Source organism: Lipophrys pholis (assembly GCF_963383615.2).
Source record: "Lipophrys pholis genome assembly, chromosome: 6".
Lineage (NCBI taxonomy): Eukaryota > Metazoa > Chordata > Actinopteri > Blenniiformes > Blenniidae > Lipophrys > Lipophrys pholis.
In genome coordinates, this window is record NC_137629.1 from 2,708,418 (window position 1) to 2,780,506 (window position 72,089).

At 40.8% G+C, this 72,089-nt stretch overlaps 1 protein-coding gene across 1 annotated transcript; it reads left to right on the top strand.

Annotated features, from left to right (window-relative positions):
* Nucleotides 1-581: 581 nt before the first annotated feature.
* gask1b (golgi associated kinase 1B) lies at nt 582-12,110 on the top strand. Its single transcript, XM_080466225.1, has 4 exons — nt 582-1,502; nt 2,732-2,949; nt 5,274-5,500; nt 10,800-12,110. The coding sequence occupies exons 1-4, from the start codon at nt 632-634 to the stop codon at nt 11,005-11,007; spliced, it is 1,524 nt and encodes a 507-aa protein (XP_080322351.1). The 5' UTR covers nt 582-631; the 3' UTR covers nt 11,008-12,110.
* The last annotated feature ends 59,979 nt before the right edge of the window (nt 12,111-72,089 follow it).

Sequence of the window (72,089 nt, forward strand, 5' to 3'; positions counted from 1 at the left end):
AATTGGAAGCCAAGTTGTTAAGTCATCTTAGGCTGACTAAGAAATCTATGTTTACCTCATATTTACAAATCAGGCTCCAACAATAGTTCACTGCATAAACCAGTTTTCTTTCTTCCTCCACATCAGGAAATCCTGTTTGCACAGACCCACCCCCCCTTTTTTTTGCAGAGGATGTTAAGAAATGTGAGTTTCCTGCAGTTAATAGTTTCCATTTTGCACCTCGAGTGTCCACCAGGTGTCGCTTAAAACAGACAAACAGCTCGTTTTAATGATTTAATCTAATAAAAGTGTAACTGATCATACTTTACCAAATTTACATAATTTCTTATATTTACATGAAGCACACTGTATTAACAATTTAAAAAAAAAAAAACATTTTGAAATTATATCGATAAAAGTGTATTTTTTCTCTCTAAGCACAATTGTAAACGCTAAATCAATAAATTACAAAATATAAACGATAATTAATGTGTGTGTGTGTGTGTGTGTGTGTGTGTGTGTGTGTGTGTGTGTGTGTGTGTGTGTGTGTGTGAGGGGAGGTTTCACTGCCTGTCCACAACTCACATCCTCCTTCCCATAAAGAGTTTTGGAAGTTGCGCTGCAGCCTCCGGTGATAATGGCCTAAGTTCTAATGGGGAAGCCTCGTTTTCACTGGCTCCGCTTCCCTCTTCTAAACTTTCGGAGGTGTCCACTTTCCAGAAAAACCTTACTTATTGCCACCGTGTGTGTCCTCTACCTGTGTTTCGTTTTTTCACAAGTTGGATACTCGCAGCTGCACCGGGGGAGAAGGATCGATAAGGAGAAGAGCCGGAACAACCATGGATCGGATTATATCAGGGTGAACGGTGCGCCTTCAGACCTGGCTGCTGCGCCGCCCGGTGCGGGCTTCGTGGTCCCGACCCGGTCCAACGTGGTCTACATAACGCTCAAGTCCAAGCGCCTGAAACCAGTCCACATCAGAGGAACCGTCAGGCCCAAACTGAGGAGGAAAGTCAGGAGAAACAAGACGGACAGTTTGTCTTTTACGCAGAACAAACTTGGCACTTTGGAGCTGAGCGCCGGAGAAATCAGGCGCAACGCCGCGCACGAAACGTCCTGGAAAGAAAGCAGGGACTTGAATTACAAATCAGTGGAAATAATTCTAAAGTCTCGTCGTGAAGAAGAAGAAGCAACAGGCTCTCAGATTAGTTCAATCCGAATTTACGGTGAGAGGGCACCGCCGTGGTTCAGCGCGCAGGACGTCCGATCCATGCGCTTTCTGGCCGACGCCAAAGCGTTACGCGTCACAGAAGTTTCTCACGGAGAGTCCGAGGCACTTCTGATATTTGAGGGGAAGACAAATGTCCCAGCAGACGGCCAGAGGACGGGTGTGTGCGGATCCCAGTGTGGAGTCATCCACAGCCCCGTGGACAACTCCGAGGTGTTTGCTTTCCATTTGGACAGGGTGCTGGGGCTCAACAGGACGCTGCCCGCGGTGAGCAGAGCCTTCAGCTTCTTACACGGTAGGTTATCAGCCAGCAATCAATCAAAACGCATCCATTATACAAGCCTACTTGTCTTCCCCACTGAGCCAAAACTGGTTTCCAATTATGGCTTCTGGGTCACAATTGGACACAAAAGCCACAATTAAAGTTTTTTGTATGAAGGTCTTGTCTGGAAGTCATATGAACGTCAATGTTCAAAAAACAAATCAAATGCGACTCCAACGGGAATCAAATCTACATTAACATGCACAGAATGACCAAGATGAACTCCACAATGAATGACATTGAAAACCAACAGCCTCATTTTTTGACCAGCATTAAATACTAGTCAACTCATAGGTTTAAATTCAAATTTCAATCTTGAGTGGGCTGGACTGGTAAAACAGGGCTATAATAACCTCCAAATTTAAACTTTAAAGTTTGTCTTTGCAGAGTACGTGATGAAAATGTCAATATTTTCATAAAAGCCAAACAATTCGTGCAGGAAATGACTCCAATCTCAATATAAAGCCAATTTTAATGAACCCTTCTGGTGCAAAATACAGTAAAATGTCCAGAAACTCCTACAGCTGTTGCATTCTGGGTAGTTTAACATATTCTCCCTGACAGCATGGCTCTGAGGCTAATGCTAGTTTTCCAGCATTCATGGTAACGTCCCCGCCGTCTCAGTGTCATGTTTTGTCCGCAACTCTTTAGAAATGTTCTTTTTTGTAACCATTAGTTGGTGGTTTCTTTTGTCGGTTGGAGCCTCTTGCCGCCTGATTTTGGTCTCCAGGCCTTACGTTTGACGCACGAGTTAACAAGACCATTACCTGCAGCTGAATTCTGGTAGAACAGAAACACCTCTGACACCTGATGACAGATGCCTCATCTGTTCAGCCAAGCTGCAGAATTAATTGTGATATTTTCAATCCGGCGACTTTTCTGAGACGGCGTTCCACATGTGTTTGTAGGAAATTGCTTCTTCTGCTTCAGGAACCTGAACGCTCCTTCGCCGAAGGTCAAACAAGAGCTGATCATCAATTCTTCTTTTTCTCCCGAATAAGACAAGTGCACACACTGAAGATACGACTATTTGCAGTATATAATCAACTGTAAGTGAATAATTCCAATCCAGCTGCTCCGATTTTGCAGCTCCTGGGATTTCCTTCTCCTGCTCCCGTTACACACTTAACTAACACAGACATGCGTGCACATAACAACGTGTTGAGAAAGTTGCATGAACCTCCTCTTCTCTCCTGCTTCAGACGGCCAGCCGTGTCCCGTGGTGCTCTGGGATGCTTCTCTGTACCCAGAAGGCCTTGCTGCAGGCTGGGCCGCGGTGAGGCTGACGTGGCGGGAGTACCAGAGCTCTCTGAAACAGAAGTGTTGGCATAAAAACATCCCTCCGAAGCCCGACTCCGGCTGCGCCACCGTTCATCACTACGAGTGGAGCAAACTGGCTTTTCTGGACTTCCTGTTGCAGGTAAAAAAATTATAAATTAAAGGTCTGTAGCACCGCATTATGTAATAACGGTGCAATATGTAATAATGATTTAATAGATTATCAACTCAATATGTAATAACGCCAGATTTTGTAATACATTTCTTGAATGCAATTTGTAATACTTATTACATATTGCAAAAGTTGTTACAAAATGCGAATGCTCTCCTTTTTTTTTAAGAAAATGTAATAATTGGTGCATTATGTAACAACTCATCAAAATTGATGCCTTAATTAGAAAAGTCATTATACTATCAGAATAATATTAAGTTTTCCAGGTTAATTAGGATTTATTTAAAAAAGAATTATGGGATGTTTTATTACTCATGTCTAAATCAAAAGTAACTGTTTTCAGTATAATGGAGAATTTGTTCACAAGCTAGAAACTAAAACTACAATAATAATTATTACTGACACAAAAATTATTGGTGCACTGAAGTTCTGCAAGACATAAACACCTGCAATCTGCATTATTTTATAGAATTATTATCGATGATACAAAGCATAAAAACACAAAAACAAACATTTAACAAGAATTTTATTACAAAATGCGGCAAATCACTACAAAATTCGGCGTTATTACATAATGGGTTGAAGATGGATTACATTATTACATGTCGCACCATTACTACATTAGATGAATGAATGTGTGAGACAGATCCAGTTTGTTTCAGGATTCGATGAGTTTTTCCTTTTGCGATCCTCAAAGTCTTTTCATGAATGACATCAGACATCAGAACAACTGTTAAAACTGAAAAACTGCCCAAATCTCCTCTGATGCCTTCGACTGAATCGACACTCTGTCTTCCCAGTGGGAGGCGCCTCTGAGGATAAACACAACTTTTGATTTCTCTCCTGTGGAAGGAGCGGAGTGGCGCAGTGGTGCAGTGGTTAGCACTGTCAGCAGTTGGAGTCCATGGGGACTTTTCCCCCTGCGTGAGACCTCTGCTTTCACATACACCACAGTTTATCGCTTGTGTTAACTGAATATTATAGCGTTGATCTACTAGTGATTTAATATGGGACAACAGAGGAATTATTTTTATTCGTATCATAAAACGATAATAATCTCCTCCGGCTGTGTTTTAATGGACCGAGAGCTTTGTATGAATACTGAGATCAACTCTTACTACACACATCTTGTGAATGAAGCAACAGCTTCTTAACTTTAAAGTGTCGTGAATTAGATCCTCTCTCTGCTGCTAAATAGGAGTCGTGGTTGTTTTAGTAGAAAGCAGCTCTAATCCCACTCCGTCCAACTCCTTTTCCTGGAAGAGGAGGATTTAAACAAACATAAACCTGTCAGTCGGGATGGAAACATGAAAGCTGTTCCACTATAGTTTATGTATTATAGAGCATCTTCCTCCTCTAACATCAGATTATTGAGCATCTTCCTCCTCCAACATCAGTTTATAGAGCATCTTCCTCCTCTAACATCACATTATTGAGCATCTTCCTCCTCCAACATCCAGATTATAGAGCATCTTCCTCCTCTAACATCAGATTATAGAGCATCTTCCTCCTCCAACATCAGTTTATAGAGCATCTTCCCCCTCTAACATCAGATTATAGAGCATCTTCCTCCTCCAACATCAGATTATAGAGCATCTTCCTCCTCTAACATCAGATTACAGGGCATCTTCCTCCTCCAGCATCAGATTATAGAGCATCTTCCTCCTCGACCATTCAACATCTCCTTTTGCTGAACCTTGACACTTAATGTCAGTTATATTAACTGTAATCATAACTAATCAACAGTGTACCTGGTGAAGTTATTAAAGTAATGTATCTTTATTTCCAGTTACTAGTAACTTCATAAACTTTTTGAAATAAATTAAATTAGTTACCAATTTACTTTTTTTTTTTTTATATTAAACTTGCACCATACCTACTAATTGAATTTTTCCCAGCCTTGGAGTTTAATAGAAAATGATCTTTTAATCTGATACTGATGCAGCCAGTTGGACAGAAGGTGAGCGGACAGGAAGTCCAGAGCTGCTCCCAGCAGTGAGAGAACGGCTGCCAATCAAGCTCCCGATGCTTCAACCCTGCAGTCATGTGAATAAATAAAACTGAGAAAAACAAAAGGTGCATGCTATATGAAATATTCAACGTATGCATTTGTAATCCGGGAAACTGGACATGGTGTTATGAAGGAATGAATGTTCATGGAGAGGAGGTGGGAGGTGATACATGCCTGTGTTCCTGCTCAGGGACAACAAACACTCAGATTAGAAAACATCCTGAATATCAATGTGGGATTCAACAGAGGAGCGCCTGCAGCTTTTGTTTTGTGTCCGCTGCAGATCCACAGCCGTCTGGATCCGAGCTGCTGCGGGTTCAAGCCCCGACGGGAAGACGTGTGTGTAGAGCTGGGTCATCACGCTCAATGTGCGAACCAAGACCGCATTCGACTGGCAGACGTTGTCTACAGAGGAAACGACCAGAGACGCCTGGTCTTCGTCAACAACAAGGGATTCTTTGACCGCAACGAGGACAACCTGGACTTCAGGCTGCTGGAGGGAATTAAGGAGTGAGTTATCGCTTTCAAACAGTTTGCAAAATATTGATTGGAATTCAGTTTGTTAGATCAGGGCTGTCACACACACATCTTAGTTCAGGAGACACATTCAGCCCAATGAGGAGACCAGACTGGAATATAAAAATATAAAAATGTAAATGTAATCTTAATTTCTTTAATGTTTATACATTATTTTGTACTGATGAGTGGAGAAATAGATTACAGATTATAGAGAACAGAAAACTATAAATGACTTGGGCAACAGCAATCATACTTAAATACCATAAACTGTACATAGACATACGTATAAACAAATAGTCCAAACTTTTTGAACTCATTCTTTAACTCGTTCTTTCACTTTATGGTGTAATAAAATTATTCCAATATTAGGGGGAAAATATTTGCCTGCCCCATAATGTAATATTAAATATTATCAAGTTTTGGGTTCAGTGTCTTGTTACATTATTGACCAGTTATTACATTTTGGGTTTTATTACTTTTTTTTTTTTTTTTATTACATTTGGTGTTGTATTCCATTATATTTTATAACCATTTGTTACATATCAGGCTCTAACAGGCCAACTTTAATGAAACCTTCTGGTGCAAAATACAGAAAACTTCTCCTTTAGCTGTTGCATTCTGGGTATTTTTACAAACTCCCCTGGACAGCACGGCTTTGAGGTGAGTTTGATAACAACCATGTAGTTCGCTTTCATGGCAGCGTCACAATATCTCAGTGTGGTGTTGTCTTATAAAAATTTGATAAAAAAAAAAATCAATGTTTCCTTTGAAATTTCTGTCGGTGGTTTGGCCGGTCGGGCTGGAGCCTCTTACGTCTTATTTTTGACAAAACTGTGTTAGATTGTAAAAGCTCAAAAATGTCAACTCCTCTGTTGAAGATCTGAGCTTGTACATCTGAGCTAAGTCGTATTTTCTTTCTATTTCTTGACAAGTCAATCCGTGAAAGCCAAGTTTGAAAGCTTGCAGCATGAGAATGAGGACGATCGGTTTATGTCACACAGATCTTTACCAGCTTCCCTCATTCGATCTATATATCGACGTTCTGGCTGCTGTGCTTTTGTTTGATGGAGATGTGCAAACATGGAGACTTTCCAAACAGTTTATGTGAATCAGTCCAACAACAATCTTGTCCGCTGAGCGGGAAAAGAAATGTCTGGAGTCCACACCAAAACCCAAAGTCGTGATTAATGATGCAAAAAACAGTTTTAATTAGCGAGCGGCTTCGTGATGTTATTTTGAAGTGTCTGCAGGCAAATCTGTTCCCATGTTGATGTTCGTCCATCTCTTCCGCTCACTTTATCTAATTCCATCGCCGAGGGCAGATCGTGTACAAAGAAGAAGACCTTGGACAGGTCATTAGTCCAAAACATGCAAAACATAACGACACAATCACTGCATAAACATTCAAACATACAGGGATTTCTTCACTGACGCATGTCTTTGACGCTGGAGGTAAAGATATCTCACACAAGAAAACCCTGCCGATGCCACAGGCCCAAACTGAAACCAGGGTGTTCTTGCTGTGAGGTTTAACGGAGCGAACCACTGCTCCACCGTGCCACCCGGCTGAAACAGAAACAAACAAAGGCTCGGAGAGCGATGAACGTCAGACTGTTTTATACATATCTCACCTTTTCATCCCCTCATCTTCTCTGCCTGCATTTTCTGATCATGAAGCTGCCGTACATGTGTAAACATGAAACGTTTTGAAACAGCGTGAAAACAGAAAACAGCTTATGTGAAATGCTGCTGCTGCACAAGCGCATCTCGGTCGTTATGACTATTAGTTGTGCAAACGCTCAGTAGCTGGCCTATAAGAACAATGTTTTCCCCGCCGTGTCATGACTCCCAGTCAATATTTTTGGTAGTTTTATTGTTGACAGTCGCAGTAATAACAATCCAACTTGGTCATCTTGTCACCCAACAGCACCCTCTAGTGGCCCAACATGCTCACTACATCATTTTCAATGTTTCTGTGTTTCTGTTTCATCTTTGGAATGCTGCCGTGTAAACATGAAACGTTTTTGAAAACAAAAAAAATGCAAGACTGACGCGTTTTCATATTTAAAATGTTGCCGTGGAAACGGTTCTTTGGAGTTACTGGTAGCAAGAACTGAGCAGGCTGAGAAAAGAATCGATCCAAACATGAACAAGAAGAATCTGTAAACTTTACACAGGAAGTTCCATGAATCCTCTGACTCCGCTCTAGTTTTGAGCAGAGTGTCGACCGCTACTGCACCACTACGACGAGACTCATTCACGCTTATTAAAACTAAATGGACTAACTTTTGACTTTTCGTCCAGGGAAACCTGAACTTGCACATCACAGAGTGTTAAAGTCTAGAAATCAGCGCCTTTTTCATCAAATCACATCCCATCTTCCCTGTTTTCAACCTGAGGACACAAAACATTTCCAAAGGCAGAACTCTTTTCTCCGAGCCATAATAAAATCCACTTAAAACCCAGGAAACAAACCACAGAGCATTTATCTCCACAGCCACAAACAAGCACTTTGCATGTTTGTTTTGTTCCTCCACAGGAACCGTTCCGCTTCCCTCATGTAACATCATCTCGCTCTTGGCGAAAACTTAATGAGGTGTTTCTCGGCCACGTTCTAGACTTCAGCTCCAAACACCGCCTCTCCTCAAGTACCCACTCTGTCTTAGCCTTCATTTTATTTAAGATTTTATTATAAAGTCCATTGAAAAAAAAGTTTAAATAAACCATTCAAAGAAAAAGAAGTACCAGCAGTAAATTCCAACCCATGAGTCCACTGAAGTTGACATTTCAGTTCTACAAAACTTCGTTGAAATATGCGATTGTGTAACTTTAATTTCCTCTGCCAAGAAGCAAAGAGCCAAGCTGCATCCGTTTTCTGAGTCAGTGAAAGTAAAAAGACCAACTCCGTGGAAATGTTTTTTTGACGTCACAATCTCTTTGCCATAATTACTCTCATGGCTTTCGGATATTTGAGTCTCAGGAAAAACATTGTGCTACTGTCAGCAACATTTTCATGAACAGAGCCATAGAAACTGTGTTTGTCACATCTGTGTGAAAGCAGATGTTGGACCAGTAAACATGTCAACGGACACTTGATTTATATCCGTTTCTACACGATGAATGAGTGATTCCCTCAGGACACATGTTGCAGTCATAGTTCGTACAGGTTTGTGAATAAAACAAGCTGTAACTTCTGAACATTACTGAGTGTTTGGTCATTAGACTTGGGAATACTCTTATACTCTATGGTGTCTTAAACTGATCACATTTTAGGTGAAAATAACAGTTTTATTATGTGTTTTAGTGGTTTTATTAAAAAGCAAGGTTATAAGTTCAAAATCACTTTTAAAGTAGTCATATTCTCCAGCTTCTCCTCCTCCTCCTGGTCCAGTCGGTCCAGAAACCTTTTATTCAAAGTTTCTAGCTCCTCCTTGATTTTCCTCCATTTGAATATTGGATCATAGGAGCTGCATTCAGAATCTGCTGTGTCTGTGTGAGCTGGACTGGCTCCGCCCACACGTGCCCATCTTGGGAAGAGGAGGAAATACTTCGTCTCGTGGTGCCATGTGCCAGAGCAGAGCTGCCTAATTGTGGGAGGAGTCAAAGGGAGGGTCTACCTTGATTGGGATTGGCTAAACCCCCGATGACACTATATAGGGTTTGATTTCTGATTGGCTGGTTGGAGCAACACACTTTTTAAAACCTGAAACATGCCAGGGAGAGAGAGGACAGACTGTCTTCACTTCTGGGGCGTCAGTCCAGGTATGGGGATGATTAGTACTGTTGGAGATCTTTAAAAAGTGAAATTTGCATAATATAAGCCCTTGAAATTATTCTTGGATGCCTTAAAGAGTTGTGGTTTGCACTCTTACTTTGCTGTGAGAATATTACCTGAAATATAGTATGATAGTATATGATTGTCTTCACTTCTGGGGCGTCATTCCTGTGACTGTGTTGTATTTGGTGCTATATAAATAAAGTTGAATTGAATTCCAGGTACAGGTAAAAACTATTAGAAAATCAATTTTGCATAATATGGCCCCTTTTAAATAAATGAGGTGACAAAGTGGTGTCAAACACATTTTAGTTCAGGAGCCACATGCCTCAAAACTTAATACAGAGTAGGCCAGACTAGTAAAATAGTGTCATAATAACATTTCAATTAAAAAATTTTTACAATTTCAATATTGGTCTGTTCTCCTCATGTGGGCCTTTGTTTTCTCCAGATGCTTTATTCTCCTTCTACAGTTTAACAAACTTTGTGGGAATAATGAAGTTAACCACTTTCATGTATTCTGGGACTGCCGGGTCATCAGACATCATTGGGAACAGGCCCATGTCCATATAAATAATCTATTGGTGGAAACATTTCTCTTAGGTGTGAAACTATTTATTTGGGTGACATAATGCAGGAAAATTAGAATAGCAATGACAAAAAACTACTTGCCGTACTATTGGCAACAAGTGAAAAAACTATCAGGAGGAAATGGTTGAAAGTAGAACCGCCACCAACAACATCAACATCAACATCATACATGAGGTGTACATTATAGACAAGCTGTCTTTCTCCCTCAGGGTACAAAAGGAAAAGTTTTATCTGATTTGGACTAAAACCCATAGGGTCACACTTTAATCGATAGAACCCTGTAAGTGTAAACGAGTCTCTTTGTCTGCATTCTATAATGAAGCTAGAATCACAAATGTTCAGGGTTAACAGTTAAGCTGACTTTACATTAAGTTGACTTATGTTAAACTACTTGAAAGGCAAGAGAGATAAAGATTTGAAGACACTCCTGGTTTTATTTTAGACATATCGAAAAGAGAATCAATAAAAGTTGCGATGTCTTGCTTTTCAAATAAAAAGAAAATTGGAAAACAAAAGCAAAGCTAATCGCAGCTAATAGTCAGTGTGAGCGTCCGTCTCCCTGTGAGACTCATGACGGGCTGGAAGTCTGTCATCTGGTGACACTGGCTTGGATGAAGTGATGAAGAAGACGGATTGCTGGTGTGTTTTCTTGGAGTCTGACAGGAAGCGGGCCTGACCTTGAGTATGCTGTTGGACATGGTAAAGCGGTGTGATCACGCCCGATTTATCCAGCTTTCCTCTCTGACATGAAAGTCCTTCCCATTGTCCCTCCCATCCCGATGTCCAGGTCCAGAGTGCAGATCAATCCTGCAGGCTGATCCCACATCGGGCGACAACAGCCACGTTCCTTCCTGAGCAGCTGGCGATGGGAAGTGAGTGATCCTGACGCAGAACCCTGAAATCCTGATGGTTCTGTGTTTCCAGGTTTCCAGAGCCGGCCGTGTCGGTGCTGCGGACCCAGAAGCTGAGGGAAAAACTCCTTCAGTCTCTTTTCCTGGACCAGACGTACTGGGAGAGCCAGGGTGGACGACCGGGCATCGACAAGCTCATCGACGTCATTCAGAAGCGGGCGAAGGTCCTGCTCACCTTCATCAACGCTCACGGCATCAAGGTCATACCGATGAACATCTGATACCATAAAATGACCGAGACGCAGACAAAGAGGGAGCGTCTGGAGCTCGATGAATTGATTGTGTCCAGTTAAATCGTCTCTTTTTATACACTGGTTAAGCTTAAACATTTAAAAAATGAGGAAATGTCTGAAAGCTGACCCAAACAGCACATTGAAAGTTAAGAACTTTAATATTTAACATTTGCCAACGAGGGTCAAAAGTTTCAAACTTAAAGAATTTAAAACATATTTGAAAACACGCAGTATTACCAGGAACGTAGACCATTCCTTTGCCTATAAGCTTCCTGTTGGATCAGACCGAGTGAGAATGTAATTAATTCTGACATTTTCTTCATTGAGACTAATTGGGTTCGTCTTCGTTCCGTTTCTCCCTGACAGCCGAGAGGCTGCATCAGTAAGTCAACAATACACTGTAATTATAAATTGCTCTCCTCCTGAGGCTCGCATTTTCTATTTACTGGCTATACGATTATTCAGATGATGGAAGAAGCCCTGCGAGCGTCTGACGGATCACCACCCAGGGTCCTCAGTGTTACGCTGCTGTGAGGAGAAAAAAACAAGGATTTTAATTGAGTCAATGTGATTTACAGCCGAAGGAGCTTCACAGTAATGAACCTGCTGGCTGACTTTCCATGTGGCGTTTGCATGTTCCTCCTGCACGCCTGTGACGTTGGATAAATGTTTATGAGTGTGTTTGTGTGAAGGTTTGTGTGATTGTGATGGATTCGCTGAGCCGTTCAGGCTACATCCTGTCTCATAAAGAAGATGGATGAAGGGACACATACTATGCTAAAAGTGTGTGTGTGTGTGTGTGTGTGTGTGTGGGGGGGGGGGGGGGGGGGGGGGGGGGTTGGTTTAATCTGGTCTCATCTGCAGTTTCTATTGTTTGAAAAGTCAATACTTTTGTATAATGAGTTGTTTGCACTTGCCTGTGTGGTGCAACTGAACACATGAAGAGAAGAGAACCCACATGATGTTTATAATACACACTTATATGAATTTTTTTGTTATATTTATTTTTGTAAATACTTTTGTAATTCATTGATGAATCGATTTTGACCGTTTAACTTCACATCAACTCCAATAAAACCATTTCACACTCAAATCTCAGTCGTTTTCTTCTTCTTGAGATTGTACAGAAATGACCTGCATGTATTTTTGTTCTTCTTTCTGACATCAGCTGGAGCGGTCAGAAATAGTCTCGGATGCCGTCGGCAGTGAGCCGAGTTCTCAGAACAGAGTCCACGAGGCTTTGTGAAATATTTTCTCCCATCCCCGCCGCACATTCGCCGGACTGTTGTTTTAACCCCTTTGCACCCGCATTAGTGCGTCAGTGGGGTCCGAGGCTGGGTGTGTTTGTGTTGGAAAGACCCCTCCATTTCCCAGCCTGCTCTGCAGCGGAACTCACTTTCTTTACGTTTGTGTGCACATTCTCATGCAGGAACATACGTGTGCACACAACAGGCGACTTTTGACCAGCAGGCAGACGTAAACAGACACGACCTCTCCTGACCTCTGGCCACGTTCAGCCCCGCTCAGTGAAATCAGAGTTAGTCCACGGGCCAGAGGCCAGTCTGGAACATCTGGGTGGGCAAAGGCTATCATATATATCCTGAAAGCTAACAGTCTCAGGTGTCTGAAAATGCATGAGAACCTTTTTAACTTGAAGCTTTTAGAAATTACAGCTCAGCAAATTGTGAAAAAATATGGCAAACTGGGAAAAGGTAAAATTGCAATAGCTCAGCATACAAAAGTGATATACATTTGTAATAAATGCCTTCTTAGAGGTTATTTGATTTGGGGAATTTATTTATTTATTTAAAGGTCAAGGTCATGCTCGAAGGTCAAGGTCAATGTAAAAAACGCACAAAATTAAGGATATGACTTCATTTAACATGCTCTAGATACCACCACATATATTTTATAGCGCCAAAAGTGATATAATCTTGAAGGCAAGGCCATTTCATAAAATGGAATATGCGGTAATATGGTTAATATTCCTTATATCTTTGCCGAGCTGTAATTTCTAAAAGCTACCAAGTTGAAAAGGTTATCATGAATTTTCAGACACGTGAGACTTGTCAGCTTTCAGAAAATATATGGTTCCTTTGTCCACCCAGATGGTTCCACTGGCCCATGGACTCAGTGCTGTGAAAACACTGAGCCCCTCCTTATTCCACAAACCCACCTGGAAGCGTCACTCTGGATTAAAGGAAGCTCTCCGAATCATCAAGTGTGTCAATCAATACACAAAAAAAATATTTCTAAAAGGTTAAGTATTACTTTTTTTTTAATGCATCAGATCCTTGACTTTTTAGAGGGAATTATTATTTATTATATATTATTATCGTTATTTAAAGAAATAAACATTCAGGATGCACTATAGAAGGCCACTTATAAAGGGTTAAATTACAACACTACAATATCTGCATGGACGTCAGGACTTTAGTATTCATTTATATTATTTATTTCTTTTTTCAGAAATGGATGAAATCACTTACCACAAAACCACCATGAAGTTCTTTCCATAAGTTCAGAGACACCATATTTCCATATAATTTGTGATCCAAAGCCCACATCGCTTACGGTGATTAATTTTAGCTCCATTTTTATTTTCCCATTCTCCTCAGCCATATTATGAAACAGAACAATGCCTCTATGCAGACGACAAACAGGAACCCCCCCCCCTAAAGGCAGGTAACCCCCCCCGACCAGATTCCCCACAGAGCTTTAACACTATCGCTGACTGTTTGAAGGACAAAAAACTGCAGATTATCCATAATTTCCTCCAATTCAAAACCAATTTCAAACATTCAAAACTGAAACAATCCAGTTCGGTCCCTCCAATCAATTCAGACCGCCTCCACAGACGATCCGTTTCTCCCCCCGTCCACTAATGTCGTCTGTCGCTCAAATCTCGCTTCCCTTCATCACATTAAACCGGTCTGGTCATGTTTTCTCCAGATATGACCTACAAATAAAATTGTATATATTTGATTAAATTCCAACCTTAAATTCTTTCTCCCTTCTTGACTACACTCACTTCCTCCTCGCTGCAGGTGTGAAGAAGAAAAACCTTCTCCAGCCTGCGGTGGAGGAAAAGCAGGCAGCAGAATCTGCACCTTCCTCCACAAAACTCCTTTAAACTCACTTTTACAAACTTGCTTTCCGAAGGTGGCGTCTTTTAAATTCACAGTTGCTCATCCCAATAACATTACGATGAATGTTTCTTTTTTTCTCACTTATCTGTGTTAAAAGAACTGAAGAAGTGCTTTATTGGTGATGATGATGAAGATGAAGATGATGAAGATGATGATGATGGGACAGAGTACAACAATGCATGGTTTTGTCTTGCATTGGAGTCGAGGTTCAAAACCAAGAACAGATAAACTGATGAGTTTATTAACAAGGTGAAGAACCAACACGGTTTTTCTTCACTGAGGAAAAATGACAATAAAAGCAAAACTTCTTGAATCTTTCTTCGAGTGAATTTATTACAATTGAGTTCATTACAAGTCGTGGTTGATTCTGACTCACTTCATTGAAATATAGAGTTAATGTTTGAGAACAGCCCGAAGGAAGAGCTTTCAGGGAAGTGAGCAGAGCGCCTGGAAACCTTCACCTCAGGCAGTTTGCTCCGAGTTAAAGGCTTTAAAGAAACAGTCACTTTTAGTTTCCTTCACTTCACTGAAGCACTTTGTGCTCTTGGTAAGCGAGTAAACTGGGTCATTCCTGCCACAGTGTCGGATGCTGGCGAGGTTTAGCCCCAGGAAGGTTTTTCTCGAGGTATAAAATTGCTCTGACTTGTTCTGTCTTGTTCGCTGTGTTCTCCTTATAGCTCCTCTTCACACTTCAGGTGAAGTTTTGGACTCGCTGTCTTCTCTCATAGAGGACTTTAAAATTCTGAGAGTTTAGTCTCGGAGGCAGATGGGAGAATATTTTAGGTTTGTTCATCTGCTCGTTGGTCCCACTCCAAACGGGCCGGACAGAGAAGCTCAGCCTGATGATTCCTCTGGTTTACCATGATGTCACTTTTCCGTGGACTGAACTCTGTAAAATACGGCACAATTGAACGACTGTTACTTTTGTAGGTTTTCAAACTGTTTAATGACCTTGTTTAACTTTCAGGGCTGTTGAAAACACATTTCAGAGTAAACGGTTTGACTTCCTCAGTACCAGGCTCATGATACTGCGTCTCTACTTTAACATCAGGCTTACTTAGCTCACTGTCATTGATCTTGTTTATTTCTTTTTTTATTTTCTGTACAAACCACAATGTGGTTAGTATTATACCGTCACAGGAAAGGGGCTATCACAACCCGGTCTGGTGCTTTCAAGGCTAAATAAATCAGCAAATCGTCAATAAATCCCTTCAGTCCAGAGGCCATATACAGCCGGGCCAGTAAAATAGTGCCATAATAACCTTCAAATGAAAACTTTAAAGTTTTTCTTTGTTGTGGCGCAGAATATACGTGATGAAAATGTTCATATTTCCAAAAAACAAACAATTACTACATACATTGTTGAAAATCTCAACATAAATTCAATTTTAATGAAAACTTCTGGTACAAAATACAATGAACTGTCCAGAAGCTTCTCTTGTAGCTGTTGCATTCTGGGTAGTTTTTTAAACCCCCTGACAGGACGGCGTTGAGGCGAGTTTGATAGCAACCAGGTCGCTGTCTTTCATGGCAACACTGAGATCTCAGCTCGGGTCTCAGTGTCGCGTCCAAAACTCTTAAGAAATTAGTTTCAAAAATCTTAGTTTTCTTTATTTGGACCGTTTCCTTGGTGGTTTGCCGGTTGGCTGGTTTTGAACGAAGGGTTTAGGGGGAACTTTAAATTATGTTGCCTAACCCTGTACACAAAATACATAAAGCTTCTGCAATCAAAGTAACAGAAACAAAAACTTTGATTTTCTTTTCCATTCCTGAGAAACAGAAGATAAACGGTCCTCTAAAGGAACACAGTTACTTTTAATCTCGTCCTTCCTGAGCTCAAGATTTTTCACAAGTGGTGACTTTTAACCTTTTAAATGTTTTAAGAGTATCTGATTTTTTTAAGTTATCGTCCAAGTTGTTCCAAAGACTAATCCCTCCTATGGAAACACGTCTACTTTTTCTTTTGCTCTTGCCTCATTTTTAACAAACAGGAGAAGCAAAACTAAAGAACTTTGTAGCTGTAATTTTTAGTTCCATCCCACTCAGCCCGTCTCCCAGATCAGCACTGGAGGAGTCGATGCCAGCGTCACTGAGAAGCTCCACACGTCTGAGCGCCGGGCGGATTCAGTCAATAAATCAACAGGGATGTCAAAGAATGGATTTTTTTTTTTTATTGTGGGAAATGGGATTTTTTTAGTAATTTATCATTTCCCGGAGAATTTATGTGACATTTCTACCAAAGAAAATCTCTCTATTTCCTGTAGATTTCAAAGTCACGCTGCTTTGTATGAAGAAGTTAATAACTAATGTTCACTACAACACACACACACACACACACACACGCGCCGTTGCCCTGCTGCTCGGCAGCTGGACTCTGTGATCACGTCCTCGTCGTAGAGATAACAGAAGAACCTCTGAAGATCTGAAACGTGAAGAGAGACACCTCCGAGGTTACACAATGTAGAGAAGCTTTAATCGTAATGCAACAAGTCGACGTATCGAAACATCAAACACAGCTTGAATTCAGCTGCTGTGATGTTGTGACGTGACTCATCTGGAATATATTTGTGAGAAACAATGAGCCGCTGTTCTCATGTGGAGCAAATCACACCGGAGATCACTTTACCTGGACTCAGTCGATCATTGATACAAACATTTAAAAAGATAAAGACAAAACAAAGAAACTTTAAAGTACGCCATGTATGATTTAATGAACTCTTCAGAAATATTGTCGAATTAGAGAGTCTAATGGTCTCGTCTTCAGTCAAATAGCTTAAATCACAATTTAATGGAACCTTCCTCAGTGCACCCGAGAAAGTTGATTTCAGTTCAGAGCAACAGACGTGATGATAAAACAGATCAAAGTGTGTTGTTTGGCCGAGCGACTGGAAAATTTCGGTTTGAATAAGTGGTGAAATCTACACTTCGATCCCACTGAGTCACTGAAGTCTTTGAAATCACCTCAAAGCCTAACATGTACTCGGCCAAGCTCAGATTAACTTTATTCCCAGTGCAGTACTGAGGCCTCGTTCAGACGACATCAGTTAAGGTGAACATGCATCATGTTTGTGTTTTCATTTCAGAAAAGTTTCATCTTTACATGACAACATTTTGAAAACACTGTCTGTTTACACAGAAACGGCAGAAATACTGAACAGTGTTGTGCTTACTGGCAGGCTGCTGCAGCGCCACCATGAGGGCCTGCAGCTCCTTCTGCTCGTCCTTCAGGTATCTCCGCAGCAGCCCGGCTCTTTGCTCTTTGCTCTTTCTCTCGCCTGCCAGAGAATTTCTCTAAATCCAAATCATCTTGGTGGGGAGGTGACTCACAGATGATGGCCGTCTGGCAGACGCAGGTCCTCGGCACTCTGACCAACACACACACACACACACACACACACACACACACACACACACACACACACACACACACACACACACACACACACACACACACACCACCTGGGTGGTCACTGTCAGAACTCTCCCAGTAGATTAGCAGATAATGAAAATGTCTCCTTTAACATTGAAAACCAGGAGACACAACAGAACGTCTCCCCCCCCGGTGTTTACTGTCTCGTGATAAGAACCAGAGGAATGTCAACACGTCTCATGAAGTCGTGTTAAAGCTTGTTTTTTTTGTTGTTTTTTTAAGTATTCCACTGTCAGAATAAAAGTGGCTTGGAGGTTTATGTAGGCAGCGTTCTGATGCCATGGTCTGCGTGTAAGAACCTCTTTAGCAGACGTGGCGCGCTGCCAGGATCCTCTCCTTTTATCCTCGTGAATAAATCTCATCAAACATCAAACACTTTCATTCAAAGAGGATCTTGATTTCCCATCAATGGAAATGGCATCTGTCTCCATTTGAGAATTCTCAATTTCCTTCCTAGGAGATATATATCCTTAATTTTTCTTTGCAGCTTGTAAAATGTGAGGAGAAGTTTCCATGACTTTTTCTTGGTTTCTCATTTGGTTTACAGTCATAGATTTCAGAACCACAGAACAGCGCCTGCTGCGTTTAAGTACTGACACTTCATCATTCTCATCAAAAACATCTCGATAAGTAAAAACTTGTTCTTTTTTGCCTTTTTGTTTCAGAAGAGTTTCATGTTCAGACAGTAACGGCAGACACACAGTGTCGTTTTCATGTTGGGCCACTAGTGGGCACTGTTGTTTGTTTTTGTATTGAAACCACACATGCAGCAGAGAACAATAAACATCAACACTGGGAGAACATGGACGTTCTAGTGGACAGGCCACAAAGTTGGATTGTTATTATGGTGACTGTCAAAATAAAACCAACAAGTTGAATTGTTATTACAGTGACTGTCAAAATAAAACCAACAAGTTGGATTGATATTACAGTGACTGTCAAAATAAAACCAACAATTGGATTGTTATTACGGTGACTGTCAAAATAAAACTACCAAGTCCAAGAGAATATGGACTGGGAGACATGACACCACGCAGGAAACTTTGTTCTGATTGTCACTACTGAGCATGTGCAGAGGAACTACAGTAGTTTCTACGGCGACGGGGTGCATGTGCAGCAGCAGCATTTCCTCCAGTTTCCTAGAGTTAATATGAAAACATAAGAGCTACACGGTACCTTTTTTTAACTATAACATATAACCACTTATATGTTCCTTCAATTCATTAGTGTGACCTCACATGTCTCAGGTTCGTGTCTAAACAGAAATACATCATGTCTTGTGTTGTTGTGGATTTTCTGTTCCAAACCTCTCTGACATTCTTCAATTTAATGAAAGTGGTGTTTTAATACTCTGAGATTTCCTTTGGACCTGTTCGATATTAACCGTCTCGTAATGCCGAGTGGATTCAAATGTCTGTAAAGATGTGAGGAGGCTGAAAAGCTTCTGCTTCATCTGTGATGGATGAGCTGTGCTTCTTCCGAGGTGCACCTTTAATAACATCCGAGAGGATTGCATATGAGCGCCGCGTTGAGTTTTCAGCTGGTTCATTACACCGTGCAAATCTGAGCTCGACATTACTTGCCTGCCTTTTATCTTTACGGGACTCGGGGAGATCTGAAGATCAGAAATGGTCGGCGGCAAAACAATTCCCCATGAAGTTCAGACTCAAGGTGTTCCAGAGGGAGACACACACAAACTCACACAAACTCACACAAACACACACAAACACACACAAACTCACACAAAAAACAACTCAAAAAGTCTATTTTCACCAACACAGCATAATAAGTGTGAGCATTTCAGCGGCGATGGATAAATCATGTTAAAAGGTCAGCAAGTTCCACACTGAGACGTTCCAGATCCCTGCTGACCTTGAAAAAGATTTTCAGTCCATCAATACTTTACTATTACTCTTGAAAAAATACCGGTATTGAAAACGATCTGACAGGAAGTCCCGACCTTTACGCCCACTCTTTGAGCCTTTACATGTTCAACCTACTGATCAGACCTCTTCAGCTCAGCAGAGTCCCCGTTAGAGGTTCAGCTGTTCAGAGAATGAACAGAGGCGTCGTTACAGTTCGTGGTACCTCATCTGCCCCCTCAAACACATTTTAGTTCAGGAGCCAAATACAGAACATTTTCACCAGTAAAATTGAGCCTGAATAGCCTTTAAATTTAAACTTAAGTATCCCCTTGTTATGGCGCAAAAGTATCCCTGATGAAAACGTCTATATTATTATATATTTTATAAACTCCTGACATTTTGACGCTTTGCTTGGTGGTTTGGCCGGATTTCAGCCTCTTGCGGGACTATTTTGTTTCACAGATCATATGTTTGAAAACCTGCGCAGGAGGATCCAACACAGCCAATAGGAGTTCAAATAGTAAACGTCATTTTTTTTTTGCCGTAGCAAATAAATTTCTCTTTATTTTCTTGCTGTTTGACGAAGAGGCAAAGTGATGACGCAGCACTAAACCAGAAATCAGAGAGCCTGAGGCTGCAGAACCCTGCAAACAGAGGACTCGGGTTGTGACCTTGTGCACCAGAACATCACGTAATGCTGAAGCTGCACGGATTTTTCTTTTGTAAATTTCAACTTCTGGGTGTTTTGTGAAAACGTGAGGAACATGTGGAATGGACCAACAGTTAGACTGTGAGCTGTGATGACTTCACGAGGTTTAGTTTAATTTAATGTGAAGTTTGAATCTTTCAATGCATTAGAAACTTGATCTGCAACCACATTTCAGCAACATGTTGTGCTCGTGGGCTGATTAAGATATCCATAGTAAAACAAGCTGAGCGTTGATTAGGTGTAGCATAATGGGATTTAGGGTTGATGTTGAGTGGTTGTATGAGCTTTCTCTCCATGCACTCACATTTCAGTATGATTGGTAACGTGACTCTGTCTGTCTTGAGATAATTTCTCCTCTTGGAATTTCACAGCTACAGTTTATCTTTGGTCCAGCAGCTCTGGAAACAGACTCGTCTGTCATGAAAAACACCGAGCCATTCCATGAAAGCTTACCGAAAGGATTTCATAGTTTATATCCTGAGAAAGCGCACCGTGTCTGAAGTGTGAGCCAGAGCATGGAGGACATCTGATGCCAGATTAAAGAGGAAGAAAATAAATAAAAAATCTGGGGTGAGGCATCTCAGTGGACTGGCATCTCAAACATCTGCTCCAGAGCTGCATGGGAGGGAATCAAACAGTTGTGGGCTGAATATGTCACATTCTATATTTAGCCGTCCCGTGATGAGGGAGGTGGGGCATGCAGAGCATGCGGCACACACTGAGGAAGACCGTGGCGTTTGATTACACGCCCGAGGCTTTAGCTATAGATCATATGGAGGAAAACTGAGTGTACAGTTTATTTTTTTCTCTCAAGGCTCTTTAAGTTGAAAATGCAACCCGAATAGCATGTTTTGATTTCTACATGTTGACCAGTCAGGTCAATTTATTCAGTGTACATTTATTATTACTCTTGCAGGTAAAGTCCTGAAAATAATCCAGAACCTAATGCTACTAAAGTCAAGCTTTTATATAAGTTTGTCTCAGATAACAATATTTAGAGGTCGAGTGAGTAAATGCATGTTGATACAATATAAAAACACATGATCCTTTAAGTCAGGGGCGTCTAGTGCAGGCTCACACAGTCCAATTTTATCTTGAGTGGGCATAACTGGTAAAATAATCTCATAACATTTAAATTTAAACTTTTCTTCATTGTGGAGCAGAGAAAACATGATCAAATGTCTCCATTTTCTCAAAAAACAAACAATCACAATTGAAAATGACTCAGATCTCAACATGAAGTCTATTTTAATGAAACCTTCTGGTCGGAATATCCTAGAAACTTCTCCTCTGTTGCATTCTGGGTGGTTTTCCAAACCGCCTCTGACAGCATGGCGTTAAGGCTAATGCTTGTGTGCTGGACTTCATGGCTGATATTTCAGCTTGGGTCTCACTGTTGTGTTGTGTTGTGTCAACTTGGTTAAAAAATTCTAAATTGAAAAAATTTCAAATTTGTAAAAAATGTTTTAAATGAAATAATAATCATTTAAAAAAAATTGAAAACATTGTTAATTTATTTCTTATTGTTTACATTTTTCTTTATTTAAAAAAAAAACAACTTAAATTTTTTTTATAAAAATGGTAAAAACAATTTTTTTAAGAAATGGTTAAAAAAATTCTTAATTTTTTTATTGTTAAAAATACAAAAATGTAAGAAAAGAGTGATTTTTTTCTTTTTTAAATATATATTTTCTTTGAAATTTTACAATTTGCTTATTGGATTGAGCGGATTGGAGCCTCTTGCAGGCCGGTTCTGGACCCCGGGCCTCGTGTGTGACACCCCAGGTCTGGAGACTCTGTCCATTTGCATTTCTAGTGTGTCCTGCTGACAGAGTGTCTCATTGCAAACCCTGGACGACAGTCAACACCAGAACTCCGGTGGAAGTCATCCCATCAGACGAATGAGAATGAAGCGTAGTAAATTTAAAAAAAGGCTGTAAAGTCTAAAAGAGGCTGTTTGTGAATCTGTCAGTGCCGGGCCCATGCAGCTCTGTGAAGGTGTAAACAGCTTAAAGAGAGGCTCCAAACATTCCTCACCTATACTTCATTCCTCTCGTCTATTTACAGAGGAAACCGCCGGCTCGCCAGCAGCAGCACTTCGAACCCGGTTGGGCCTCGCTGAGCTGCAGAAAGGTCTAAAGTCATACTGGAGGAATTTACTGTATAGTCTATACCTCAGGTTACCAATCAGAAAGCAAGGACGGCCGGAAGAAATGTCATCTGTCTCTTTCTTGTCAGGGTGGTTGAACTACTGTCGATTTGGTCTGGACTTTTTTTTAATGTTTGGATAAATAGAACGACCAACTCCAAGTAGCCATAAAGAATGTAGACTTCATGTCTAGATGAGCTGGGATTGAGCCATAATCCGTCTGCAGGGATTCTGACTCCTAAATCTGCGAGCGAACGTCTAAAACTGCCACGTCCTGCCTTGTTGCTCCTCATAATAGAGAAGCTATTCTGGCGGGCAGAGAGGAAATGACATGTGTCTCTAAAAGGAGCCGTGGAAAACCTTGGCCCGGGTCACGCAGCCACACTTTAAAAACTACAAGGATCATAAATCCGATCCAGCCAGACACGATGAGCTTGTTGGGCTCTGCAGAACCGATGAAATAATGTCGCTGGGAGGATTTAATCTGTAATAAATAAAGCATGTTTACATATTATCTATCAGTGCGACATTGAAACACCGAACCAAAGAGGACAAGAGCTTTATTCCACGTTTCTGAAATGGATTTTTCTTTTAAACAGAAAAGTTCATGTGGAGTTTTAAGACGTTGTTTTCAAAGGGAAAATACACGATGAGGAAAACACAAATTTTGCAACATCAAACTAACTCAGGGTGAATTTTCTTTATTTATATGGAAAAAAAGTGTTAGTGTGCAAAATTCCCACAAACGGGAGCATGAAGCTGTTTGTGATGTGTGTTTAAAGGTGGAATCTTCTCATTCTGTTGGATATTTCAGAAACACGTGCCATCATAATTATCTCTGAGAAAGCATAAATAAGTAGAACTTGGCCTCCTTCCAGGAACCATTGCTCCAGCCACTTCACAGCAGAGATCAATGCGTTGGGAAGCGGGATGGAATTACTTTGCGCCGGCGTGTTTGGCCTCCTATCTCAAAGAGCCGTTGCCATTTCAAACTGCAGCGAGTGTTCAGAAGGAGCTTTGGAGGGAAGAATGTGGCACCGCCGTGGCTGAGGCACTTCTCCAAAGTAAATCTTCCACAGTGGATGTTGCCCGCTGCAGGAATCCAAACAGGAACCGTCTGGCCCTGGGCTGAGGAGGAACGCAGGCCGCCGGACCGGGAGGAAATGACAGCGCGGCGGTCGGGTTCAGTCACTCCGCCCCGGCTTCAACACCAAACAACAACCCTGATTCAGCAACTGCTTGTTCTCAAATAGGTTCCAGCTCTAAGGTTAGAGTTCTAGCAGGTTTGAGTTCTAACAGGTTTGAGTTCAAACATGTTTGAGTTCTAACAGGTTTGAGTTCTAAGAGGTTTGAGTTCTAAGAGGTTTGAGTTCTATGGTTTGAGTTCTAAGCTTGAGTTCTAACATGTTTGAGTTCTAAGAGGTTTGAGTTCTATGGTTTGAGTTCTAACATGTTTGAGTTCTAGCAGGTTTGAGTTCTAAGAGGTTTGAGTTCTAAGAGGTTTGAGTTCTATGGTTTGAGTTCTAAGCTTGAGTTCTAACAGGTTTGAGTTCTAACAGGGTTGAGTTCTAATAGGTTTGAGTTCTAAGGTTTGAGTTCTAACAGGTTCCAGCTCTAAGGTTAGAGTTCTAACAGGTTCGAGTTCTAACATGTTTGAGTTCTAGCAGGTTTGAGTTCTAAGGTTTGAGTTCTAGCAGGTTTGAGTTCTAACAGGGTTGAGTTCTAAGAGGTTTGAGTTCTAAGCTTGAGTTCTAGCAGGTTTGAGTTCTAAGGTTTGAGTTCTAACAGGTTCCAGCTCTAAGGTTAGAGTTCTAACAGGTTCGAGTTCTAACAGGTTCGAGTTCTAACAGGTTTGAGTTCTAAGGTTTTAGTTCTACATGGAGCTCAGTCACTGTTTTCTTGTGAGTTGATGGAAGCGACATTCTGGAGGTTTGTTATTGAGCAGCAGGTCGTCTCACAGGGAGAAGACCTGAGTTTACATGTTTGACCTTTTTATCTCCCACAATGTGGGAGTGATTATTTTACGATGTCTTCTTCTTCTTCTTCTTCTTCTTCTTCTTCTTCTTCTTCTTCTTCTTCTTCTTCTTCTTCTTCTTCTTCTTCTTCTTCTTCTTGTTCTTCTTCTTCTTCTTCTTCTTCATCAATATTATTATTTCAGAAACATACACAAAACATATACACAATACAGATGCGTACAATTCAACGTTACTTATATATTGTAGTGCCAAATACAATAAAGTCCTTTCAGGACACTTTTACAGAGAAAACACAACAATACAAAAAAGAGAGAGCTCGTGAGATAAACTGAGAATAATGATAAGAACAGGTTATCATCTCTTTGTCTCCCTCAGTGAACTGAACGCCTTCAAGCTGTTAATTGTGACCATTTAAAGAAACAGTCATTGCTTTAGGTTGTGTCACACTGGTGCAGCAGCGACTTACTGTGAAGGAGGGCAGGTTAAACTCAAAAGAGCTGCACTGCTGCCCTCTGGTGGCGAGATTGGTGTTGTGCAACTACAGTACTGAGATGTGTGTAGTTGTGCGGATTCCGCCTTAAAAACAGCTAAAAGTCACATTAAGCCTATTACCAACTTATCACACAGTAAATACGGAGTGTAATGTCTGAATGAGGAGAAATACTTATTTCGGTAGGGAAAGCTCATCATAAACTGTGAGAATATATCAAACAGAAACATTTGTAAAAGAACCTGAAAAGAATAAATCCTATATTTTGAGTTTAACAGAAGATGTGTTGCAATGAACTCTGTAAAAGTGTTCTTATACAATCAGTTTATATATACATCTTTTTTTTTTTGCTATAATAAGTCACCTCATGAATACACTAGTTTAGATCCTTCACCTGACTGAGGTTATTTCTAACTTTTCAAAACTTAAGTGGTGATGGAAAGTATGCAGAAGAACTTGGTATCCAAAAATATCAGCATTAATACACTGTATTAGAATAAAAATGTCATCTTGAAAAGCATCAAGAATAAGATATCAGTTCCCGGCCTTGTGTCTCCTGCACCCCGAAAGAAGCGTTTGATGATTTGAGATTTACTGAACAGTGGCCTACAAAGAAGGATAAATCACACAAAAAATAAATAAATAAAAGTTCCTGTGTGATTTTTACACAGTTTTGCTTGTAACTTTATGTTCGTCTGCTGAGAACATGCAAACTCCACAGACATGAAGGCTGGATTCAAACCGTACCCTTAACTGTGAGGTGAGAGCACTGACCACTACACCACCATGAGGCTTCTGGGTCAGAGAAAAATAATCAAACTGTGAGTAAAACATATATATCTGAAAAGAAGGATTATTCATTCATTAATTTTCTCCCGCTTATCTGTTTCCAGGTGGTGGGGGTGTCAGTCTGAGCACCGTCACCCAGATCACATTGCACCGATTAAGAACCTTTCCTGCAGGTGGTGAGCCCACGGGAAGGTGGTGCCCGGCGTGGGACATGAACCCTCTACCTAGAGATTGTTAGTCTCATGCTCTACCAACTGAGCTCGCCAGGGTATAAGAAGGATTATGATGTATTAATTTCCCGTGGGCTCACCACCAGCAGGAAAGGTTCTAATTCAGTGCAGTGTGATCTGGGTGACGGTGCTCAGCCTGACACCCCCACCACCCGGAAACGGAGAAGCAGGAGAAGATGGACGGATGGATGGATGGATGGATGGATGGATGGATGGATGGATGGATGGATGGATGGATGATGTATTAATTCATATTTTTGCTTTAACAATGAAGGGAAAACCCCCGTTTTAGGCATTTATTCCTTATCAATGATTTTGCTATTTTATTGGGTTTCCTTCTTCTTTAACATAATTTTACTTGCTTGTGTTTTGTCGATAGTATTTCCTATTTGGTAGTAAACTAATAGGCGTGTAACAACCAATAATGTAATAATTGTGGCCTTATTCATAAAGGCCATAACATTATAACTTGCCTTCTGTATAATATCAGATTTGATCCATTTTCATAATATGTTTTTTATTAATGTAATAAATAATAAAGCTATTACATAATTGTAGCATTAAAATAGAATAAAGGCAGCAAATGTAATAATAAACCAATATAGCACAAGTTTTGTGCCGTTTTCTAATGTAAAATAGGTGCAGTGGGTAAAATAGTCATTATATTTACTCAATGAGGATCCTGACTTGTTACAGACTAATTATGTCTTTTTTATAAACAACCAAGGTCACTATTTTATTACCTTATTGGTCAGTTATTATATTGTATGTTGCAGGTTTATTAAATCAAGCTTTATTTTGGTCAGTTACGACATTAATTTCCTTCTAATGTTTATTTTAAAGTCACGTCTCTCCTTATTTTACCTTATTGTCACACATATTGTCAACATCTTTGAATCGCACCAACCTGCAATGAAAGTGAGACAAAAACAACCTTTTTATTCTTCCTGTTGGCTCAGCTGCGTTAAACATTAATTCTTGTCTGATGAACTGTTTGTTTCCGATGTGTCAGACAAGAATTGGGACAATAAGTGTCATTTGTTTTCCAGCAGCACCCGATCTCTTGTTTCCATGGCAACTGCCTCCATGTGGGAACTGTCGTGGAAGACGTGTGCAGACCCGTTCACACACTCACACTCCTCCAGAGTTCTTCACCTCGCCCAGAATAAGAGTGCTCGGTTTTTCAGAGTGTGTACATTTTCTTTAGCTCCTTTCTTCTTGATATTTCGGTGCTAAACCTGAAATGTCTTTTAATTGCCTCTTAAGCTGAACTGGACTGGCCCTAGTACCTCCTACATGATGATTCCTGTCTTACTGCCAGGAATCATCTTCAGGCCCAAATATGTTCGACACTGAACAAGCAGACGGAGCTTCTGTCTGCTTCTTTTTCAGAAAGTTTACAGATGTATATGAATTGCTGTAGTACCTCTGAAGACGTATAGGGGCAGTTTTTAATACCCGTGATGACCTGAGGGGGCAGTGTGGAGCAGTTTAAGACCCCTTATGACCTGTCGGGACAATGTGTAAAACCCCTGATGACCTGTGGGGGTAGTGTGTAAAACCTGTGATGACCTGTGGGGCCAGAGTGTAATCCCTTCAATGCCCTGCGGGGGCAGTGTAGAGGCGTGTAGCTCATGTGTAACTAGAGAAAGGAACAAAGTAGAAACTGAAAAAATGAGAATCTACTTGAGGAAAGTGTAATATTGGAGTAATTTTGAGTCTCCTGATCTCACCTCCCTGACGTATGTAATTATGGTTTTCTCTGAGCTGTCGTGTATTCTTCTGTTTATTTCTACTCTGGTGTATTTATTAGATTGCTCTGTTTGAATAAATCTACCATGTTTTCGGATTAAATTCGACCTTTTATGCTGGATTTGGACAGATTTTTTTTGTTTTTTTATTTTACTATAAGCTGACCTGCTTTTAATTTTGACCAGACAGATTCTTCATTATGACTGTAAAACTGCAAATATGACTCATGTTGTGAGTTTCCGTCATGTTTACTCAAAACTGTGAAACCTGTTTTGTTCCTAATGTTTTGTCTCATTACAGGCATCATATCGTGGTGGAAGCGTCTCTGAGAGTCGACGTCTTCAGTGGTGAGTAAACTACAAAGCTGAGCGAGAAACATGCAAACAGCTCTATGTCTCACTTCTTAACCTTTTATGTGCCAAATAAAATAATATAATCACTTTACCTTTTCCTTGCTTCTTTAAAATAATAAGATCAATTATAGAACTGGTCATTTTTGAGTTAAAAACATTTTTTTTAATTAGACTAAAAGGTTCTGAAATTCAATGTTATTTATGTCTTTTACTTTTTCCAACAGTTTTCTATTACAAACACAAACCATTTCGTTGATTTAGCTTTTTTTTTTAAAAATGACTCATAATTCCTTACAAATACAAGAAAATAATGAAAAACAATCTTGAAATGTTGAAATCTTTGATATAGAATAATCTTTCTGTTATCCTTCATTGGTCTTAACAATAGATTTGTGGGGATTCTGGACCTGGAACTGTGGATTTCCCCAGTCAGGGTGGATCCAAAGTCCCACGAATCTCCATCATAGGTAAAGACATGTTATTCTATGGAAACATTTCAAGTTGACTTTATTCTTATTTTGTGTGGTGTGTTTTGTTCAGAGAGGCGACGAGCAGCATGTGGTCGCTGGGTCTGGTCGTCAATCAGGAGGAAATACCGAGACGGCCCCTGAACAGTGCAGCTTTGCGACAATCATACACTGAATATGGTTGGTATTTTTTCTTTTTCTGAAGAAATCAGCCTGTTTTAGTTCTTTTTAAATGAGTGTGTTCACTTTTTGAACGTGATGTTGTTGCAGTGTACGATATGGCATGGAACTATGGCTTCCTCTAAGAAGGTTTGGCCATCTCAGCCTCTTTAAGCAGCAGGGGGCAGCAGGGGGGCAGCAGGGGGCAGCAAAGTGTCAATCCCAAAAAGAGAAAACTCTTCCATGAAAATGGAACTTTCGCCAAGAAGGCTAAAGTCGACACGGTTTGTAATTTGCTGATGACTTTATATTTTAATGTGCAAATATACTGCATTCACATGTTATTTCTGTTTTTAAAGAATAGATGACGAGGATATTAACTTGTTTTTTTCTATTGACAAAGAAAACTAAAGTTTAATAAGTAAGATAAATGTTGTGGATTCAGCATTTTGTGCTGAATTTGACACTTTCATGGATTCCAGGCCCGCTCACCGGAATGACAAGACATGGGATGGGAATTGATAAGATTTTTCCGATTCCGATTCCATTTTCGATTCTGTTTAACGATTCGATTCTTTATCGATTCTCTTATTTATTTATTTATTTATTTATTTATTTTTTTCAATTATTATTATTATTTTTAAAAGGATAATTAACAGGTAGATTAGTAGGGGTGGGAATTGATATGATTTTTTCAATTGTCCTAACAATTCCAGATAATTTTTTTGAGGTAAAAAAAAGTAGTTTTATGCAGTTTTATGCACCAAAAGGAACAATTAAATTTTTTTCCAAAACATGAACCTTGAATTATAAGTTTTCCCTTAAAAAAAAAGAACAGTCAAATGTGTATTTGCCTTCATTGGATGCCCCCTGGAATTTACACTTTTTCAATTTAATCTGAGTTAATCCTCTCTGGGAGGTCAGAGACTGGAGAGGAAGGAGGGAGAGACATACGAGGAGGAACAGGTTCTCTCGGTCCTCAGGGAATCCTGTGTTTTCATATTGTGTTGGTGCTTTTTTTTAGGGGATTCTCAACCCAGAATGATCTAATACATAGACATACAGTAGTTATCCTCTACTAGATTATGCATGTCTACACAGTAGACATACTCTAAAGATCCTTTAACTACTGTATATGGTGTGAAAACTAGAGGCTGAAACATTAGAAAGATCTACTAGCATATGTCTACGCTGTCGGCTTGACGGCAGTTAATTTATTAAAAGTCCCTCATTAGTCCTCAGACAGGACATTTCTTCACCAAATGGACCGTCAGCAGCCACACATTGCTCGGGGGGGGGGGGGGGGGGGGGGGGGGGGGGGGGGGGGGGCGGTTACTATCAGAGTAAACCGGAGTACCGGAAAAGGCTCCTGCCGGGACTTTTTTTTTATTTAACTGGACCTTGTGGCTGTTTGGCCAGAGGCTGTGGACTCTGTGGATTCAGGATGTGGTGAGTGGAACAGGTATTAACATATGGTATTATTTAGTCGTTTATCATCTCCCACTTTAGGCCTTCTTCCTCTCCATGTCTCCTCCTGGTTGAAGGAGCTCAGCGTCGCAGAGTGTGACGTAATGCAACGCACCGGGACGCGACTTGACGTCATGCTGGAAATGAATCGTTAAGAAGAATCGAACACATTTACGGTGTACGATTCCAATGGAATTGATCAGTCAGAACCGGTTTTCGATTTCCATCCCTAGACAAGACTCTGGAAAAGTGTTCAGGAACGTCTAACAAGATGTCACATTTCTTAAAAACTGAAAAACAGTGTACAACCTTCAACAGAGTTTCCTTCAGTCTGTTGTTCTACAGAACATAAATAACTCCAAGAAGCAGAATTTCTCTCATTGAAGTTTCACTGTTAAAACGTTTTACCTGCTCCTGTATCATCCCTGTTGCTTCTCTTTCTCTCCTGCAGCCTCAAAACAAAGACAACAACACCGCCCGACTGGACAAACCTGCTACTGACACAAACGTCTCGCCCAGTGAGGAACCGTCTCTCAGCGTCGTCTCCATGAAGAGACCGAGGACTCCTGAGGTCCAGACACCGGCCAAAAAAAACAAAAATTGAGCTGCTAAGTTGAAGTCAGATTGAACTTCACATTTACAAAAGTCTCATATTATAGATCTTTGACTTACTATATGTTTTTCTTTTCAGACACCTGCTATTGAATTATTGGAACCGTGTCAACATGTCCAACTAAAAATGAAGAAGAACGGCATCAACCTGACGCTCCTCAGGTCCAGTAAATGATTACGACTGAAAAGTCTTCCTCGCTCTCCCAGCTTCAGAAAAAGACATTTTACTTTTTAAAAATTGATAAACCAGTGATTGTTGTCTACCACTGTCTTTTTTTTCGTCCTGATTGATGTGTGGAGAGTTATTTCCTGCTTTGTCACTAACTTTGTTCTGTTTCTCTTATCTCAGTCATAAATAATCCTCTGACCAACGGAGCCTCCTGCCGCCATGATGTCTGCAGCAAGTGGTTTTTTTATGTCTGCTTGTTGATGTAATGTAAATATTCATAAATCGGAGGAGCCACACAGCTGAGAAGGTCGTTGTGGGTTACATTGCTGACAATTGTGCAATGCCTAAATAAATTGGGATACTATACAATAGACCGTTCCTGCAGCCACAATCCAACACTCCATGTCCTTTTAAAGAGGCTGTCAAGTTGAAGGACAACACTCAGAAGTTTCAATATGGCAGAACCAGAGAAATGAGGCTGTGATGAGCACAGCATGAAAGGATTTACTATAAAACTCTACCTCCAAAACGGGATCTTTCAAATGAAGATCGCTATGGATGGATCCTGACCACACCCTCTACAGAGACGACTGATGATCACTCATTTGCATTGCATTATGGGTATATTAGGCATTTTCAAAACACTGGTTGTATTCCTAATTAAATATGACGCTGACACCAAAATGACGGGGAACACAACACAACAACATGGCAACCTGAAGTTACTAAGCATGCCAACGACTTTCACTTTCTCCAACAAGCCATCAGGCAACTTTTTAAGAGGGAAACTTTCTGTCTAATAATCTGTCCCCCATCATCACGAGGTATTTTGCTGCTCTGCAGCCGAGTGACTCTGTGAGGCTGCAGCCGCTGCTCACGTGACAAAAGGTTAGAGAGTAAAAAAAACACAGAAGTAAACAAAACTGCAAAGAGGATTAAATTAATCGCCACAGTTAACGTGTTAAGGAGGATTCTGATTGGCTATCATGGCTTTGTGCTTCTCGTTCCACTCGGTAAACGTGGCCTATAAGACAACGTGGTGACATTTACCTGTTTCTTTTATTTACATTTCACACACCGTCACAACATCTTCGGAATCATGAGTGAACAGTAACGTTTCTCGTTGCTTCTCGAGTGCAGGACATCAGAAGAAGCCATAACAAAGAGGAATTAAAGCGTTTATAGATTTGATGGCGGCTCCGGCTCTGTTGGGTAATTTCAAGTGTCCATCAAAGTGCTTTCATGGCCTCCTGTCAGCAGCACCCGGCCTCTCCACCGCCCGCCACCGAGGGGAAACGCTGGCACTGATAAATGAGACGAAATAACATTTGGACAGTACAAAGTGAGAACTGGGGCCTTCCTTCGGCTTCTGTTCTCCTCCGGGGGCTGAGGAGAATAATAAGAGAGGAACAAAGAGCCAGAGAAGAAAAGGCTGAAGAAAGAATTGCGACACTACATTCATCTGTTGGAAGAGATTACAACGAGAAAACAGAAAGACGCTCTCACATCTCGGAGGTGGCCATGAGGGGCCGACTGGGATCCAATTAGCTTCGTGTAAAAACAGAGAGGCAGGGGAAATGTATAGCCTTTATCTACAGTGAAGTTAAATCCCCTACATTGTAATTACATGCACATTATTTGGGGGGTTTTGTATGAATGAGACACATTTATTTACCCGGGGTTAGATGTTTCTGTCATCTTTATAAAACTGAATGAAAAGCAGCAGCAACTTTGTTAAAAATAACAGTTTAAAAGGAGATATTTTGTGGAAATTTGTCTTCGTTGAAACGACTGAAATCTCCTACAAGGGAATAAAGTATGACTTCAAATACAAGCGGTACAATAGAATGACACAAAGAAATGAAAATTGGTGCCAAACAACCACAAAGAGGCAGTGAGGTTAATGTAGCGTCTGTCACACGATCTAACGCACCGCGAACACAACAGCAAAAAGGAGCACATTACACCAACACACTGAGGGTGGAGCACATTACACCAACACAAAGAGGGTCGAGCACATTACACTAACACACTGAGGGTGGAGCACATTACACAAACACTGAGGGTGGAGCACATTACACCAACACACTGAGGGTGGAGCACATTACACCAACACACTGAGGGTGGAGCACATTACACCAACACACTGAGGGTGGAGCACATTACACCAACACACTGAGGGTGGAGCTCATTACACCAACACAAAGAGGGTCGAGCACATTACACTAACACACTGAGGGTGGAGCACATTACACAAACACTGAGGGTGGAGCACATTACACCAACACACTGAGGGTGGAGCACATTACACCAACACACTGAGGGTGGAGCTCATCCCCCCCTGCTCCACCCTCTCCACTGGCTGCCTGTGTATCAAAGGATCAACTTCAGAATGGTCCTTCTGCTCTAGAAAGCTTTGAATGGTCTCGGCCTAAATCATCTCAGATTGACTTGTAGAAGATTAAAGCTCCAGACATCTGAGGTCATCAGGAAGAGGTTTACTCACTGTTCCTACAGTCAGAAGAAACAAGGTGAAGTAGTTTTTAGTTCCTACCTCGTCACCCGTGGAACAATCTTCCCGAACACCTGAAAACTGCTGACACACTCACTTCTTTTAAATCAGGACTTAAAACATTCTTATTTTGGCAGGCTTTCGAATAAACAATAGACTTTACTTACTTATTAAACTTATCTTAATAAATCTCTTACCTTATTTATTCTACTCTTCTTCATTATTTGTTTTAATGCGTTTCTTTCATTTCTTCTAAAGCTTCAATGTATTTCTTTATTCTGTATTTCTTTAATTTCTTTAATTTCTTTGTAAAGCTCTGTGAATTGCCTTGTGTTTGAATGGTGCTCTATAAATAAATTTGCCTTGCCTTGCCTTGCCTTGCCTTGCCTTGCCTTGCCTTGCCTTGCCTTGCCTTGCCTTGCCTTGCCTTGCCTAGCCTATGATAATAATCACTGTCAGTTGGACGTCATATTGAAGGTATAAACGATAAACAGAGATTTTTAGTCATTAAGGTCAAACATAAATTGATAAACGTAACAGGAACAAGTAAACTGGCCCTGTTACAAATTAAAATGGACAAAGCAACACAGATGATTGAATCGTTGAGCCGAGCGAGGCCGTTCCTATATCAACACTCCAGCAGTGAACACAAGATGAATGCAGATAAACGAGTGTAAGAAGCAGCGACAGGCAGAAAGACAGAGACGTCTGAGCTCCGAGCAGCGAGTGTGTAGACGATCCATCACCCTGCAGCCAGGACCAGATTGCTTCCTCCCACCTGCAGCACCGCAAACAAGATATCATGTTTCATTTACATGCCTCAGATCTGCAGACGAGCTGTGAAACTCCCCCAACGTCACCGTCTGGAAGTTAACGGGAAGCGTTTAGCCACCGGGACGGTGCAGCAGCAATCTGAACCCCCCTCATGGTTTCATTAGAGCAACACCAGGAGAACAAAGCGCTGGGTGAAGGACATGGCAGAGGAGGTTCTTTTCTGTGGAAACAGTATGAGAATATTTTTACCTGAATGTGATGAAATGGGAAATTAGAATGTTTGGATTAGATCAGGGGCGTCAAACGTAACGTCTGTGGGCCACAACCGGCCTGCGAGGGGCTCCAATAACCTCAGGTTCTTGACGTGAGCAGTTCATTTTCACCGTCACAGATATTCTGACTGATCAGGGGTCCAATATATCATATAATAATATACTTCTTAATCCGTCAATACAAATAGTTCACAACAAAACCTGCTATTTACCTCAGTTTCAGGAGCATCCAATAAAATCCACAGAACTGTTTTAATGAAGGCAGTTTGTTTTAAGCTTTGTATTAAAGACCAAATATGCATTGATGATGTAGTTTTTAAATATTTATACTCTCATTAGATCCAGATTCTTGCGTGCGGGTGCACACACACACACACACACACACACACACACACACACACACACACACACACACACACACACACACACACACACACACACACACACACACACACACACACACACACACACACACACACACACACACACACACACAGTGTGAGAGGCAGAAGTATTTAGTTGAATGTGTAGTTTTATGTGGTGTTGACAAAAAAAAGGTAAAATATAGTGTAATTCAGGCCTTTAAATTTAGTTTATTCAATAAAATCTGGTGCACGTAAAAGAAAGAAATTCAAACACAAAAGGAATACTAAATATTAGATTGACATTACACTAGATTTATATATTAATACATTAATATTTGAAGGAAAAACACCTTCCAATTATACCTTATTGTTATTCTGCAGACTAAAAGCCATGCAATAACCCTAAAATGAACGTATACAATATTAGTGCTTAATGGAAATAAACCTGATGAGGAGGATGGAATGTTCAAATTTCAGTCACTGGTTTGATTCTCACCCATCAGCAAAGTAACAATAATAAAAAGTACATATTGGTACTGAAATACATGTTAAGCTGCATTTACTCAATTTGTGTTGTAGTTTTATACAATAACCTTCAGAATAAAGCTGCCAGCTTCATTATGATTCAGAGGAGCAACAAAAAAAAGAAAAACTTTCTGTCTGTTTATAAAGATTAATATGTGTTTTATTACAATGATCATATGTTTTGATATTTTTGGTTATTTAAAGTAAACTTTCTAAATATGTCTGCAGTTTAAACGGTAGAAACACATTCTGTACAACTGTGAATCACAGTTATAGTGATATATTATATATGTATTTATAAGTAATCAACCAAATTAACCATCAATCAACTCTTCAGTAAACAAATGAATCAACAGATAAAGAAGAGTCTGAAAAAAGAACAGATTACAAGTAATATAGGGAGTACTCTGATTACCTGCCAGTGCAGAGACGTGCACTGGAAGGTAATGACGCCCACGACAATCACGACCTGTTACGTTTGCCCCTCCCGCCCCCCTGCGTTGTTTCACGTTCATCCTGTTTCATCCACGGTGGCCTGAAACTGGGCTTCCGCGACGATAGTGTAAACCGAGCTTAAACAGTCTTTTCAGGTGTAATAACTGCAGACATGAAAACAGACTATATCTGTGAGAAAAAAAAAACCTCCTTTACAATAAACGCAATCCTATTATTTTGTGATTTCACACCAGTATGTATGTACCTGGTTTCTCTTTTCCACGGACTTCTTTCAGTCAATAGAAACCTGATTATCAGCCCTGTGACTGCGGAGCATCGCTCCCTGCGTTACCAGAGGTGCTTATGCATTTATTTATACTACAGCAATCATGTGATCAATCTAATCCCCTCCACAGCTCATTGTTTCTCCAGCTGCAGTTTCGTCGCTGCTCCATTACGACGCACACCACATCATCAGCGAGCTGCTGGGGAGAAAGAGCAAAGAAAATCTTGATATAATGACTCATCTGCCAAATACGTGGCGCAGAGGAACAGTTTGTGCAGCCGGGAGCTCGTCGTCTCTGCCACCAGCTGTTAATGCATTAAATATCGTCTATATGAGGGAGATGAGGGGAAGGAAGGGAGGAAGGAAGGAACGAGGGAGGAACAAGGAGGACAGGAGGTCAAATTAAGGCCCAATATACATGGTGATCATTTAAAGTGAAATTGTAAAACTTTCATTGTGTTTTTGAGTTCCGTTTACATGACGACGGTGCTCAGAGTCACTTTTTGGTAAAAGCTCCAAAGGTGGGCTCCGTCGCCATGTAAACCGGTGAAAACAACACTTTCTGGAAACGCTTGGGCTCAGTCCTGAGTCCACGGCCGAAACGCTGCGTTTTCAACTCAACCGTTGTAGTCTTAAAGGGGCAGACGTCTGAGGCTCCGCCCACACGAGGGAAAACCATCTTCTTTCTCCCCGTTGTTCTTAAAAAGTTTCCCGTCCACTTGTGCGTCCAGGCGGCGCCATGAAAAGGACTCAAAACAATGTAGTACACATGCCAGGCCTATGAATGGAATACAATTAAAAATTAAGAAGACACGGAGCATGCAAAAACAGACAAATAGGGTACGTGCGAATTGTCCCTCCTAACTCCTTATCTATCGACTTTACCTTAACCCCTGGATGACGTCACAGGGTTAAGGAAAGGTGGTAGGAGGCTTCCTAAAGGAGCTAGTGAAAGGTGTTAGGAGGCTTCCTAAAGGAGTTAGTGAAAGGTGTTAGGAGGCTTCCTAAAGGAGCTAAGGAAAGGTGTTAGGGGGCTTCCTAAAGGAGCTAGTGAAAGGTGTTAGGAGGCTTCCTAAAGGAGTTAGTGAAAGGTGTTAGGAGGCTTCCTAAAGGAGCTAAGGAAAGGTGTTAGGGGGCTTCCTAAAGGAGTTAGTGAAAGGTGTCAGGAGGCTTCCTAAAGGAGCTAGTGAAAGGCGATCACGGTGGTGAGGCAGTAGGACAGCACTTTCACTTAGTGACGTCATAATAATGTGACGGCGGCTCAAGTTAGTGACGTCTGCCATGGTGGGGAAAGAACTACAAGTTTCTGAAAATGGACTACAAGAAGTTAATTTTGGTTCTAGATGATTTCAAGTTCTAGGCAGATTATTGCTTTGGTAACTTACATGATCTGCTCCTTTTTCCTACATTGTCATATTTCATCCATCTTTTTCTGAACGCTCCGATGAGCGGGTTCCTTTAAATGTTGTCGCCGCAAGGAATTGTGGGGGAACATGAGCTGGTCTCCTATGGTAAAGGAAGCATCAGCGGTTCTTAAGCTAAAGGAGGTTCTAAAGGAAGAATCAGTGGTTCCTAAGCTAAAGTAGGTTCTAAAGGAAGCAACGAGCCTCCTTTCCTTTGCTTATTGAGAATTCAGACAGTCCTTATCATGGCCGCCACACAAAACACTTCCGGGGTTCAGGAGAAGTCCATAGTTAAGGAGTTAGGAGGGACATTTCAGACGTACCTATGGACAAATCCGACGTATCAAATTATTAAAGGAAATAGTTTTTCTTAGGTGACTTCGCGGAGAGGGAGGCGGGGTTATTGAGTCGAGAGGGGGGGGGGGGTAACATCATCATTTTCAGCGAATGTCCATTCACATGTCAAAGTCAAGGCAGCATTATAATATTTCTACACTCTTGCACCCATTTTTTTTTTTAAAGAATTAGAAAACAGTTTTGAGGCTCCTAAAACGTTACGGCGTGTGGATGAGCGGACCAAAACGATGCAGCGTTGTCATGGCGATAGAGCCTGAATAAAAGATCAAATGAGGGTGGAGAAGACGGGAAGAGAAATAAAGTCGTGAGAAGTTCTTCGTTCTCTTCTGGAAGGAGTTTGAATCTTCTTCCCCAGCCTGGATTGTTTCTCCTTTCTTTGAAGTGTGTGTGTGTGTGTGTGTGTGTGTGTGTGTGTGTGTGTGTGTGTGTGTGTGTGTGTGTGTGTGTGTGTGTGTGTGTGTGTGTGTGTTTCTCTGCCCCGTGATGAACTGCATCTTTCACCCGGAGCTGAAGGCTCATTTTAATCTTCCTCTTGCATCCACCAGGTTGCGCTGTGGCTCTTCAGTGAGGAAACTGTCCTGCCCTAATGTGAGAGGGAGGAAGATTAATTCACTGTGATTTCGCTGAGGTTTACATGTGGGCAGTGAATCTGAGCTCTTCATGTCGGAGGGGAGGCTGCAGGACGTGACTGCAATTAGAAGTCCTCAGAAGGCGGCGGTCGATCTCAATCAGCGGGTCGCAAATACGTCAACATGAGCTGCAGGAGGCCAACGACACCTGAGGGGCCATTTAGCATTAACAGGGATTTTAGATATAAATGAAGTGTCACTGCTTCTCATGAGTTCAGGTACACAGAACTCAAATACGTTTTATGTGTTCGTACACGCCTCATTCATGTTGATTAATCTGATTGACGGCAGCTCAGCCTCCTTCAAGCAGATTGGCACAATTCAAATAACAATCGATAACACAAAACAAGTAAAGAGGAAACACAAAGAAAAATAAAGAACTTAAAAGCATAATTATTCATATGAGGAAAAGCTGTTTAAAATAATACATAAATTGAACACGATACAATTACAAAAAATGAGCTTAAAGTGGTGTTAAAAACAAGATGAAACTATTAAAAAATTTAAACAGAAATATAAAGATAAACTATTAACGTGACACAGAACAGTTTGACACAAATATCAGATTTAATACAAAATATACAAATAAAGATACAGTTACAAGTTTTTAGTGAACATATCAACTTGCAATTTCTTATTGTAAGAAAATCCCAGAAGAAATGAAAGAAATATTGTGTGACATGTCGACATAGATCCTTGTGTCAAATTGGAGATTTTCAATTTTCCTATAATGACGTGAACACTGATGTGTTTTGATTCTTGTCTTGTAAAAAAAAAAAAAAACAGCACTCAGATGATGGTCAAACTGTGACCATCATAATATAGCTCAAATAGATGTACTGAGGCATGTTAACCGGTTTGTTGTCAATAGCCCATTAAGACTGTATAAAGTGTATATTTACTGAATGAAACGTGTTCACAAGAAATCCAATGACAAATGAATCCCATTTAGACCATTTTAAACTATTCGTGTCATATTATACTATAAATACATGTCACTTGATAGAATCTACTATTGAGTAAAAAAAAGTTCCTGGGATTGAAACTTTGCACTTCTAGTGAGTTCTCTATGAAGACTGAAAGAGATAAACATTTCATCAATAAAACATAGTCTGGTTTTAGTAGAAGTGGTAAAAGGAATTAAACAGAAGTTTGAAGCTGAGACACTCTGAAAAGGAAAAGCTGATAATGTAAGGTGGCAGAGTTCTGCTCTCAATGACCAACAAGCCAGATTTTACACTTTTATCATTCATATAAAGACTTTATCTGAGTCCGAGCTCAACATTTACTCGTTAATGATTCACAGGATTATACAGTGAGAGATTTTAATGAAAGTCTCCTCTTACTCTCAGGCCTGCGATAAGTTTGGGTCTGTTTATTCCATCTTGGGATGTGACATCAAACCGTCTCTGTTTTCTTTTCTGTCTGTACCCACAGACACCGCGCATACACGTGTGAACATGATGTGATTGGCAATAAAATGCTTCTGACAGGATTTCATCCTCACAGAATGACAACGAAGGAAAGGCCTTGAGATGCAAACGTGTGTATTCCTGCTTTAAAACCGTCAGTCTGGCGCCCAGTAAAGTGAGCAGAAAACGACAAACACAATCCTGATGATGCAGACGTGATGTTGTTCTCCCGTCGGGATGAAACACGCTGGAGATACTTTGAATCCGGAAACAAACACAGAACAATCCCGCGCTGGAACATTGGTTATCATCGCCGCTCGCCGCCCACACACAAAATCTGCTGGAGCCGAACACAAACTAGAGTTTGAGGTCTGGAGGCGGCTGAACGGCATTGTGGGAGATGTAGGAAAGCCTTGCTGAGAAACGTCAAAGCTTTCAAGAACACCTGCAGTAGTGCAGTATATTAACAATATTATCCTCATCAAGTAAAATATGTAAGGCTTTTTGTTGTTGTTGTCGGCATAGAGCAACTCTCGAGCACTTGACTCCAGGGGCGACTGGTCATTAGGGGCAGGTGTGGCTGAGCGCCACCTGGTGTCATCAGAAAGGACTGCATGCAAATTATGCTATTAATTCTTTAAGATTATCTGCAGTATTTTCTTGTCTGTGAATAAAACTTCCTCTTATAGAGCATATAATTACTGTGTGAGGACTGAACTCCCTGGTTATTGGTCTCCTCTTGTGGTTCCAGGTTGTGTTTTCTCCTGATCCACACCGATGGTGCATTAGTGTAGCTCGCCCCTCCCTCACCATGCAGTGTGTATTGTATTAGTGTAGCTCGCCCCTCCCTCACCATGCAGTGTGTATTGCATTAGTGTAGCTCGCCCCTCTCTCACCATGCAGTGTGTATTGGATGCAGTAAAGTGAAAGTGCGCATGCTCAGGCTGTGGCTCCTGTTAGCAGCTAAATCCAACAAACAATTAAGAATCAAAATGAATTACTTTGATTATTTACGAGGATGAGCTGGAAACGCTTAGTTTTGCAGAGAAAATTAAAGTAAGTAGTTGTAAACTGTGTGACACGGTGAGAAAGACTTCTTAAGAATCTCATCAATTTGCATCTTTACTGTTGATCGAGTGGCTGAGCTGCCATCTTTGAAACATTATCTCCTGGTTCAAATCCCATCATTGATATATATATTTTTTTATAAAAAAATTTTTTGGGATCGGCTATTTCCATGGCTCAACAATTTTACGGGATAAACGCCTATATGGTTGTTATAATGTTGTGGCTAAAAGGTTGTGCACACACTTTACTTTGGAATTCAGTGGTGTCACTAAACCTGAAATAAAATCTTGCCCCACCAAGTATTTACATCTGGAAACGCCACTGCTTGACTCTAAACCAGAGGTATCAAACACTTTAATTCAGTGGCCATAAATGGCACAATTTCATCTTGAGTGGGCTGGACTGATAAAGTGAAGTGAAGTAAAGTAAAATATTACTCCCATGAATAAATAAATCAATAAATCAATAAATCAATCAATAAATCAATAAATCAATAAATCAATAAATCAATAAATCAATCAATAAATCAATAAAAAAAATTACATAAAACAATAAACAAAGAAACAAATAAATGAATGAATACATAAATAAAAAAAATATTTTAATGAATAAATCATTAAGTTAAGTGAAATAAAATATTACTTCCATAAATAAATAAATAAATAAATAAATAAATAAATAAATAAATAAATAAATAAATAAATAAATAAATAAATAAATAAGATAACTTTAAGCTTAATACAGTTGAGGAAATAAATTAAAAATTTTAATTGAATAGGTACTGTGACAGCGTTATATTTAAGTCAAATAAAGTACAACAATAAGAAATTAAATAAACATGTGAAAGCCTGACAACCTATGGAGAAAAAAATGCAATGAAATGTATTTACATAAAAAGGCACTGTAAAAGATTGACATGCAAAGTTGATCAAATAATATAATAAAAAGTACCATGATAGCTTCAAGTCCACTTTAGCCAACATTAAATAAAGTACAAAAAAAAGACAAATAAAGTGGACCTTTTGTCCGATGTACTGAGCAGTTATTACTGAAGGGAGGTGTGGAGGTGAGTCAGAGGCTTTGTGCTGTGTTCATGTTGAAAAGCGGGAGTCAGAAGCCATTTAACATCGTGAATAACCTCCACATTTCCACAGACAACCTTCACCTGTTGAAAGGAGCTGACTAACCTCAACATGTCGGATAATTGTGCTCCCACCCCAGTAACAGCAGCACGACGTATAAATCAAGCTCTGGCTTCATCCACTCTTTCATTGAAAACACACCAATTAAACACACACTCCCGGGACGCTCACTCCTGGGTTGGTTTCTGTTTGACTTGCTAATGGAGCAGTTTGTAGGATTTTGTGGGCTCTTTTTGCAGTGATACTATACAATATTTATGAGTCCAAATTAGGGCCTAATCATCTGAAACCACAAATATCTGCATTTTTGTTACCTTAGAGGGATCCTTTGATTTCATGGTGCTTATTAGGGTTGGCTATGTCTTACTGACTCTTCCAGAATCAGTGCAACGCTAACTGAACCGGCAAAGACAGGAGAGATACCGATCTTCTTAAAATAATGAATTAGAATATCTTTGTAAAGATCTGACCTTGTTCTGTAAAAGCTACTGAGATTACGGTCTTCCATAATGTTCATCTTGTAAAAAGTGAGGATTTGGTTTGAAGTGGAAAAGCTTTGAAGCACAGGAAAATGTTAAAACAGAGATTCATACGACATGACATTACTGTCCGGTGCTTATCTTTACGGTTGCAGGGATTTTTTTCACAGAGCATGGACGGAGCGCTTGAAAGCAAAGGCAGACATGGGAGCACAAATCTGAAGTGATTTTTAACAGACGGACAAGAAAAATCCAACAGAAAATGAAATATATGGAGACAGACTTGGAGCATTTTTGCAAAAAATTGCGCTTTTAGTGGCTCCGAGCATCATTGCCATGGAAACAAACACACCAATCACAATCACAGTTTTCTGTTTGGTCTGAACGGACCCTCAAAGTGGAGCAAAAATACACAAGGAACTATCAGAGAGATGGAGCATGTAACCAGACATGGACTGTGAACAAGAAGCAACACAGACAGAACCAGCTGACACATGATTTGACTTGAACAGAACAGGACGGCTATGACCAGGATCATAAAACAGGAAGGAGGAAACAACAGAAGATACAAACTGCACACAGACAGCCCACAAATCTGGATCTAACATTGGGAAATGTTCACTCTAAGCCAAGTGTACTCCCACTACACTACTACTTTCTGCTTGTGTCAGTACTCAACATAATGAAGATATGAACTATTGAGCTTCTCTAAACACTATCTATGCTATGCTATCATTTAACTGTTACGCCATTGCTGTGAATTCCGCCTGATTGTAAGTTAAAATGTAAGACATGACCCGTCAGTCAGTGGAGATTTATCAGTTTGCTTGCTGAGATCGAATTCACACAGAAAGGCTGGAAACGCCACAACCTCTCAAAACATGCTGAGCACACACACTCAGAAAACCCTCGACACACAGAAATGACAAGAAGATGGAGAACACACCATCACTGTGATATCATTAGACCTACCCCCCCCCCCCCCCCCACACACACACACACACACACACCTCCAGCTGCCCAGGATGGAGCCACGAGGACGGGGATGAAAACAAAGGTGAAGAGAGTCGAGGCCTCCAGGGAGAGCGAGCTGGTGCACTCAGCCACTACTGTCAATCCACACACACACACACACACACACACACACACACACACACACACTGAAGAGGTCAGTGAATGGAGTGGCCGAGAAACAGTAACCTTACCCGAGCATGAGGCTGATAAAATTAACTCTCATAGAGAGAGAGAGAGAGAGAGAGAGAGAGAGAGAGCGAGAGAGAGCGAGAGAGAGAGAGAGAGAGAGAGAGAGAGAGAGAGAGAGAGAGAGAGAGAGAGAGAGAGAGAGAGAGAGAGAGAGAGAGAAAGAGAGAGAGAGAGATCTCTCAGTGTTGAGTAATATCTTGTTTCACTAAAACAGTGTGACCCCCTCCAGTGGTGGAATTAAGAATAATGGTCACTTCGAAGGACAAATTGCAGATAAAACTAAACCATCTGACATGTGGAGCTGAAAATTCATGATTTTTGTCTTTTCGTGTCAGAAATTTTTCACGTGTTTCACACGGCTGAAACGCTGAAAACAATGTAGTCAGTACGCCAGGACATGAGACGACGCACACAAACAGTCGTATGTGTGTGCATGTGCACAACTAGCTACTACGGCCGTGATGAGCAGGACCAGTAGCAGTGTTTCCCAAAAGTTTTGTTTTCCATGTAGACAGAGTCGGATTGTTTTCGATAAGTTACACCTTGAGAGTCGTTTTCAAAAAACTTGCATTCCCAGTGACTCCGAGCATCGTTGTTGTGCAAACCGACACCCAAATCAGTGAAAGTTTTCCATTTTCCCTTGAAAACGATGTGTAAATGGGGCTTCAGACTCCAGCCAGACTTCCAATCGCATCCATCAATCCCTCCATCTTGAACACTGAGAGACAATGAGTGAAGGCTGGTTCCACCTGGACAGGTGAGCAGTCCATCACAGGACAAACACTGAGACACACAGTCACACACACTCAGGCTTAGATCCATGTCAATATTTAACATGAAACATGTTGTTGGACTGAAATGACCCAGAAATAACTATATTTCAGGTAATATTCTCACAGCAAGGTCAGAGTGCAAACCACAACTCTTTAAGGCATCCAAGAATAATTTCAAGGGCTCATATTATGCAAATTTCACTTTTTAAAGGTTTTCCAACAGTACTAATCGTCCCCATACCTGGACTGACGCCCCAGAAGTGAAGACAGTCTGTCCTCTCTCTCCCTGGCTTGTTTCAGATTTTAAAAAGTGTTTTGCTCCAACCAGCCAATCAGAAATCAAACCCTATATAGTGTCATCGGGGGTTTAGCCAATCACAATCAAGGTAGGCCCTCCCTTTGACTCCTCCCACAATTAAGCAGCTCTGCTCTGGCACATGGCACCACGAGAGGAAGTACTTCCTCCTCTTCCCAAGATGGACATGTGTGGACGGAGCCAGTCCAGCTCACACAGACACAGCAGATTCTGAATGCAGCTCCTATGATCCAATATTCAAATGGAGGAAAATCAAGGAGGAGCTAGAAACTGAGAATACTGAAGGTTTCTGGACCGACCAGACCAGGAGGAGGAGATGAACAGCTAGATGATATTAGATCTTTAACTTTACTGAAGCACAGACTTCTCGTGCATAAATGAAATCTTACAAATATATGTGAAGACTGATTACATAAGAGATTCAAATGGAATCAAAAGATAGCATTGAAAGTTTCAGCATTTAACATTCTGATGACCGTTGTTCAAATAAAAGATTTATTAAGATTCAACTTGTCTTTGTTTGCTGTGGAATCACAGTCTGTACCTCCTGAATGAGGAAGTCTTTACCACGTGCAGAACGGGAGGATGATAGTTTCCCACAAGAAGTTTCAGTTTTGAAATGTGCAAAATACCTGAAATTTATAGTGCAAGAACTAAGATGTTGAACAGTATTCATTCAGATCAGCTCCTGAGTATCAGTGAGGGCCTGTTAGATTCCCTTTGAAGCACCGGGGGCCCTTAGAAAATCCTCACCGAGCCTCCGAGCCACCGATTCCCTGTTTTAAAAATTTTTATTTGCTAGTTAGTGGGATGTGAAATTATTGATGTCGGAAGACCTTTCTGGTGAATGAATGGCCTTCATGGACTCCAAATCTATGTTAATATTGATTTCGCTGAGACCCCATCCATACGAACACTAATCAGACACACAGCGTCAGTGGGTGACACACTGATGCAGATGAGAGAAGGGGAATATGCTTGCATCGCGGCAGTAAAACTGCAGCTTCCGCCTCCTCCAAGGAAAATCACGTCGATCCAATACGTCTCGGGCTGGCATTTCTCCTTTAAGAGGGCTAAATACATGATTCATTTTCCACTCAGGACATTATTCAAATGTTCAATGAAGTGGGTGCCAGCAAAATCAGTTAATGTCCTAATTATATGCTGGGATTTCTGTCTCCCAGCCCACTCTGTTCTTACAGCAGTGAGAAATACTGCAGCTGAGAAACGGCAGGAAAAAAAACCCCATTGAGCGACAGATTAGAGTTGGCAGTTTCACAGAAATATGTACAGGCACTATAAAGGCCACAGAGTCATTATTTTCTACCTGCGGGATTCTTTTTGGTCCCGTTCGTAATTCTTCCTTTAAACAATATATTCCTTCAGATCTGTTTTTTGTCTTTGCTTCCTTTTGTCTCCACTGCCTGCGGCTGCATCGCTGCATGGAGGTGAGTCTGATCAGCTGACAGGAGTTAGAGCCTTCAGCAGGCTCAGTCTTCTTTATTTCACTTTGTCTTCTGTGATCCGGACTTAAAATAATGTCATTTTCAACCTTGTTTTTTTTTTTTTTTTTTAATATGAATGAGAAGGTTAAGGTCAGACTTCCTGTCCCTGGTCGAAGAATATTTGTGATTTATTACTTTTCAATATATTTATTTATTGGTTTTCAATTTTTTTCTGGCCACTCCATCCATCCTCAGTAACCATTAGTGTCTGATAGAAATCATCGGTCATTAGTTTATCGTTTTTACTTGTAGCACTTACATGTTTTATGATAATCAAAGGAGGCCATTAAATAAAAGTGAAACCCCGTGTCTAATGAAGGCACCTATTTGACAATTCCAGGAAAATGAGCAGTCAGCGAAAGTCGGTTTCCACAGCGAGCATGTGGCGATCCAGCAGAGGTGAAGCTGCTGTTCTGCCAAAGCTTTCTGAGTGAATCCTCTATAATTAAAAGAGAAGCAATTCATTTAACCGATTTTTTTTTCTTAAACACAAGGCTTTTTAATGTAGTGCCATTAGGCTCCACCACGAAGCCACTCTGAACGTTGTAAATAGTGAATGCCCCCACTGCTGCTGCTGCTGCTCTGTTGTGAACCCTGGTTTCATCATCTTTTAAAATGTGTCCTCTCTCTCCACTGTCCTTTAACAAAGGCTTCGTCCACCCATGTAAAGCGCCCCGTCACCCCACTGCACCTTCTCAGTCTTCAAAGTCACATTTCTTCTGCTTTGTTTATTGCATTACTGCACATCAAGAAGAATATCGACACTTTGATAACTCTACATCTCTCGCTCTTTCATATTTAACAGCCATTTTGACACAAGATAACTTTTATTTATGTTATATTTAATATGCATTCGATGTGCCTGACTTTATAGATGAGATGAGCTGTTCATCGGGGGTTTAAATCTCAGACTAGTTTTGATCTCCTGCCGTGGGAGTTGTATTGTGTTCCAGATACGTGTGCACAGTGTATTTACAACCATGCAGTTAAAGAACGCTAGTATAACCTTCAAGAGGAAAACTTTATGCCTAACTTCAAGTTAACCAGTAAGCAGATAAAGGATTTTTCCAGAAAGAGAAATATTGGGACATAACGAAAAGTATATTTTTGCAGTTTTTCTTCCTTTTATATTTTGAGAAGAAATGATGGAAAATCATTTTCAATGGTAATTTGAGTATTTCAGCCAAAGCAATATAATAAAAATATAAAGGTAATTACAAAAAAGTTAGGCTTTAAAATGGTAATTGTCAGACAGCTGTTGGTGGAACAGGAGCTCATTTTGTTTGAGCACGAAAAACAACTAAGGCCGTTTTCCAATTCTTAGAGCGCCAGTGTGTACTCGCCTACGTCACGAGTAACTACTTGCAAGGTATCCTCGGAAGTGCGGAAATGCAAATTTACAAGGACGCATCGGCATTAAAGGAGAATTGGAACACGAGTACTTGATGACGCGGTGGCTGTCATGGCTGGATGATGGACCCTGAAGCTGAGGAGGAAGAGGAGGAGGAGGAGGAACCCGTTGTCTCTCAGGTTCAGCAGGAAGGTGATTTGTACTTGATATTTTATATGATGATCTAAATTTTAGAACATTATTGTAAAATAATACATTTTCTGTTGCATACATGCTGTGTATATTACAGTGTATTGTACCGTGTATAGTACAATGTACAGTACTGTGTTTAGTACCATGTACAGTACTGTATAAAGTACAGTGTACAGTTCTGTGTATAGGACAGTGTTACTATTACTTCTACCTCCTATACAGCCTTTATTTTACTCTTCATCTCCTTGAAAAATGAAAGCAGCTGATCAAAAATGTTCTACTAATACAAACTAGTATTTTACTGTTTTACTGAAGATCCCTGATGTTTATTAAATGAATTAACCAGCTTTTCACATACCTGCCTGCTTGTTGTCATCCTTCTGGTCATGTCATTAATATGTACTGTATTATATTTGTCTAATATACATCCTACAGTTAAGAACTCCAATCATTAGCTCTAATAATTTCTCTTTAGAATAAATACATAAATGGCTTATACTGTGTGAGAGTAAATACATAAATACACACATGGCTTACACTGTCGAGTAAAGAAAGATATCAAGCAGAAGGAAACTTTATTTAATAACCTTCAGCAGAACCTACAACAGTAATAACACAAGTTAGAAACATTATGTACATAGAATAATGACATTGTTTTGTAAAATTCTAAAGTTCTTTCTAACCTCATATATTATAGAGTATTGTTTAACGACAGGTAGATGCAGGAAAGATTCTACCTTGCTGACATGTTTCAGCTTCATCTGTAGTCTTCCTCAGAGCTTCATCTGGCCGGTCACCTGATAAAGACCGACATGTCATCACAACCAGATGAAGCTCTGAGGAAGACTACAGATGAAGCTGAAACATGTCAGCAAGGTAGAATCTTTCCTGCATCTACCTGTCGTTAAAAAATACTCTATAATATATGAGGCTTATTGATGTGTACATTGACAACTGGGGATCTGTGCAGGATGCTCTTGTCCTGCACAGATCCTCCATGTACCAGCAAGTACTGGTACCAGCTGGGTACTTTCTGCTGGGTGACAGAGGAAGTACTGTATCCACCAAGTACTTTCTGATGGGGGACAGAGGAAGTACTGTATCCATGCCTGCAGTGCACAGTTGTTATTATATGACTGTAATGGCAACCTGCTTTATTTCAATAATCAAAATCATGAACACGAAGGTACACAATGAATTCTGATTCATGATTACATCAAAATATATCAAATGTTTTCATGTGAATTTTAACTGACAGGCAGGATGAAACCCAACAGACACCATCCAAACCTGCTGCTGCTCCGTCTTTCTGAGAGCCTGGAGAGACGTCCTCTGGTTGCTGTCTGTCTGTGTGGCAGCGGGAGACATCATGGAGGTGGAGAGGGAGGTCCAGGGAGGAGGAGGACGGTCCAGGGAGGAGGAGGAGGAAGGTCCAGGGATGATGATGGAGACGACCAGGTGACACTGAGGGCGTCCAGAGGGACCTGGCAGGAAGTGATGTGCGAGCGACACTCAGTGTCCAGCTACCTGCTCCTGAAGAACGACCTGCAGGCCTCAGAGAGGAGAACTACATCTAGACAGGAAGCTCTCCTCATGGACTCATGTTCTCTACTCATGTGTAAATATATGGAGATTGATGGATAAAGACAGAGAGATCAACAGACTGTAAATGATTGTATATGACTGTAAAATATAGAACTTAACATTTGTCTGTGTTATTTGATAAACAATGTAATGTTGCTTCAAAGAAGAAATTGTCTCGGAGGAATTTCAACAATTATAAGGTCTATGAGGAGAACATAAAACATAAAGAATGACACACTACCAGTTCAGTAAGTAATTAACTCATGTATGAATAAAATATATACATGTAATAATTCAAACATCAAAAACAATCCTCACTCCTCATCTGGAGGAGTTCCTCTTCTCCACTGGACCAGGCTTCAGGTTCCTCAGGAGTCCTGGATTACAATAGTGCATGGTGTTAGTTTGAATCCACTGCATCCTCCAGTAGAACCAGTAGAACCTTCAGTAGAACCTCCAGTAGAACCTCCGGTAGAACCTCCAGTGTAATGGGTAGAACACTTCAGTGCAATTGAGACAAAACACGATGGCCAGTAGAACCTTCACCTCTCAGTCAAGTTAAATAGTTTTAAACAGGATCTTTCCCCTCAGCAGCAAATTTAAATGTACATGAACACTGATAGATTTACACCAAAACATTTAGATCTCATGAAAACCTCAGAACAAATGTGTAAGTAAACGTGATCTTGTAATATCAACCTCATAACAACATTTTAAACAACTACATTCTGGCCTAAAATACTTTTAAAACTGCACTCTGTTGAACAATGACGCTAATATTTCAGATTTTTACGCACCGTTGTGTGTTTCCTCCTCCTCGATCTCCTCCGGCTTCTCCTGCTAAATGCATTATGGGTAAAATAGCTTCCGAAGTCTGCACAGGTCAGTGTCGATGCATCCTCGAAAATGTGGGCGGAGCGAGGGTACATCCGGGTATTCCATGTGTACTCGGTGAGAAACGGCCTAAGAATTGGAACAGTACTTGGTCTCCCACTGATGACGTTTCACGAGTGCACGAGAGCACAAGTATAGACAAGTATGCGTATTGGAAAACGGCCTAAATGACCAAATTTCCAAAACCACAACATCCTGGAGATCCCAGGAGATCAACTCTGAGAGAGTGGAAAGCAACCAGCACAGAACACAGGACCAACTACTGACCAGAACACACTGAACTGAAGCCCGATATAAACCACGGCCACCAGGTGCAGACAATCACACAAACAGCCGCAGGTGAAACACATCAGGGCAACGAGCAGCAATCAGACATGAGGAGAGGAAGTGAAGGAGCCTTGAAACAAGAGATAGAATCTCAAAACGATACAAGAAACTGAGGCCATGTTTACACGTACCCGGGTGTTTTGAAAAAACTGTGATATTTCTCTGCGTTTGGGTACATAAACGCAGCTACGACTCACCACAAAGGATGAATGATTTCTAAAAACTCCGGCCACAGTGGAGCAACCCAGTCTCACTCCAAATTGTGTAATACCTACATTGGTCCACTGCACACAAATGTCGTCATTTCATAAAAAGCCCTCTGAAGTAGTGAGAACGTTACCTTTCATTTCCCCAGTCTTTTCTATGGGCACACAGTGGAGATCTGGATAAAATCGGTGTCTCTGGTTGCATCAAAAGGGGGGCAGCCGGATATTTACGTCACAATTCGTGAAGTAGTGTTTTTTTTCCAGGATTCTGATTGCCTATCATGGCTTCATGCTTTTTGTTCCACTGCCCCCTACAGGTTTGGCTGCTCATAGCAGCTCTGAACCAGGTGTACATACAGGTCTGTGTAAATTAAATTCTTTTTGTAAACGTAGATGGAGGAATATCAGTTTTTTGTAAAAAGCCATGTACGTGTAAACGTGGCCTAAAAGTTAACCTTGGCAGTGATAAATATGCAAAGACTGTGACTTAAAAAAAAAAAAAGAGCTTTGGGATAGTAACATCATTTACTAAGATCCTGTATAAAAGCCTGTTAAAATGCATAACTCGCGAAATCAGTTGCGCTTTCAAATTATGTACATTTTCTAGGTCATATACTAAGGCCATGTTTACACGTACCCAGGTTTTTACAAAAAGGGATATTTCCCCCTCTATGTTTACAAAAGAAAATCTTCATTGATACGGACCCGCATATACACCTGGTTCAGAGCTGCTTTGAGCAGCCAAACCTGGTGTTTCTAAAAGAAAGCGATGGAGTTAAAAGTTGAAAGCGGTCCCAGCAGGTGAGTACTTCAACTGGTTTCATGTTACCTTCTACATAAACATCTGGAGTCCCATCAGTGTCACAGCTGGAAAAGTATTTACTCCATCATTAAACTTTGGAGATAACTGTGTTAGAAAAAAAGTCCTGTCAGGCAGATGCGATGTGGAACAGAGTGAAACGCGAGCTTAGCTGTCACGCCTCTTTGGGTAACATTCGAACCAAAGCGCGGATGACAAAGTTGACCGTCGCTGACAGTTAACTGTATTTGTGGGTGTTTGCTCCGCGGCACAGAGGTCTTATTTCTTTCTCTTGTTTAAATGCGACAACAGCGGACAGTGACAGATTACAAATGAACGCATGGCTGCGTCTCCCGCCGGCCTGGAACAACTTTAAATGTCAGTTTGGATCAGCACCTTTGTGCCCTTTGTGTTGAATGGCACACAGACACTTGGCAGGACTCCGAGGTTCCTGCAGAGATTCAGATGTCAGGTTTCTATTTTGTGAACTGACAAAGGTGTACAGAAACCCCAAGTTAATGTATGAAGGAATAAAAAAAAATGTAAAAAGCTGTATAATAGGTGACAGGTTACCACCGTGGGCCCCTGAGCAAGGCGCTTGGTGCCCAGCAGCTCTCTGAGTGATGCACAGTAGCTGGAGTACTCACATGGAAGAGAACTACTCTGAGAAAATAGGTGGATTTGTGTTTGGGAGATGAAACAATGCCTTTTGTACCATGAGAAAACCTATTTCTTATTTAAATCAGAGTCACATTTCTCTACCAATGCAAACATCTTCCTGTAGCAACATTTATGAAGAGAATAATCAGTTTTTCTGATTATTTTTATTATTATTTTTTGATCTGCATCTGCCATGAAATGTAAAAAAAAGAAATAAAAAATCAGGAACAAGTTGGTTAGCTACATGCTAACATACAATGGAAATCACTTTAGACGTGCTACCAGAGTGACCAAAAATATTGGGACAAATTAGATAAAGACCAAATAATGACACAAACTTTCCTACTCATTATATTCTGCAATATATAATAACTTTGAAAATGATAATGCACTCATATCAACAGGCATATTTTACAACAAGTTGAAAAGTGATCTGTGATCCTTTTCCTGCTCTACACACACTGGACTATGCACCACCTAGTGGGGAGGAGGCAACACTGCATCAATAGAGACAGGACAATGATATTTTATTGAGAGAAAATAATAAATAAATGGGATTTGAAGGAACAAGACTCATCACGGTATCCAGAAAGTGTAGTGAATCAAATCAATGTTTGTGTAAACAGAGTATGGTTTATAAGTTATTGCTTGAAAATGAAACCTAACAATAAAAATTTTAATAGAATGTGACTTTCAGGTTTCAAGGTCAAAATAAACTACAATCTCATTATTATTTTAACAAATTTAAATACACTTCATATAAAATTTTAGAGAATAGATCTTTCCAATAAGATCTATAGATGAGTTACAGTTAGTTTCACTTGTTCTTGTGTCATAAAAACAGTTTTTTCTTCACTAGAATAAGAACAAGCTGGGGCGCAGTGACTTGACTGCTGGTATTTATGATTCAGACCTTTATGGCTTTGAAAGCAGACTTTCCTGAAGCTCCATACAATTCATCCCCTCTTAGACTGTCAGACTGCAATTTCAGCAGCAATATAAACCTTAACTTTTACCATCTATAGCTGTAAAATGTTTCAGTGGAACAGGATGTCAGGACAAACACAGCGTGGGAGAAAGTGCTGCTCGGAAATCACTGTTCAAGGAAAAAACTGCAACAACATTTCTTGGTATTATGAGTCAAGTATGAGAGTCGTGTGTTCAGTTTATAGCAGTTTATAGATTTAAAAATGCAAGAAAATAAATGGCATGGACAGATCTTAACCCAGAATACAAACATTTGGATACAATACGATTCTTTATTATCCACCTAAATGTAATTTTTGTTTTTTGTTACTATCTTTCCTCTTTTACATATGTTTTTTTTAATCATTATCATATCTAATTTTAGTATTAATTTAGCTTTGATTTATATATATTATTATACTTTTGTTACTATCATTGTAATAACAACAAAAACAACAACAAAAAGTATGAAAAATATCACATTTGTTTATTTGTTTATTTATTCAAATTTGGTTGATGTTTATATGGCTATTGCTTTAATTTTCATTGGTTTCATTACGTTTTAATCTTTATTATTAATTGACATTAGTACTGGTATTGAGGAAGACATTTGATTTCCACTTTCTCATCAGTTTCCACTGAGGACAAACAGTTAAGTTGAGCTGAATCCACACAGGAAGGAATAACTCTGCTTTTGTGTCGGACGACTCCATTACCCATAATCCCCTTTGGCACATGAGAGGTGAATCCCTCCTGAGAAGGACTGATGTCAAGAGACGGGGCAGTAAAGTCGAGGTGGAGAGGTATCAGAGAGACGTAAGCTTGAATGTGCAACTTTGCACCTTAATGAAATTGAAAATGACAAATGTGCATGATACCTTCTTAACGCGCCCAAACCAGATCCGACTGAGCTGCTCACATTCATTCATCCAGATCAACAGAGTTTAAGGTGAACACAATTATGCATCAATCTTAGTTTAATATTCAAACATAAACCCTTTTTTTTTTTCTTTTTTACATTGAGAGAACATTAACTTAGAGATCTGAGTGATTCAAAGTCTTTAATGTTTCATTACCAGTAGATTTGAATTTAGCACCATTTATACTATATCTCTAATCAAACGTACTTCAAGATGGAATGTGGTGAGTGTTTGATAACAAGTGTTGAAACTCAGAAGTACATGAACAATATCAATAAAACAAATCGTTTTCTTTCCTCATTAAGCCAATAGAGTGAGGGAAATGGGTTCAGCCACATGTTCAACAATGTGAGTGCACAACATTCGAATGGACAGACGACCGAGTTGGATTGTTATTACGGTGACTGTCAAAATAAAACCACCAAGTTGGATTGTTATTACGGAGACTGTTAAAATAAAACTACCAAGTTGGATTGTTATTCGGGTGACTGTTAAAATAAAACTACCAAGTTGGATTGTTATCACGGAGACTGTCAAAATAAAACTACCAAGTCCCAGGACAATATTGACAGGGAGTCATGACACGATGGAGGAAACTTTGTTCTGATGGTCTCTACTGAGCATGTGCAGAAGAACTAGTAACTAGTAATGTATTAACGTAGCAGCGTTTCCTTTGTCTTCTCGGGATTGCGCCAGAGCGTTTCCAGAAAGTGTTTTCCTCTGTTTCCACGAAGACAAGAGTATTTTTGAAAAGTTCTAACTTGAGAGCCATTTTCAAAAAGTTGCGTTTTCTGCTGGCGTGTAAATTGACACCCAAAACAGCAAATGTTTGCGTTTTCACTTGAAAACGTCACGTAAACGAGGCACTCTAAATGTTCATAAATGCAACACACGGTTCACTTGGCACAGATCTCACACACAGACCGTCCGGAGTGAAACTTTCTGCACTCGAACAGAAGCAGAAGCAGAAGTAGATCAGTACTCGGCACTGATGGACTGTAGAAAATATGAGACTCCAACTGTATCCGATGAGGGGAAAGTTGCTGCCCCCTGATAGCGTCACCCGGCAGTAAAACCTTATTGTCAGACGGAGTAGAAAAGCCAGGTTGATTTGTAGTAGCAGCCACACACACCTCGCCCCACCGCCGCCTTCACCATCCTGCCCAACAACTTTATCTCAGCGCCAAAGCTGATTAAACATTTTTAACTGCGGCTACTTTGTCCAAAAAAAAGGGCTCATCTCAGCAGACAGGAGGATAATTGAAGTTTCCTCTTAGTTTCCTCCACGGTTCACGATTTGCAGAGTAATATAGTGAGAGATGGAAGGTCACTGTTCCCAGGCACCTTGTATTTTCACTTTCTGAATTTTTGGACCGCTGTTCCTTGAAGGTGATTGTGTCTTTTTTTCCCATGTGTGCCCTCTGCTGAAGACATGCCATATTCAAGTACTTATTTTTATTTTTTTTTTTTAATGAAGGGGAAACAGAGACTTTCACACATTTTAGTTTCAGACAATTAGAAGGTATAATGAAATGTTTTTTTTTAAATCAGGTTAGAAATAACTGTTACTTATGCTGTATTGTGTAAATTGCTGAAAATTACAAGTTGATTACAGTTGGTTTGGAGAAAAATAGATATTTTAGTAATTGGAGAAAAGATGGGGAAAAAAGACATTTTGTGTCACAGTAAATGATAAGTTCTTAATCTGTGACACACGCATATAAACATGTGGATGAAGAGCAAAAAGAAGAACTAACAAAATCAGAATTGCGTTTGGCTCAGAGGAAGACTCTGCTGTAGGTGGAACAGAAGCCTAAAATAAAGTCCTCGAGATCGCAGGAGATAATTACTGAGGCACTGGAAAGCACTGCATAGGAACACACGTGAGGCCCTCACAAACCACAGCCACCAGGTGCAGACAATCACACACTCTGGTGAAACACATCAGGGCAATGAGCAGCAATCAGGCAAGAGGAGGGGAAGTCAAGGAGCCTGAAACCAGACTCAGAGTCGAAAAAGAACAAAAGAAACAAGACAATGACAAATACTGCAGGCTGTTAAAGTAATTAAGTTAATTCTGGATTAAAAACCTGTTCGTCCTCCAGTCAAGAGCAGTTTGCATGTTGATGGATATTCTCATTTGTCCAGGTGAGATACATCTCTAAACAAATCAGTCAACTCGACTGCACTATTGCATCACATGTCATGAAATTTTGTCTTTTATCCGAGCGGCTTCATGAGTTCACGCTGACATGAGCAGCGCATTTCCCACATCACCAGGAGGATATGTAGCGCCACGTTATGGAATAATGGTGCAATGTGTAATCATGTAAGAAATGTTCAACTCATTATGTAATAACGCCGCATTCTGTAATAAAGTTCTTTAACCCATTTTGTAAAAACACGCACTGGGGGTACCTGAGCAAGACCCCCGGCCCCCCCAAGCTCCCTCTGAGCGCTGCTTTGTGCGGCTGCTACCGATTTTGTCAATTCGGGATTAATTTCCCCTCGGGGATTAATACAGTGCTATAAAATTTTTTTTTAAATAATAATAATAATAACTTGTTACATATTGCAACAGTTATTACAACATGTGGGTGTTCCAATTTTTTTGTGCATCGTGTAATAAATTTTGCTCTTTATCCGTTTCCATGGTTCTACGTTTAATAATGAGGAAAAAAATGAAGATTCTGTCGGACTAGAATCATATGTCAGGCGTTGTTTTTGCTCATGACCTGCCAACACAGCGATGGTAGAATCAGGATCTAAATCAGGTTTAGATCAGCTGCCATTGTGTAGTTTTTTTTAAAGTTACAAGATAATCAGCATTTCCACCAGCCATTTCTATTTTCTTGAGTAAATGAAAGCAGATTATGAGTGTAAGTAAGTAAATTTAATCATTTAACCTGCATTTTGCACTAACTGTTGCAATATATAGCAAGTTATTACAAAATGCAGTAAGGTTTATTAGAAAATGCATTCAAGAATTGTATTATAAAATGTGGCAGATTCTAACAAAATTCAGTGTTATTACATAATGTGTTCAACATTTATTACATTATTATATATTGCACCATTATTACATAATGCGGCCCAAATTTATACCGACATATGTATATCTAAAAATGCCAAAATGACTTTTTATAATAGTATACAACGTGTATATTAATCAACTACTGACCTTCATAAGTAGCAACTACAGTTTGTTTTGGTGTGATTGTATGAGACGACTGTTATAAAATAAGTGTTTCTATTATTTTGCACTTGAAGCAGACGTCGATGGACACCTCCTACGTGTGCTGTGAATACTAATCCAGCTGTAAATGTTGCTGTTGGTCTGAATGTTGAGGCGCAGAGCGACAGAAGCCGAACTAATCTGCAGCCTCTTCCTTTATGTGCCAGTGAAAAGGCCGAGGCGACACAATGGCTTCCTCAGCAGGGCCACAAGGCCAGGGTGACCTGTTCTGTTGGAGGGGTCAGCATATCAGAGAAAACCTGGCCACTGCACCAAGTCAACCATTTGCAATTCAGTTCTTCTATGTGGCATTTAGTGTAGTATTTACACAAAGAATGGTTTATATTCTATTATGGGGAAACAAGCAGACAATATTTTTACTGAGCAGCTTGATTAATATTAGTTAATCTAAACTACAGTCTCTTCTTCTGTTAGGTTTAATAGCAGTTTGCATCCATAAAGTTGCCGCCATCTGCTGGTTCGATCTATCTACATTGTTTCCCACCGCTGTTGACGTCCCTGACGACTATGTCCCTCTCTTTCTTATTGGCAGCTTTTTCATCCCTGATGACTGTTTCCCTTCTTCTTCTTCTTCTTCTTCTTCTTCTTCTTCTTCTTCTTCTTCTTCTTCTTCTTCTTCTTCTTCTTCTTCTTCTTCTTCTTCTTCTTCTTCTTCTTCTTCTTCTTCTTCTTCTCCTCCTTCTTCTTCTTCACTTGGCATCTGTGAAGTTGCACTACTGCCATCTACTGGTTATAGTGAATTCATACTGTTCACACCGTTGAAAGAAAGAAAGAAAGAAAGAAAGAAAGAAAGAAAGAGTCTCAAATCACAGCTTTACATTTGATGTACATATTTGTTGTTTTTTCTCGCCCTTGTCCTGTTCGGCAGCTTGGGCCAACAATATGATGTGATTGAGAGCCTTCGGAGTCAGAACAGTTTTTGCTCTTGCAACAGGGAGAGACCTGGAGTCTCCTCCTGTTGCCTTCTCCGTCAGAAGTTGGCATGGCTGCTGTACACAACCGGGGGGGAACGCACAAAGAGAGAGAGAGAGAAGAGAAGAGAAGAGAAGAGAAGAGAAGAGAAGAGAAGAAAAGAGAAGTTGATGGGGAAGGGGGAGGGGACAACATACAATACCCTTGTTGTGCTACATATATTATTAGCAGTTACCACACTGATCCAAATACTTTACAACTGTTATTAGATTAAACCAGCCCGAGCAGCTCTATCTAGACAGTAAGATGATTTCCTAGATTAAACCAGCCTGAGCAGCTCTATCTAGACAGTAAGATGATTTCCTAGATTAACCAGCCTGAGCAGCTCTATCTAGACCGTAACATGAAGCAGGAACATGAATTAACAAAGAGGCAACAACAAAAGAGGAACATGATTTTGAGAGTTTGAGCAAATGATGACAAGCAACTTCAGAAGCACCTTTCGTGAGGAGTGGAAGTGTGTGTGTGTGTGTGTGTGTGTGTGTGTGTGTGTGTGTGTGTGTGTGTGTGGGTGGTTTGTCCACTGGGTGTGGCCGGAACTGTTGTGGGGGGACCCGTAGCGACACCCCGGGGTCTGAGGCCATCGGGCCCGGGTATCGCCACCCCGGCGGACAGCAGCCCCCCAGGCCCGGGGAGGCCCCGGCAAACCACCCCAGAGAGCCACGCCCGGCCCAGAAAGCACCAGATGGAGAATGCAGAGAGGAATGACCCCCAGGCAAGAGGAGCCCACGGGAGAAGGTAAAGGGCACAGGGCCCCAGGCCCCGACCCAAGCCGCCAAGCCGAGAAAAGGCCAGAGCAGGGCCCCCGGGCCGACAGCCCCCCCCCACCCTGGCGACGAAGCCCGCCGCGTCCCCGGGGGTCGGTCCACCCACCGCGCCCCCCCAACCCGGCAAGGCAGATATGGCCCCAGCCGCCGCACCCCAGACCAGCCCCGCCCCCAGACCAGGAAAGGCGAAGGCCCGAACAGGTCCGGTCGGGGGACAGTCAACGCTCCACCCCAACCAGCCTCATATCCCACCCCCCACTTTCCCGCCCCATGATTCTCATTATTGATGAAGAATCCCCAACCGATATCGTTCCTGCTCTCTTGCGTCCCTGCTGGCGATGTTGCTGACGCATGACGTCACATAATCCTGGGAAGGATTTTATTGTGGAGCTTTCACGAGTACGAGCAATGCCTGATACTGGTATCAGGTATCAGTGCATCCCTACTGCTAACCACATGTTTCACCGTGTCAGATTGATCTTGTTCAGTTGGAGAAAAACTCAAGTCTTTTCAATTTCAACTAAAGATCTAAAAACCACCAAAAAACTTTGAAAAAATAAATAAATGAGGAAAAAAATTACTGCAGCAACATTAAATGGTATAAATAGTTGAAATTTGACTCATACTTGTACCTTTTTAAATTAATTTCTCCTTAAAGTGCGAAAAAGACAAAGTTCACAACATCATTTATCACTGCGTTCTATTTGGGGATTTGAAGAATTTTACATTAAAAAATATGAACGAGGCTTTTATTCTAAATGAGTTCAATGAAAAGCTGATAAACTCCTCCTGCCGTCGTGACCTCTGCCCCCATTTCTGTCAATGTCAACCCCCTGCGCTGGAACATCTGCTGCAGGAGCTCTCGTCTCCGCCTGCAATATTCACCACTGAGGTACAAGGCTGGAGCAGATGGCGAGCGCACACTCGCAAACACAGTGGGGTGGACGCACACTTCCTCGATACACACAGTCTCTTGTTTGCCTTCTTGGTTAAAAGGGGTGAAAGTCGGAGATGAGGCTGGACGATGGCGAGCTGGACAAACAGTGTTACAGGACGAGATTAGTGTGTACACAGTGTCGAGCTGCAGGTGACGCAGAGAGATCGGAGCGTCGTGGACGCCTGATTAAGCTTTATGAGCAAAGTGATGGCTTCACTTATCAATCCTGTTCTATTGGTGGTGAGAGACAGGAACCTGGAGATCAAGGTCAATGCTGAACGCAGTGCGTCGAGTGGGAACACAAGAGTATATTCAGCTTATAATCTACCATCACTACTTCACTTATTCTATGCATTGTTCAAAATCCAGAACAATATTTGTGATTATTTATTTGAATAGACAGACCAACAGAATGAGACAATACAAATGTATTCTTCTAATTCAGTCTCATCTATTTCAAATAAACCAAAGTAAAAGGAGCCTTATAAACTGTGCAATGTACAATACCTTCTATTCATGAATTACTTACCTGAAAATGTATGTATTTGGTATTTCTTAGTGGATGTGATTTTATGTTGGGAGACATACCCACATAATTAGACAATACGATACCAAGCATCTAATCAAGTCCATTAAATTACAAATAAACCAAATCTAAGATGATTTAAACTGCACAGTGTTTTATCAATTACATAGTCAGAAAGTATGTATATGAGATTTATTGATGATTCTTAAATTGACCTACATAAGTGTTTAGATCTGTGTCTGTGAGTTTGTTGTGTTCAAGACAAAAGATCTTAGAAATTAACAAATGACAATGTTATCGATGAATGAAATCACGTTGCAGTCACCTGTGACCATAACTAAAGTTTCATGTAAAAATGGCCTGTCACTCCAGACAAACAAACCCAGCATGAAAACATATTTCAAAGTAAAGCTGTGATGTATGAAGAATGAAGAAGCATTAGGTTCGTCCACATGATGCTGGAAGCTGAAACAAACAATGAAAGCAGGATCCTAGATGACCAGCGAGGGGAGTGACTGAATGGGGTTACTGGTGGTGATGCATGCAGATGGAGAGAGAAGGTGGAGAGAGATTTACCATGGTGGGTGGGGGGATGAGGTGGGTCGGGGGGAATAGAAATCACACGTTCAGCTTCGCTGTAGCTGCAGGAGCAGGTGTGCAGCTTCACTAAAGCAATGCATGAACGTTAAATGGAGAAACAGATGATGAAATATACATCACGGCCAAATTGATTTCCAGTCTGTGTGTGTGTGTGTGTGTGTGTGTGTGTGTGTGTGTGTGTGTGTGTGTGTGTGTGTGTGTGTGTGTGTGTGTGTGTGTGTGTGTGTGTGTGTGTGTGTGTGTCACTCATGGGGGGACACAGAACATCTCATCCCAGAAATCGAAATCCATCATGAGGACAAAATTAAAGTCTGAGTGAGAAGACTGTGCAGACTGTGTCAGGCTGAGAAGACGTTTCACATGAACATTGCAATATTATATCCTTGATATAATATCTCATCATTCTGAACCCTAACTCATTTACACGGCAACAACAGAAACACCAAAAACAATGTCGTTTTGCTGTAGGGCCACTAGTTGGTGCTGTTTGTTGTTTTAGTATAATGAAACACACACGTACCCAGAGAACAATAAAAAAACATTACCAATCCACATTAACGATCCAAGATGGACGACACCAAACACACCTGAGTGCACGACACGATTACCAGCCTCAAGGAAGACATCCGGCGGCTCTCGGGGAAGCTTCAAGCCAAGTCAGAGCTTCTGAGCTTGTGTCTGGAAGTGGCCCACAATCAGTCACTCCAGATCACATCGCTGCAATCGGCTCTCCAGGACACAATGAAGTGGGACCCCACACAGTGGCGTTTCCATATGTAAATACTTGGTGGGGCAAGATTTTATTGCAGGTCTAGTGACACCACTGAATTTCAAAGTAAAGTGTGTGCACAACCTTTTACCCACAGCATTATAACAATCATATAGGCATTGATCCCGTAAAAATGTCGAGCCTTGGAAATAGCCGATCAAAAAAGAAATTTCAATTAAAAAAAAATATATATCAATGACAATTATCAGGTCATGATGTTTCTAAGACGGCAGCTCAGCCACTCTTCTTAAAAAATGTTCCTCACAACGTCACACAGTTTACAACTACTTAATTTAATTTTCTCTGCTAAAGTAAGAGTTTCAAAATCGTACTTGTAAATAATCAACCTAATTGATTTTGATTCTTAACTGTTTGTTAGCTATAGCTGCTAACAAGCTGGTATTTGTGGCGACTCAATGCCTGGTTACAAGTCCACCTGGTCGGAGGTTGTGATCCGGGGCAAACGAAGAACCCCAGGTCACCGTGTCCGTCCACCCCTTCTCAATGTCTCCAACCACTTCGAGGCCCTCTCACAGGAGAGACACATGGACACTGGCTCCGGATCGACTGAGTCAGCTCCATGTTCGGCCTTGACCACCTCCATTGCGAGACGGAGACTACAGCAGGAATCCCTGTGGAGACACTCCGGGAGGCTTTCTGCCCCGACCAAGATGACCGTGCAGTGCTGGCGAAGCCGCCTGCTCTCGCTGCCGACTGCTCACCAGCTCCCGTCCCCACCGCTACTAGACTGTCTCACCTCCCCCCAGCTCTGGTCCCCACCGCTGCTAGACCACCTCACCTCCCCCCAGCTCTGGTCCCCACCGCTGCTAGACCACCTCACCTCTCCCCAGCTCAGGTTCACCTCCCCCCAGCTCAGATCCCCACCGCTGCTAGACCGCCTCACCTCCCCCCAACTCTGGTCCCCACCGCTGCTAGACAACCTCACCTCTCCCCAGCTCAGGTTCACCTCTCCCCAGCTCTGGTCCCCACCGTTGCTAGACCACCTCACCTCTCCCCAGCTCAGGTCCCCACCGCTGCTAGACCGCCTCACCTCCCCCCATCTCAGGTCCCAACAACTGCTAGACCACCTCACCGCTCCCCAGCTCAGGTCCCCACAACTGCTAGACCACCTCACCTCTCCCCAGCTCAGGTCCCCACCACTGCCAGACTGCCTCACCTCCCACCAAGTCTGGGCCCTACTGCTGCTAGACCGCCTCACCTCTCCCCAGCTCTGTTCCAACTCAGGGGTCACGAAACCGGTGGTGGCCAGGTACCCGGCTGGTGGGTCGGTCCTTTGGGTTTCCCTGCCCCGGGCACCTGGTTGGTCCCCTATGCCAATCTGCCCGTGCTGGGGGCATCTGTGGGGCAGTGCCCCCTGTGGTTAGAGGCTGTGCCACTCCCAGTGTGGACGGCCCTCAAATGTGGCCCTTTCCTCACTTTAGTCCTCAGTGCTCTGCCATGTCTTTATACTACCAGGCATGTCTGCATATGTGTGTGTGTGTGTGTGTGTGTGTGTGTGTGTGTGTGTGTGTGTGTGTGTGTGTACATTTGTTTCTTAATATGTATCTATCTTTGCATTGTTTCAAAATCATGTTAAGCACTTTGTAATATCATTGTGTAAAAAGTGCCATATAAAATAAGTTGATTGATTGATTGATTGATTGATTGATTGATTGATTGATTGATTGATTGAATGGGCGAACACTGACATTCATGTGAAGAAACGACCAAATTGGATTGCTATTATGATGACTGTCAAAATAAAAGTACCAAGTCTCAGGAGAAGATGGACTGGGACTTATGACACGACGAAGGAAACTTCTGATTGTCTCTACTGAGCATGTGCAGAGAACTACTAGTGACCATGACCAGTAGCAGTGTTTCTGCCATCCACACAGAGAAGGAACTCAAAGGCTTTCAAAAAGTTCCACCTTGGAAGCTGTTCTCAAACTTGAAAATGGTGGAAACGGAGCCTTGATCTTGAGTGTTGGTCAGAGGATCAAATCCCAGCAGTGGCAGGAAAGGGCATCTGGTGTAAAAACTATCTGGGTCGACACAGCGACATGCAAATTAATTGCTAATAAACTAATCTCTTATTAAAATCAGCTTTTTCAGATAATCCCCAAATGAAAAGTCTTAATCTCACAGCCTGAAGAGACTCTGAGGTTCACACATCAGCTCCTAATGCGCACGACTGATAAAAACTCCTGACTCATGTAAAAACAGGGTTTATGTTGCTTTACATGCAGAATACACAAGGCGCAGGAATCCCCAGCAGCTTGAAACATTTCCAAAACATACATGCATGTTGTGAAGTGAATTTGAGCTCAGAGCCTTGTAACGGCCAACAACCGAGACAGCGGGCATCTCTTCGACTGTTTTGCTTTCAGTGCTGCACTTCACTTTGTGTTTTGTATTTCTCGTTATCATGAATGCACTTTTATAAATATATATATATATATATATATATATATATATATATATATATATATATATATATATATATATATATATATATATATATATATATATATATATATTAGGGATGTCCCGATCACACTTTTTTGTCCCTGATACCGATCCGATTTTACAGAATTGAGTATCGGCCGATACCGATACTTTCCCGATCCGATACTCACATTGCTATTGCAAATATACTCAATAGTCTATTTTTGGAGCAACTAAGATGTCTGAAGCTAAAAGCACTATTGGCAGAAGCTTTGTTTAGCTAGAAATTATTGTAAAAGTCTCTTATTGAATCAAAATTCTTCTCTTTCTCTTTAGTTGTTGTTGTAAACTGAGGGAACATCCACACGACGAAATAACGATTTTTGTTCTCCCTGGCCTTCTCCCAAAAAACTTCCGTCCACACCTCACTATGAACACGGCTCAACACGAGGCTTCAGGGCATGTAGTACACATGCCAGGCCTTTAGGGGCGCTGTGACTCACCAAACACAATAAAAAAGCAGAAGAAGACAGACCACATAGAAATTTAGAAGTAGAAATCTGCACATAAACACATAAACCACTATATATAACTCTAGTTTTATAGGTCTATGGCCCCGCTCCGCCTGCTTCCAGCTTCTGCAGCTCGACCGGAGCTTATAGTCCCTGATTGTTGTGGTTATTAGGTGACGTTGCGGACCGCGTTTCTTTTTTTTTTTTTTTAGCTCGGCGGGGTGATCGGCTGGATTTGCCGATCACCGATCACTCACAAATCCCCAATATTGGCCCCGATCCGATATCAACCGATTGGATCGGGACAACCCTAATATATATATGTGTGTGTGTGTGTGTGTGTGTGTGTGTGTGTGTGTGTGTGTGTGTGTGTGCATGTGTGTGTGTGTGTGTGTGTGTGTGTTTGGGATCCAATTACACGACACTGGTGCAGAAAGCACAAATTTTTGGAAACGGCTCTCAAGGTGGAACTTAATGAAAAAGCTCCAGCTCCGTTTCATATAAACGGGCGGAAACACAACTTCCTCCATGACGGTGGAATTTCTGCAACTGCGCATTTACACCACGGTCTTAGTAAATAGTTCTTCTACACATGCTCAGTAGATAGATAACAACAAACATGGAGGCCTGCAGAGTGACTTTACTCCCAATCCATATTGTAGTTTTATGTCACGTGTGGTTTCATTATAAAAACAAACAGCAGCACCAACTAGTGGTCAAACATGAAAACCACATGATTTACAGCGGTTCAGCCGTTTCCATGGAAACGTACATAATTTATTTAGATATTGCCATGCAAAAGAAAAACTTTTCTGGAACAAAAATGCATTTTCACTCAAAATGTTGTGTTACTGGCCTAAAATGCAAAATTGTTGTCAGATACAAGTATGAATTTGTGCTATTTCAGTGAGGAGCCTCATGGATGCTGAGGATGGAGGACCTGCATAAGATTGGCGTAAGAATAGAGGAAACTGGAGTTTGTTGGAAGAACGGGATCTTGTGTTGCAACCTCTAATAAAAAATAAAAAAAAAACAGCTGAAAGAGGAAGAAACAAAGACCTTTCGGTACCATGCTTTATGTTCTGCTGTAGAAAGAAATTACATCAAAATGTAATGCTGTGACCAACATGAGCTAAACAGTCACTAACGACTTCTGCTCCCAAACACTTGACTCCTCCTCCGTCACCGCCTCGACCCCGCACTTATAGGAGGGCATTAACGTCTACCAAGCATGCAGTCGGTGATGTAATGCGCAACCTTAGTGTGACACAAGACTTTCAGCACTCCGTTACCCAGTCATAGTTAGCCTTTCATCACCTTGGCCTCCTTCTTTCTTCCACCTCCTCCCAGCTTGCTCTTCTCTCCCTATTTGTCCTGCTTCCCCACTTCTTCCGTCCTTTTTAATTCTGTTTCCCGGGAGTTTAGGCGGCTGGATGAACCTAAAACCTCGGGCAAGCGAGGCGAAGCAGCTCGACCGTGGAGCCGCTCAGCGCAGAAAGAGAAACTGCAAAGCTGCACTAATAACGTCCCACTGAATATTTTAGACACAATTTATTTTTAATCCGCCGGCTGGAAATCAGAGTGATTCAGTTCCATATTGTGGCCCCCGGGGGCGTTTCGTTGCTCATACTTTTTTAATGACCACACTTCTGTCCATCGGGTGGGGGGGGGGGACTTGATATACAGGCCTATAACACTGATGGAAAGGACATGGGAAAGTCAGCTGGGAGTCGTTTCCACAGATCAGATTTGCCCTTTTGAAAAAAGGAAGGAAAATGCCACCTGTAACCTTACGTTGATTGATAACCTGCATTTAACCAAACCTGTAATTCAGAAGAAGTTGTTTATAGAATATCAACTAGAACGTTAGATGACAAATGCAAATAAAAAATGCTAAATGTTTCTGTGTGCTTTTAACTGCGTTTGTATTTGAATGGTTGCACATAAATATATATTATTTCTATTCTCTCTTGATTCATGGTCTTCATGGGTTGTTTTCCTCAAGTTTAAAATGATTCCTTGTGTTTTACGTCATGTTGTTTCATGTTTTAGTGTTTTGCCTGTGCATGTTTTATGACCCCAACTTTGTTAACATGCTGGAGAACACTGCTTCAATTGCCACATGATACTTTTATTTATGAATTTTTTAGGTAAAGATAATAAAGGTGCACATTACGTTCACCTCCACATTGATGTTCAATTTTATTTCCATAACACAAAATAAAAAACAGTCATTTCAAAGCAGCTTTACAGAGAAAACAACATTTCCATTGCATGTTGCTGAGCTTTGCTGTGAGATATATATATATATATATATATATATATATATATATATATATATATATATATATATATATAAAATAAAAAAATAAAATAAAAAAATATATATATATATATTTATTTATTTTTTTTCATTTTTTTAAATCTCTGATAAATCAGAACGTTTTTTGTTCCCATTCATTATGGGATTCCTTCCCAAGTACCTACATACAATATGTTGTGAAGTAAGACTTTATCCGTCCTTGTCTTGTTCAACAACGGCTGTGTTGATGGTTTTCTTTTCATTTAATATAAATTTATCTCCTCTCCACTCCGGAAGTGGTTTTCTTCTGTTGTACATTGATTGTTTATCTTTTTAAACATTGTCACTGCATAATTTCCCTTTGGATTATTATTTTATTCACCCATGCAGAGATTAAAAACATTGATTTCTCATAGTCACATAACAAATCTCTGTATGCTGTTGAAAGGTCACATTAATATTCTTAGAAAGTCAGAAAGTGATGATCAGAGTTTTACTGTTGATTTGAACGGAATGGAAATGTACTCATATGTATACTCCGATGTGTATTTTGATCTATACTCAGATGTGTACTCGGATGTATACACAGATGTGTACTTCGATATATACTCAGATGTATACTCATATGTGTACTCGGATGTATACTTAGATGTATACTCAGATGTATACTCAGATGTGTACTCGGATGTGTACTCAGATGTATACTCATATGTATACTCAGATGTATACTCAGATGTATACTCAGATGTGTACTCAGCTGTATACTCAGATGTGTACTCACATGTATACTCAGATGTATACTCAGATGTGTACTCGGATGTGTACTCAGATGTATACTCAGATGTATACTCAGATGTGTACTCAGGTGCTCCTCAAGACCCCGGAGCGTTGTCGACTGTGCCTCATTGGCTCCTCACTTCCTGTTTGTGTGTTCATGTGTCATCCTCAGTCCTGTCAGTTTGTGTCTCTGCGTCATGTTTCCTGTTCCCTTTGTGATCTCCAGCCAGCTTTTTAAGATGATCTAGTTCAAGATCATCTCAGTTTTATGAACTTTCTGTGCATTGACCACTCTTTTTACCTGGATCCTGAATAAACTGCAGAGGATGCATGTTCAAGAAGTTCCCTCTTAGATTAATAAAGTATTTCTATTCTATTCTATTCTATTCTATTCTATTCTATTCTATTCTATTCTATTCTATTCTATTCTATCGGCTCTTGTCATTGCGTTCAGGTTTGTCACACATTATATAAATCACGTTACACCTACAAAAAATTTACCTTTTAAATACATGACTGAGTCTAACATGTGATTCTTTAAAAGAATGTTCTTGTTGAAATGAAGTTGCGAAACAGATCAAATGAGGGTCTGGGGGGGGGGGGGGGGGGGGTGACGACACATACATTAGGGTGAGTCAGCGGTGCTGAGAGAGCATGTTACTGTTCTCTCTTCACTTTAAGTGCATCATTCATTCATTCATTCATCGCTGAGCTTTACAAAGCACTCTCACCCTGTTCGTTAAAATTTAATCCGGTAAACACGAGTGCCTCTCCATGCGTGTTTTTCCGCCGCCATACGTGACTCACGCCTCATTTCAGATTGATTGTGACTGACACCTGAAGTCACAGATTCCTGACACGTTTTATTATGTTCCTGTGTTCAGATGACTCACTGCTCCATGACGCCATTATCACAGATTGTATTACTGGATTCGGGCCGCTGGGACTTGCTTTTACCCCACAAAAGCAACTCAGATACTTTCTCAGGGGAAATGAAGGAATACGCAGTAGAGTTTGCCAAAAGACCAAAGGAATACAACTTGAGGAGAGAATTAGATATTCCACACTGCCAACGCGAACATCTTATATGTTCATAGTCTTATATCTGGAAGTTCACAGTATAATATACATAAGGATACCTAGAGATACTTACTTCAATATTCAGGGGTAATCACAGATCATCTGTACTTTCATAAAAAAATAAAAAATAAAATCAGTAATTTTACCAACTGTAATGACAGCTGAAGCCACTGAGGTCACTAATGATAGCGATTTTCTCTGTGCTCCATAAATCTGCGACATAAGCCCAGAAGTGTTCCTTTGAGAGTACATGAAGAGACGTATCAAGGCCGGCTGGGTAGTTGGCCCTCAGGTGCTCGTGTCACATGATGCACTACGAATGCAATTACTTGAATCGACCCTGAAGATAGAGGAGGTACTGCTCGCTGGCATGGACGTCACGCGTTGAGCAATGGCAGGAAAGAAGAAGAAACCATGAGGCGGGAAAAAAACCAGAGAAAATACCCTCTTTGGCCTGTTTTCTTTATCAAAAGTAAAATTTTACTCCAAGTCTGCGATCTGGCTCTAAGGCTCCCCTCACACACCACGGCTTGACCTACTGTCTGAATCTTTAGTCCTTTTGGACAATCTGCATGAAAAAAACCCATTTCGAATTCATATTATATAATATATAGTCTATATTTCTTCAGACAAAATTGCTATTCTGTCATATTTTATAATCTAATAATCTAATTTAATGTCAAATGTTCATCCTCTTTCTACCGCCTCTAGTTTTCAAGGAAGGTCACTTATGTGCTAGTGCTGTAGAAAGCACATTTCCAGCAGGAGAATTCTTCTGTTCTCCATAGCTAAATTATTCATGCACAACTACAATCTGTATTTTTAGTTTGGACCACAGTGTACAATATTAATACCATTAACCATACCTGCCCATCATCGTGGAAACAATGGACCTTTAATTGAATCCAGAAATACTTGCAGCATTAAGCAAATCTGCTAACACGGCGACAATGACGGCGCTGGCGAGATGACAAAAGCTGTTAAGATTTTTACTGCATGAATTAAACAGGATAAACTGTGGAAAGTGCAGCGAGAGGGTCACACTTTTATTTTCATAACATCATCTTGAAACTGTACTGCAACTTTTTTCCTCCCGGTTTGAATTCTTTGACATCGCCAACAAAGATAAACAAACACACAGCCAGGAATCTGCTCCTAATATTTCATAGCTGATGAAATTACATCACTCTGATCAATGTAATCAGTTTGTTTTGTAGATGAAACACTAGAAACTATAGCTGTGAAGATCCTTTTGAATTTGCAGATAGAAACTGTCAGATCACATAAATTCCCCCTCATGGCTCTGCTAATCCCCAGTGATGTAAAGTCTGGGTAAAATCATGTTGAACATTTTCTGGTTTTTTTTCATTTTCAGAAATTAAATAAAAAGAGGAAATGTATCTGACTCCAAGTCACTGATGTGTCTCTGATTTTCCCGGTCTCAGCTGACATTTTATGAAGAGACGTTTTTTGAATATGTAATGAGAATAATGAAGGTAATTGAAAAACCCTGTCAGGGACTAATAGGAGAGGTGGAAAAGATCATTAAAAACAATGTGTGTGTGTGTGTGTGTGTGTGTGTGTGTGTGTGTGTGTGTGTGTGTGTGTGTGTCCATGCTCTGATGTTGCATAACCTTCTCCCTGATGAAAGTCCTGGCTGGACACCGTCCCCACACATGGACCAAGCTCTCCAGAGTCCAGGTCCAGCAGCTCGGTTCTACAATCCTCCGTTCGGTCCTCATCACCCGGTACATCTTCTCCCTCTGCCCCACTGTGCAGCCCTGGCAGAGGATTCTCTCTATGGCGCTACTGGAGATGATAAAGAAAAAGTTACCAGGGTCTCTCTTCCATAAAACTCCCATGCAGCCTGGTCCGACCTCCGGTCTACACTTTCAGCTCTTCCACCTACTTTATCACATAAAAGACAGTTTGCTGCACTGTGTGACATTGACAGGAATCAGGCCGTCAACTCTAACCATAGAAACATGTCATCATGTCTGACTGAGACAAAGCATCAGCACACTTTACAGACACATCCTTATCTCAATGACGTCCATTTCGAAAGCTTTGAGACTCTTCAGGACTTGGGCAGCGAGCCTTCAGCCATCATTTGAACGGTCAATTGACCGTCCAATTTTGCCCAAATACACAACTTGCAACTGACTTCCGGTTTGTATTAAGTCAAGCAACGAGCAACGTGATTGGCCAATTGATGCGATGTGGTATGTACGTTTTGAAAGGCGGCCTCTGATTGGTTCATAATTCTCTGACTCATTCGGGTGCCTTGAAATGCTGAAGCAGAGAGGAGGAATTTGGATGAATTTTCTTCCCAAACGGCTGAGGAATTCTATCTGCAGAATCCACACAGGTGGGACTAATTCTATGGACCTATGATTTATCTAATTCATTTCTAAAATGTTGGCACGTGTTTGGATAACTGTACATCATTCATGCTTTATATTGAAGAATAAAATATTCTTGGCTGTGAAAATGCTGATTTTGATATAATTATTGACAATCATGCTTGTTCCCTCACCAGTTTAATTCAGTGACTGTGGCATTGTAAAGTGTTGAGACTGAGCTACAGGAGGCCTGCAGAGAACAAATAAGATCTAATATTCAATTAAAAACTAATAAGAGGAGAATAGAAACTATTTCAGAGTTCAGAGTCCACAGGTGCTCAGTTTAAGGTGCAGATAGAAACAATTTGTCAACTAGAGGGGGAATAAAGAAGTACATGTAGTGAAGTTTGGAGTGAGGTAAGTCAAGTACAGGTACAGGTACAGGTACAGGTACTGGTACAGGTATAGGTACAGGTACAGGTACAGGTACAGGTACAGGTACAGGTACAGGTACAGGTACAGGTACAAGTGAAAACCATCACCAATGAAAAGAAGCCATAAAAGAAAAAAAGACTACTTTTTAACAAATGAAGTAAGGACATTGGATGTATCAGCCAAAATGTCAAGGAGAAAAGAATAAACTAAAATCTATTTTGTATAG

What these genes read in the sequence shown, in the direction of transcription:
- gask1b (XM_080466225.1), top strand. Translation starts at nt 632, where the DNA reads ATGGGGAAGCCTCGTTTTCACTGGCTCCGCTTCCCTCTTCTAAACTTT. An exon ending in AGCCTTCAGCTTCTTACACG is followed by an intron (nt 1,503 to 2,731) that starts GTAGGTTATCAG and finishes CTCCTGCTTCAG; the next exon opens with ACGGCCAGCCGTGTCCCGTG. An exon ending in TTCTGGACTTCCTGTTGCAG is followed by an intron (nt 2,950 to 5,273) that starts GTAAAAAAATTA and finishes TGTCCGCTGCAG; the next exon opens with ATCCACAGCCGTCTGGATCC.